The sequence below is a fragment of the Somniosus microcephalus genome, chromosome 1 (genome assembly GCF_052327205.1).
Source record: "Somniosus microcephalus isolate GS21.2 chromosome 1, FLI_Smic_1.0, whole genome shotgun sequence".
Classification (NCBI taxonomy): domain Eukaryota; kingdom Metazoa; phylum Chordata; class Chondrichthyes; order Squaliformes; family Somniosidae; genus Somniosus; species Somniosus microcephalus.
The window spans coordinates 365,437,967-365,510,055 of record NC_140987.1 but is presented as its reverse complement, the minus strand read 5'-3'; the positions used below and the strand labels follow the sequence as shown (position 1 = coordinate 365,510,055).

At 47.0% G+C, this 72,089-nt stretch overlaps 1 protein-coding gene across 1 annotated transcript; it reads left to right on the top strand.

Annotated features, from left to right (window-relative positions):
• The first annotated feature begins 12,441 nt into the window (after nt 1–12,441).
• Nucleotides 12,442–60,273, top strand: LOC147125004 (protocadherin-20-like). Its single transcript, XM_086007940.1, has 2 exons — nt 12,442–12,575; nt 57,488–60,273. Exons 1-2 carry the CDS (start codon nt 12,525–12,527, stop codon nt 60,068–60,070), a joined length of 2,634 nt encoding a protein of 877 aa, XP_085864066.1. The 5' UTR covers nt 12,442–12,524; the 3' UTR covers nt 60,071–60,273.
• The last annotated feature ends 11,816 nt before the right edge of the window (nt 60,274–72,089 follow it).

The window sequence follows — 72,089 nt, the reverse complement described above, 5'->3', positions numbered from 1 at the left end:
ATTCTTAAACTGAATTCAAATTCTCAAACTGCCATGCTGGGATTTGAACTCAAGTTGTCTGGATTACTAGTAAAGGCCTCTGGATTATTAGTGTAGTAACATAACCACTACACAACTGAACCCCCAAAGTCTAAGCTTCTCAGTCTCACATGCTCACAGCCCAACACTGAACACGTTGCTGAGTGGCTGAATGCTCAGCAGGGGGGCCCAAGTTCATGCAAGGCAAGCGCTAAATATAAACCTAGTCTGCACTACTTAAAGGCAGTCTGCACCTTTAAAGAGGAGGTGCATTCTACCTGCAGCAGGTCATTCAACTGGCTGGGGAAGAGAGTCAGAGCAGCAAAAAAAATGATATGACAACAGAGCATGTGCCAAAGTTCTCTGATGCAGCACTGGAGGCCTTGGTGCAGGAGGTAAACACAAGGAGAGAGGCCTTGATTCCACAGGGGGCCAGGAGGCCTTCCAGGCAAATGCGTAAAATTCAATGGGAGCAGATAGTCGTCATGGTGAATGCCAGCAGTATAGCCCCGAGGAGCTGGACGCAGTGCAGGAAGAAGTTTAATGACCTCATTTAAGTGGTCAAGGTCAGTGAATTAATCTTCAAATGCCATATCCTACCAAGTGCACCACTAGCCTCATATACTGCTCAATGCACCACACCCCCATCACTCACCTACCAACAATCTCTACCAAACACGACTTATACCTCACATTCATAGCTTCAACTCACCCTCACACATTTACCACTGTTACAAGCCTCACACCCATATCTCACAGCCTGTCAGCTATTCAACCATGACCGGCATATCACCCAAACACATTGCACCGCACTCACTGACACACTTCTCTTTCTCTTGCAGGACAAGATGGCTCACAACTGGCGCCAGCAGAATCTAACTGGCGGGGAAAAGTCATGCCTGCATAACCTAACCCCAATGGAGGAGATGGTGCTGGGCATTTGTAGGAGGGGCTGAAAGAATAAAAGATGCCGGTGCCCTCATACATTACCCTCCTTCTAACATTCCACTTACCCCTCATCCCACAATCTCCTCTGATTTACAAGCTGCACATATTGTAAGAATGTACCTCTTGCTTTCACCACCTCCCCCTCTGCAGAGAGAAGACAATGAACTCCCCTTTCCTGGCATAAAGAGCACCTGTCAGCTTTCTTATGCAGCAGTGGACGGCGAACTGGGAGATGTTACCGATGTCGCCTGCTCCAACCGGGAAGGATCCTGATGCGAGGAAATTCAGGGCCACAGTCACCTTCACAGCCACCAGCAGCGCTCTCCTTGCCTTGGTGTGAGGATGCAGGTCGGGTTGCAAGAGAGGGCAGAGTTCTGTGAGTACCTCCTTCATAAAGCGCAGATGCCTCACACATTGCTCCTGGCTCAGGCAGAGGTAAGAGAATTGCTCTCGGAAGACCCTAGGTGGGTAAGGCCTCCTACTGAGAGTCCTCTCCCTCCTCCATCTCGCTGCCTCTGCTCCATCTCTCTGTCATGCTGCAGACCAAGAGGTATGACAACTACTACACCCATGACTGGGAGCAAGTGGTCTGAGCAGAACAAATAAAGTCAGAATCAAGGCATTCTCCACTTGCAGCACCACTCCCTGTCACCTCACCAAATTTAAACAACTCTGGAAAGCTTTGAACACTTCCTCAAACTTACACTGAGCCAGTAGAAAATAATCAGCAACTCACCTGAAAGTGGTTGCTGATCCCTTTAAATATTGTTGTTGGGGTGTCCTTGCTGCTGCTGAACACATGTTCAGCTGTGCGAGATTAAGACAGAACGTTAGCTTCAGCATTGAGGACAAAAATGGCAGCACTGGCACCAAATGATGTCACGATCTGCCCACTCAACATACTTCCGGCGCATGTTCCAGACACCCACCTTCACCAAGATGGCATCTGGCCGGCCTGCACCAGACGTGTGCACGTGCGGCACAGACGCCATTTTCAACACAAAATAGCACCCGCAGCACCGAAAAATCAGGAATTGCAGAGCCGGATCTCTAGCCCAAGAGATCTCCCTCTACTGTGAAAATTCTAAAGTTTTCCTTGATTGGAGTCAAGATGATATTTTGGAGAATGCCCCTCTGGAGATTGATTAATGTAGGATAGCTGATGAGTTGGGTAAGTTGTACATGGTCTGTGACATGATGGATTGAATGCCATTTTTGCTTCTCCTATGCTTTCATATACTGTTATGTTCCTAACTTCGCTGACCTTCAGTCAGAGCCTTTCCCCCCATTTGTCACCACCACCTGCTATTTTTGGTTGCACAGCCAGTTTTCAATCCAGGTAGTCAATTGGCCATTAATTTCATGAACCTTTATCATCTTGAAAAGCCTTGCATGCAGAATGTTATGCAATGCCTGCTGAAAATTCAAGTAAATTATATCCAATGCATAGCCCTCATCTGCTGATTTACACCCTCCTGGATACATTGCAGTAGATTTGTGAGACAGAACCCATTTCCCTGTAAACCTATCCTCTTTAACTGAACATTGATAGCATCCCGTAAAATGCTGTGAAGCAATTCCCCTGCTGCCTATGTTGGACTAACTGGTCTATAGCTCTCCAATTCAATTCTCATTCTTTTTTGAATATCAGAATCACTCCAACTAATATTTAGGTACAGCTTCTGTATTTATGGACTTCCTTAAAATGCAAGCCAGAGCCTCACCTGTTTCTTCACTCATTTCTTTGAGGTCTCTGTGATGTGTCCAATGTGGCTTCGGTGCCCTCTTTGCATTTGACCGCTCAATAATTATTGACCAGAGAGGTATTTTCAGGAGCTCTTAGCTTCCACCAGTTGATTCATTGGGCACTCAGGTCATTGTAAGCTGCCAAACTCCTGCCCAATTATCATGTCATATTTTGACCTTATTGCTGCGATGGCACAACCAGGGCTGGAACGGAGCTGGGCATCCAGAGCTAGGAACCAGGGCTAGGAGCAAGGGAGCTGGGTGTATCACTATGCATGTTGCAAAGACAGACTGACTCCTTGGCCTCTCTTCTGAGCTAATCTCTCATGAGCCAGCTAGTTTTATTCTACAGTACATCACAAAGGAGCACTTGAGCTGGCTTCAGGAAAGGGAATCGTGGGTTTAATTGGTGTGATGCATGGTGGGGTTTTTCAACCCCACCTGCCCAGGAACCACTGTAGTGAGCCAGCACACTGGTCCACAGTGCTCGAGTTGGAGATCCGTACGAGTCTGGCAGTGGAGGACAGTGCGAATCAGAGAGCAGAGGTCAGCAGAAGCCGAGGAGGCGTGAGATGAGGCTTATCTAAATACTTCTGCTGTGCAAAGTGAGAGGACCCTGAATTTAGGACATTTTAAACTTTGGTTACATTTTGATAGGGAAGAAATGTAACTTTTAAGGGTATATAGTGGGGTGAGTGAGAAGCTGCCATGTCAGCTGGATTACTGGAAAACTTCTTTCCTGGAAGGCGATTAGATAGATGTTGTTTGATGGAATGTGACTGGAGAGAATATTGAAAGGTTTTGAACAATATGATTGGTAATTAGTAGAAAATAACCACATGGAAAGGAGAAAAATGTTATTAGCCAATGATAAAGATAAAAAACAGAATAGTCACAGAAAAGGTCTGACAAACACTGTAGTATCCATATTCATTCTACACATTTTTAAGTAGACAGATAACATTAATATAATACTAAGAAAGTTACCTTTTACATCTGAATAGCAATATTAATATCATAGAGTAGGATTTCTTTCAGCAGCACATTGTGTAAACTTTTGTTTTTAAATAGCCAGCTCAGAGATCTTAAAATTCTCTGGAGCTGCTGGACATCGAGGGGTTAATGCTTTGGGTTGTTTCATAGTCCATCCATTGCTTGCCTCTTTCGAAGATATTTTGGCCGTGATTTTGCCAGCGCTCAGAGGGCAGGTTCAGAGGCAGGTCAGGTGTTAAAGTCACAATAATTGATGGCGGGTCGGAAACCCGCTGCAATCCTGCCTCCGTATGAGTTTCAAGAGTGTCGGGTCTGTGATTTCACAACAGACCCGACAACAAGCGGCAGGTGAGGGATTTAAGGCACTTAACTCCTTGTTAAGTGCTTGTTAACTGCTATTTTGACAGCCTTTTGCAATTTTCCAACATTTTAATCAGGCTTCACGACGTTCGACGATCACGCCAGGTAAGTGTGTCGGGAAGACCAACGAGCTGAAAACTTCACAGCTGCAACTGCAGTCTAAAAGCTGCACAATCAAATCTGCTCAATTTCAAATGTCAGCGATTACTGATTTCAAGATTTGGGGGACTGTCTTGAAGCTGTAAGAGTCTGGTGTTAACTCTATATCCACTATCACTTGCATTGCTGGACATAAAAGGCGCCCTCACCCTTCACTGTGCCACCTCAAATTGTGAGCACACAAATGGCAACGATAGCAAACGTTCATACAAGATTAATTTATTCCAACATAATAAAAGAACATAAACTTAACATTGAATTTTATCAAAACACCCAAGCGAGTACCCTTGTGATCATTTATGTGTTAGCTTTCTCTTACGCGTGCTTCTACGTTGTGCTGCCCCTGTGGCTTCAGCAGATGTAGAGACAGACTGCCTACTTCCCTACTGCACCTGCTTAGGTGCCTTTGGCAGTCATCCTCAAGGTTTTGGAGCCTTTGAAGGCCCCGCCAAAGTCTGCTCCTCCTGCAGCTGCACAGGGGCAGACTCTGCCATCACTGCTCGGGCAGTCAGCTGGGGCTCTGACCAAGGGGTTGGCAAGTGGATGGAAGTTGGAAAGGAGCCCCCACTTGCATGTTGCCTCCCAACATCATCCCTCTCATGGACCACCCGCACTTCTCTGCTAGCGAGTAGCTGGAGAGCACCTTCCTGCACATCAGTGTGACCATGAGGACCCGTCTCTGTACTGACAGTCCTCATAATGGGGACGTCCATGGATCTCTGGTTCCTCTCCATGATAGATGCCCATCTATCCTCCATAGATGACCATCTATTTAGAAGAGTCACCATGTTCATTTGAGTCTGCCAATTTATGTCCTCCATGGAGGTTGCCATCCTTTCCATGGCGGCACCTGCATTCACCATTGATTGCACCATGGCATTGCTCATGTTTGACATGGACGCCTCCATTCTCTGCACACTTGCAGTCACCGTGGTTGCAAACTGTGATATCCGAGTGGTAAGGTCAGAAACTGAGATGAGCCAGACTTCAGGAACGAAAACTCAACTGTTTAATGATACATATGTAGCAGAGAAACATCTCTTACAGCTGCAGGCCAAGCACTTCCCAATTCTTACTGTGCGATCACCAAGATGGAGGATCAACCCCTGAGTCATACCCAGAATGCAATGCCACTACCTTAATAAGTGGTGTGCCAGGACATTACCTTAAACCTTGTAAATATAATCCCTTAATATCTGTCTCCATCTGGTGGATAACTTAAGCATTACATTCCAGATTACTATATCCCCCCCTCTTATGTTTACAATAATTTCTTAACAACATTCTTAAAAAGTCCATAAGGAAACTCCTTTAACGATAGTCCATACTGAACAAATCTAGCAGGTCGTGATCAATCTCTCTGGTGGCTTGTGAGTCCTTGATGAATGTCTTATAGTCAAGTCCCTGCTTGGTTGTGATAGAGCCACCTGCTGGTCCTGAGCAGTACTCAGAGAATCTGACTCTGCTACGATGGTTTCCTCTTGACGAAGGGGTCCAGGTATAACTGGCTCTGTTTGTGGTGTTGGTACCACCAATGCATTTGGATAACTGGGGACCAACTTGTCCTCCGACATTTCCTCTGGAACCTCCAGTTCGATTTCCCTTTGTCTCGTCAGTGTCTGATCCACATGTTTGCGTAATACCTGACCAGTTCCCACCATGACTGTATATGATACTGGACCGGTCATTGAGTCTATGATGCCAGGAATCCATTTTGGACCATAACTGAAATTCCTGGTAAGGACCGCATCTCCTTCTCCAAAACTGCGGCTTTGTCCTTCTGTCATGGTTCTCCTTTTGTTTGAATTGTTGGTTTTCCACCTTCCTTTTTAGGTCTGGGTGAACCAGGTCAAGAGTGGAGCGTAGTCGACACCCTAACAACAACTCAGCAGGAGAGAGTCCTGTGGTAGATTGAGGTGTTATTCTGTAGCTGAACAGAACTCGTGACACTTTTGCTGCCAAACTCCCTTCCGCACTTTTTTTCATCATCTCCTTAAATGTTTGTACGGCTCTCTCCGCAAGTCCATTTGAAGACGGATGATATGGAACTGAAGTCACGTGCACTATGCCATTGTTTCTCATGGACTCTTTTGTTTCTGTACTCACAAAACACGTGGCATTGTCACTTACTACGATCTCCGGTACCCCTTGATTACTAAAACTCCTACGCAGGCAGTCTATAGTAACAGTAGATGAAGCAGAATTTACAGGATACACATCCATCCATTTGGAATGTGCATCAATGATTATGAGGAACATCTTTCCCATGAATGGACCCGCATAATCTACATGTAATCGTCTCCATGGTTTATCCGGCCACTCCCAGGGGTGGAGTGGAGCCGCTGCTGGTGCCTTCCTGTGTACTTGACAAGTGCTGCATGTCTTGACAAGATTTTCTATCTCCTCATCTAGCTTTGGCCACCACAAGTAACTCCTTGCCAAGGCTTTCATACATGAAATTCCAGGATGACACTGATGTAGTTGCCCTAGGATAGACTGTCGTGCTGGCTGTGGAATAATCACTCGAGCTCCCCACAACATGCAACCATCCTGCACACTCAGCTCTGTCTTCCTGACACTGTAAGGTGTGAAATCAGTCCCTTCCGGATGCTGTGGCCAACCCATCATCACATATTCTCGGACTCTAGCCAGTACTGGATCTTTACCAGTCCAAGTCCTTACTTGTTCTGCGGTCACAATTGCCATGTCCGTGTCCTCCAACATCAAAACTCTGTCCTCTGGAGCTGCATGGATAGGTGTACCTGGTAGTGGAAGATGGCTCAAGGCATATGCGTTCCCATGGTACTTGCCCGCCTTGTAAACGATGATATACTCATATGCACTCAACATCACTGCCCACCTCTGGATCCGGGGTGACACCATCTGTGGTATTGCCTTCATTTCATTAAAAAGAGACAGAAGAGGTTTATGATCGGTGCATATGGTGAATTTCCTGCCATATATGTACTTGTGAAACCTCTGTAACCCAAACATTACTGCTAATCCCTCTTTATCTAACTGGGAATAGTTTTTTTCTGCTGGGGTCAGAGTTCGAGACATAAACCCTATCGGTCTTTCTGTTCCATCTTCCAAGCTGTGTGAAAGAACTGCCCCCACCCCGTAAGGTGAAGCATCACAAGAGAGAATGATGTCTTTCTCTGCATTGTAGTGAACCAGCACATCCGACGACAGCATCAGTTTCTTGGACTGTTCAAATGAAACCCTCTGTTCCTCTTCCCACTGCCACTGTGTCTCCTTACGCAGAAGTTTGTGAAGAGGTGCTAACACTGTTGCCAAGTTTGGTAAAAACCTGTTATAAAAGTTTAGCAGTCCCAGGTAAGCTTTTAACTCAGCCACATTTGTAGCAGCAGGGACCTCCTGCAATGCTTGTACCTTCTCCTTGATTGGATGGAGCCCGGTGGCATCTACTCTGTGTCCCAGGAACATGGCCTCATTCCCCAGGAAAGTGCACTTACTCCTCTTGAGCCATAACCCAGCCTTATCCAATCTTTGTAGTACCTCTCTCAGAGTGCTCAGATGCTCCTGGTCGGTTCTTCCCGCCACCAGAATGTCATCCAGATAGATTGAAACATGTGGAATCCCTTGCAGTACACCCTCGATAGTCCTCTGGAAGATAGCTGGACTAGATGAGACACCGAATGGTAAACGGTTATAGGTAAACAAACCCTTGTGTGTATTTATGGTTACATACTTCTTGGATTCCTCATCTAGTGTAATCTGCAAGTATGCATGACTCATATCCAGCTTCGTGAATTTCTTCCCTCCAGCCAGGTTTGCAAAAAGATCCTCAGTTTTAGGAATAGGATGCTGTTCAAGTTTAGACACCCTATTTACTGTCAATTTATAATCTCCACAGATTCTTACTGAATTGTCTGGTTTTAAAACAGGTGCAATGGGAGCTGCCCATTCTGAACATTTTACAGGTTCCAGAATGTTCTCTCTCAAAAGACGGTCAAGCTCAGCCTCTACCTTCGGTTTCATGCCATATGGCACAGGTCGTTGTTGAAAAAACCTTGGCAGTGCCTCCTTGTCGACATAAATCTTAGCTGGGGGGCCATTAAATGTTCCAAGTTCTTCCTTGAACACGTTCTCATGTTCAATCAACACGTCTTGCAAAGACAATTGTTTGCCTCCCTCTAGTTGATTTATTGCTCCCCAATCTAATTTAAGTTCTCGTATCCAGCCCCGACCTAACAAGTTTGGTCCAGAACCCGATACTACAACTACAGGTAGCTGTTCCACGGTGTCCCTGTGTTTCACAGTTACAGTAGCTGTACCCAATGTCGCCACTCGTTCACCGGTATATGTTTTAAGCTGCATAGAGCAAGACTTTAACTCTGGAACTTTTGCACGGTTCTACAATTTTGAGTACTCCTCCCTGTTCATTAAGATTACGCCACATCCTGTATCCCCCTCAAAGTTCACCTTAGAGTCATTTACTATCAGTTGCAAAGTGATAGGATCCACTTTTGGAATGTCCTCTACCATACTATGCAATATGAACATGTCATCTTCTTTCTCAGCTTCTCCGCTGATGTGATGTGCTCCCTGTTTTTTCACTTCTCTTACTAGGTTTCGCTTTTCTCCCCCTTTAGGTTTGTATACCTCCAGGGTAGCTTTTGCTCGGCATGCACGTTTTATATGCCCTTTTTTCCCACACTTGTGGCACTTTTCCTCCAGAAACCTGCATTCCCTCGCCAGGTGATCTCCATTGCATCTATAACATGCCTTTACATGCTCACGTTGTGGTTTCCGACTCATATTTAGCTTGTGCACTAGCGGACGTGCAAATTGTCTCGTTCTAGCCCAGTCTGAACCTTGTATTTCTTTTATATCTCGGTTAGCTGTCTCTATGGCTTGAGCAAGTTCCAACGCTTTTTCATACGTAAGCCCAGTCTCGGACAATAATCTCCTCTGCATTCGAGCATCCATTATCCCGCAAACAAGCCTATCTCTCAGCATGTCTTTCAAACTGTTCCCATAATTGCAATCGTGTGCCAGTTTTCTCAACACCGCCACATAATCCAATACAGTCTCTCCCAGTTTCCTGTTCCGTGAATTAAATTTGAAACGCTGTACAATCTCACTCGGTCTGGGATTGAAATGTTCCTTTAGCAAGGCCACTATGTTAGCAAATATTACGTCTCCAGGCTTTTCAGGACTGCATAAGTTTCTCATTAAACCATACATCTGACTTCCCACGGAAGTGAGCAAAAAAGCTCTCCTTTTTCCGACATCAATTATATCATTTGCTACAAAGAAATGCTCCAGCAACTCACAGTATTCGTTCCAGGTCTGCATCTGAACATCAAAAGCAGAGAGCTATCCTACCATAGCAGCCATGATTCCATGATTCAGTGCTTTTCTTTTATTTTTCCTTCTTCAAGATGAGATCTGTTCAGCCTCGTCGCCAAATGTGATATTCGAGTGGTAAGGTCAGAAACTGAGATGAGCCAGACTTCAGGAACCAAAACTCAACTGTTTAATGATAAATATGTAGCAGAGAAACATCTCTTACAGCTGCAGGCCAAGCACTTCCCAATTCTTACTATGCAATCACCAAGATGGAGTATCAACCCCTGAGTCATACCCAGAATGCAATGCCACTACCTTAATAAGTGGTGTGCCAGGACATTACCTTTAACCTTGTAAATATGATCCCTTAATATCTGCCTCCATCTGGTGGATAACTTAAGCATTACATCCCAGATTACTATACAAACCCAGTCAGAGACTCCTGCATTTGTTCCTGAAATTCCAGTACTGCTCTCTTTCTGGATGGCCCCAGAGGCACAGGGTCCACATGCTGCTGAGCAGAGCTAGGAGCATTCTGCGGCCTCTAACAAGGACTCTCCACTGCTGTCCCTGTCTCCACCATCTGCACTTGCTCACTCGTGTGTTGTGATACACCAGGTGATAACCCTACTCTATCTCGCAAACGACCCACTGAGGTGTACGTCTCTGCAATGGTGCAGGATGTGCTCACTTCTGCTGACGCTGCTCCCTCAGAGGATGCAGTATCCTCTGAGGAGTCCTTCTGCTCTTCCCCCTGGACAGTAGGGAGGGGACTCTTGATGGTCCTGTGGGAGAGTAAAGACATGAGTTAGACATGTGATATGTAGATTGCAGACACATCTCATTGTGCACATGATGAGCATTCAATTTCTGTTGACATCAGATGCCATATGTGTCACTCATGAAAGCCAAATAATATGGATGGAGAAGCATTCTGTCACCAGGTTGCTCAACTGAGCCCCTCTCCCTGTCCCCCACTTTGAGCTGTTCCACTGATCCCACAATGTCTAGAGCGGCCTCCTCAGTGTTGGTCAGCTGTGATAAGGATGGTGGTCCTCCTCCTGTTCTCTCCCTCTCTCTCTTATTGTGGCCTCTCTTTTCCTGCAATGAGGGAAAGAAGTGGAGTTTCAGTGAGAGTGATGGAATGCATGTAAAGAGAGGATAGGATAGATGTTTAGAGGGAGACTGTGAAGGAGTGGGTTCCCATTACCAAGATCCCTCCTTTTGAGTTGTTAGTTGTTGTCAGTGCATAATCTTGAGGGTGGGTGTGGAGGTGCATAGTAAGCTGAGGAAGTGAACCTGTGCATAGAGAGAGAGGGTTGGGGGATGGTGCAAGGGATGTTGGGATGAGTTAGGATGTGCAGGAGTAGGGTTACCAATGCAGAGTAATGGGGATGTGATGACAGGCACAGCAGAATTAAAGTAAGTATGCTTTTATACTCACTTTTCCAGAGTGCAGGAGATCATTGAACATTTTCCTGCATTGGACCCAGGTGCGTCTGTACACAGAACTGGCATTAACCTCCTCAGCTATTCGCAGCAGGTTTTCTTCTTCCATCAGATGGGTACAGGACCTCCTGATGTCCTCTGACTCCCTCCACAAGAACATGGAGGGAGTCCTCATTGAAGTGGGGAGCTACCTTTTGTTTCTCTGCAGGCATCGTGGTGAAAGGCTGCAGTCCGAAGCACCAGAAACGACCTGAGATCTAATGGGGAAATGGCCCCCTTAAATACACCGGCAGCAAACATGTCAGCATCTCAGCTCAACAGACCCGCGCCTTGTGATCAGGGCGGGTAACCCACACGGCGGGCTTAACTAGGCCAATTAACCAAAAATTGTGTCAGCAGGCCGGTTGGCACCGGCAGTGGGACCGGAACCCGCTGACTACCGTTCCCGACGCCAACCCGCCTCCAGGCAGAAAATCGCGGCCTTTGATTGGATCTAAACTTTGCCAAATGTTTTTCATTGTAACAAATTAATTCAGCATATTTACTATCCCCTCAGCCCACATACTGGGCGTGAACTGCCTTGGACGGTCACGCAAATTGGATGATAGCGAATCGGCAGTCCCCATTTTACACTCCGCCCGATATTCTTTCCCATTGGAGTGTAAAACGAGCTGCCGATTTGCCATCACCTGGTTTGCGTTACTGCCTGAAACGAATTTCACCCTCTATAATTCTATCTCCGAATCTATCTGGTTTTTAGCATTCCACTTGTTTAAAGATTTTTTTCTTGAAAGCTACTGCTACTACCAACAGTCAAACTTGCTATTTCCTCTTACCACTAATACATGTTTTAATTCCCTTCAGGAGACTTTTGTACAACTCCCAGTCCACAATACATTTTGATTCCTTATGTTTGTGTGCTTTTCTCTTATCTACCGTGGCCTGATGGAACAAAAGGAACCAAACGATTAACGCTAATGCCCTGAAATTGCAATGTGGGATGCTAGTGTGGGAACTCTTAACCTGTGCACTTAAACCAAATTTGTGATTGCCTCCACTGAAATAGCGCTGAGAGAAATTTCAGACAAAGGCATTTCTGTATGCTGTCATCCCACAGCATAAATTTCAGGGTCCAAATTATTTGGACAAAAAACTATTCAGTGAACTGAATCTTTTCTGAAATATTGTAGTAATACCCAAAGGTTTAAGTGATTTGGTGCGTTGCATTAGTTTCCTCACAAACTGCTAAACTGCTCATGCTCAAATGATGTTTGAAACATTGCACTTAAACTTTGCAAACTTCACCAATGAATAATGAAATCGCAGGCAAACTGGAAAGGGAGCTATCCCCACCAGTTTCCTGGACTGTGTGCCTTACATTAAAAACAAAAATGCTAAAAAGCTGGTAGCCCCACCTACAGCTGCTGCCATTAAAAGCAGGAATTTCTGCTACACTGCAGCATTGACACTTTCAGGGACTGCTGAAGCAAGCACTCTGTTCTTTATTAGCAGAGTAAATTCTATTAGTTGGAACTATGGATCTTAAAAGTATCTTCTGTGTGGGTTGTACAGGATCAGTGCTTCAGGTAATTGTTCTTGTTTTCTTTTTTACTTGTCTGCAGATGCATCTGTTTCTGTCCACTTTGAGAAGTGCAAGAACAGTGCTTTCAGAAAGCCTGTTACAAGAAGACAGTCATATCACCAATTTTGTTATTTAAGATTATCATTATTTAAGAGCTTGGTTTCACTGTGTTTCCTCAACAGCATATGCAATGTTATTTATTTCATTGAAGTCTATACAATGTGCTTCACAGGGGAAAATGGGCACTATAGATGTTGCGTAAAACTAAGCTACTGCCACCTTGCTATTTTACATCTCAAATGTCTGCACTCTGCAATGGGTAGTTTAGAAAAGCATAAAGAATAAATATACACATATCGTATTTCTCATTTGCAACATTAAGGTCTGCATTCTGCGTGTTATCCATCAGAAAACTACGAGTAAATGTTGCTGAAGTACTTGTCAATGTCGAATTTTGGGAAGTTCAGTAAATTTTACCAACAGGTTAGAATGATTAGCCCTGTCATAGGATTTGTCAACTCAAAGTGAAATACAATCTGAATATATTTTTAAAAAAACCTACAGAATGGCTGTTAATTTCTTCTAACAGCATCACTGGTGTGGAGTTTTAAGCACTTGCAAAGGATGGCATCATTTGTGCAACAAAATGTGTGAAAAAGAGGTGCAAAATTGGTGACTGGAATCAAAATTTGAAACAGTTGGCCAGCACTGTATAAACAAACAAATGCTCTTATCTGGCAATTTAGGGACTATATGACCTACTGGCAATGGGAGTAAGTGCTCAGTGTCAAACAAACATTTCTCCACAGACTGATTTGTTTCCCACCTCTTATCTGCTAGATTATAGCCATTATTAATTTTGACCTGCAATGATTTTTCAGTGTTTTACTTTGTTTCACATTTTCTATATTGAATCAATATTCATTTCATACAGAGTTCCAAACTGTAAATATTTACTTCACCTTCTTAATGTACAGTGAAACCCTGTTTTAACACGTTATTTTCTCCAAGAAACATTTACCTGCAAGCGTTCCTGCAATGAGGCTTCACTATTTATATATAATAAGAACAGGAAATACTGGAAACACTCAGCAGGTCAGGTAGCATCTGTATTTTGCTTTTGTTTCACTATTTATAAAGTTGTGTCACAGCTAGTAGGTTTTTGAAAAGACACTATTATTTCTTTCTGCAGTTTAAAATAAACTGTGATTATTCATTAAAATGAATTAGGGCCAAAGTTTCCCTTCTTATCTCATGATAGCAGTAACAGCATTGTAGGAATGGGGATCAAGCCCATTTTCATCCCAAAGTTTCTATTTTTCCCTGTCATCAGAGGCTAGACAATCAGGAAGATTACTTAATCACTTAAAACCACTCCCAAAACTTCCACGACAGCTCAGTCATGTGGAGCGGTGCCAAACAGACCAGAACAGTCCCAAGCTTATCTGCTGAGTTCTCTTTAGCTGTTCTCAGCCCTGGACAATAACAAGCTGTGGACTTGTGCTGCCCCCACCCCCCATGGGCTAGGTAGGCAGACTGCCCGACTTCTCTTATGGATGGAATTTAGGGTGTAAATTAAATAAAACGGAAACCCAGCAAAACTGGGTCCCACCCCAAATTCCAGCTGCCTAGGGTGAAGTGCGCCTGTCGTCATTGGCACCCAGAATTTCGGGGCCGAAACACCTGCGCAAGTAAAGCCCAGCATGACAAGCATCAGAAGAGAGATGGGGGGGGGGGGGAAATGGAAGCAAACAAAATTGCTTCCAAAGGGCTTTCCATGCTCCAGTATCTATTTTCTTCTGCATGACCCTTTGGTTGGTGAGTGAAATATATACCCTGGTGAGAATGCTAATTTTTTTATTAAGCAAGGAAACAAGATTCCTGATATAAAAAGAGAAAATGCTGGAAACACTCAGCGGGTCAGGCAGCACCTGCGGAGAGAGAAACAGAGTTAACATTTCAGGTCGATGACCCTTCGTCAGAACTCATTCTGGTAGATTCCCGGTGTACCTGCTGAGCCATCTTGTTGCGGGGGGTGCTGGTGGGGAGGGGCGGAGAGTTGGTTGCGGGGGAAGTTGGTGGGGTGGGGCAAGTTGGTGATAGTGGGGGTTGGTGGGTGGGGTGTTTTCCACTTTGCAAAACCTGGACACTAATCTCGTCAAGTTTTGTTTATTTAATGGCCTCAAAGGGAAATGTTAATTACTTCAGTTTTCCACTGGACGAGGTTGTTCAATTGGATTTTGCTAGCCTTACCAAGCAGAAACCTGGCCAATCAGAAGTTGCCTGCAATATTTCCTTTTACCCCTCTGAAGAAGCTCCTTAACTATTCACATCAGAGAGTGGGAAACTGACGGAATTTAAACTTAGCAAATTTTACATAGAATTACATAGAATGCACAGCATGGAAACAGGCCATTCGGCCCAACTGGCCCATGCTGGTGTTTATACTTCACATGGGTCTCCTCTCACCCCTCTTCATCTTCATTCTTGTTCTTTCTCTTCATCTAACCCGATCAGAATTTGTACATCCTAATTCACGGGCATAGAAACATAGAAGATAGGAGCAGGAGTAGGCCATTCGGCCCTTTGAGCCTGCTCCGCCATTCAACGAGATCATGGCTGATCATCCAAACCCTAGCACCCGGTCCCTACACCGACAGCCATCCCACCCAAGCCCTATCCCCGTAACCCCGTAACCCCACGTATTTAATCCCCCCTAACACTAAGGGTCAATTTTTATCATGGCCAATCAACCTAACCCACACATCTTTGGACTGTGGGAGGAAACCGGACCACCCGGAGGAAACCCACGCAAACACGGGGAGAATGTGCAAACTCCACACAGACAGTCACCCGAGGCCGGATTTGAACCCGGGTCCCTGGCGCTGTGAGGCAACAGTGCTAACCACTATGCCACCGTGCTTTTAACGTGCCATTAACAGCTTTTGTAAGTCCAATTTATAGAGTCATGCTGTTAGAATGAAAATATTTGCTTTAATGTGTCATTAATGTGTTTCAATTGTTTAACACCCAGGACTATGCTTAACACCCAGGGCTACGTTTAACACCCAGGGCTATGCTTAACACCCAGGGCTATGCTTAACACCCAGGACTATGCTTAACACCCAGGGCTATGCTTAACACCCAGGACTATGCTTAACACCCAGAGCTATGCTTAACACCCAGGGCTATGCTTAACACCCAGGACTATGCTTAACACCCAGGGCTATGCTTAACACCCAGGACTATGCTTAACACCCAGAGCTATGCTTAACACCCAGGGCTATGCTTAACACCCAGGGCTATGCTTAACACCCAGGGCTATGCTTAACACCCAGGGCTATGCTTAACACCCAGGGCTATGCTTAACACCCAGAGCTATGCTTAACACCCAGGGCTATGCTTAACACCCAGGGCTATGCTTAACACCCAGGACTATGCTTAACACCCAGGGCTATGCTTAACACCCAGGACTATGCTTAACACCCAGGGCTATGCTTAACACCCAGGGCTATGCTTAACACCCAGGACTATGCTTAACACCCAGGGCTATGCTTAACACCCAGGGCTATGCTTAACACCCAGGACTATGCTTAACACCCAGGGCTATGCTTAACACCCAGGGCTATGCTTAACACCCAGGACAATGCTTAACACCCAGGGCTATGCATAACACCCAGGGCTATGCTTAACACCAGGCAGTGAAGGCGAAAACCTATCCTCGGGAGTAGTGAACATAAGGACAAAAAAAACTAACAGTTTCAGCTGACCTACCAATTTCCATGTTTTAACGCCCTTCTCTACGATTGTTGCTGTTGAAAAACAGCAAAAAGTAATATCCCCCATAGACTTTTGTTTGCCTGAGTTACTAATGTGCCAGTGCTAAAACTAGCACAGGGACATTGCGAAGCTTCAGGGTGTTATGAATAGATTGACAGATGTCCAAGCATGGATACTGGTGACTACATTTAAAAATGTCCCACTCATAAAGCTTTCTGTAAACAAATATACAAGCCTGCAGTGAGTTATTGTTGGCCAGTCTACAAGATCCTTGCACACTCTAGAAACTCTGCACAAGTCATGGGTTGCCTAGTTAGTAACGAGTGGGTGGTGCCATACAGAAAGAAAGCTGTGTTGTACCAAAGGCAGACAGCATTATGTTTTGAATGCACGTTGCCAACAGAGCTCTGTAATAATTGTACCTAGTGTTTCCAGCACTCGCAGCGATGTACTGAATTGCACACAATTGTTTTAATGGGCACAATTCAAAGGGTAGAAGAATGACAGATAACTTTTCTGGCTCTCTCCCGTCTATCCCTTGAATCATTTGTTAAAGCAATAGTGCCAAATCAATAAATCATTGGACAAGTCACGAGTATTGGCAAAGCTGTACATCCTGTTATTTACAGGGCACTGTTTGAAAAAGTGGTTCATGAACCTATTTACTTTGTGGAGGGAGAAGAGCCTGAAAAGTCTTTTCATGCTAACACTGTACACATTTGAAGCAATGATGCATTGCATAAATCATTGCATCCTGTGTCCTCAAACAATTTTAAAATGTTTGCCAAACATTATCTTCATGCAGGCAGTATAGGCACACCTGTTGGAATTTGGCCAAAAAACAACAGAGCCCAAAACTAAATGAATGGATTAAGATTTTTACTCACTTCACAATTTCCTTTTAACTCTAATCCTGCAAATTCATTTGGACATCCATCAAACTTTTCAGAGCCCTTGAACTGTTCATGGTACCGTGCAGATTCAATTCCCCAACACAGTAAACAGAGGAAATTGAAATGACAACATTCAAGATGTGCTGCTCACTCTCAATCTGCTGCATGTTTATTATGACCTAAGATAAAAATCCAGCAATTACATTTTGAAAGTTTGCGCTGCAGCAGATAAACAACCACAGCAGCTTACATTTATATTGCCCCTTTAATGTAGAAAATCATTCCAAGGCCCTTCACAGAGGCGTAATCAGACAAAAATGGAGACCGAACCAAAGAAGGAGATAAAGTAGAGGTGTCCATAAGCTTGGGTTTTAAGGAGAGGCTTAAAGGAAGAGAAGGCGTTGGAGAGGTGGAGAGCTTTAAGGAGGGAATTCCAGAATTCCATGGTTGCCAATGGTAGAGCAAAGGGAGGCAAGTCAGAGGACTTGCAGGTTGTTTCAAAATCTAACTTTACTTAAAAGCTCTGTCGTAATTTTAATTTTATATCAATTTGAAGACAGAGAAAATGCACCCTCACATGACTTCTTGCTCCTTCAATAAAAGAGAGTTTGCCACAAGGATGACCTTTTAAATATTTTTACTTCTGTCGATTCCCTTCGGAACATACAATAAGAGCGCTCGCTCACGCCGGTCACGACTCCAACGGCATCTAATCAGGAAGGTAACCTAGAAAAAAAACCCTGTGTTGCTTAGAAGGCCAACACCCTACTTGGTTTGTTTCCAGTGAAGCTGACTTGCGCTGATTACTAAGGATGCATTGACATCCAAGAAAGTTGGTAAAAGTTGATCAACAGCTTGAAAAAAAGCTGGCACAGCCCCCAAAAGTTGACAACTGAAAACAGCCCTGTTTAGAAGTCTATGACAAGTGAAAGTAAGTAGGTACTTGTATTAAAGGGGGGGGGGGAAGTAAATAAAGGGGAAAATCCAAATATTGAAGGCAAAAAATAACATAATCTGGTTAATTGTAAGCACTTTTATACCTCGTAATTAATAATCTAAGAAAAGGAAATACAAAAAGTGACATGTGGATTTTCAAAAGACCAATCAGACCATCACCTCACCAAAAGTTACCTCAACAGTAACTGTCCCACATCCAGCTACCTTCACCACCCCAACTCCAGCAGGCCCAGTTCACAGAGGGACACAGCTCCACCAGGCCTAGTTCATAGAGGGTCACAGCTCCACCAGGCCCAGTTCATAGAGGGACACAACTCCACCAGGCCCAGTTCACAGAGGAGCCCGACTCCACCAGGCCTGGTACACAGAGGAGCCCAACTCCACAAGACACAGTTCACAGAGGAGCCCAACTCCACCAGGCCCAGTTCACAGAGGAGCCCGACTCCACCAGGCCAAGTTCACAGAGGAGCCTGACTCCACCAGGCCCAGTTCACAGAGGAGCATGACTCCAGCAGGCCCAGTTCACAGAGGAGCCTGACTCCACCAGGCCCAGTTCATAGAGGGACACGACTCCACCAGGCCCAATTCATAGAGGGACACGACTCCACCAGGCCCAGTTCACTGAGGAGCATGACTCCGGCAGGCCCAGTTCACAAAGGCACACAACTCCACCAGGCCCAGTTCACAGAGAAGCCCAACTCCACCAGACCCAGTTCACAGAGGAGCCCGACTCCACCAGGCCCAGTTCACAGAGGAGCCCGGCTCCATCAGGCCCAGCTCACAGAGGAGCCTGACTCCACCAGGTCCAGTTCACAGAGGAGCACAACTCCAGCAGGCCCAGTTCATAGAGGGGCCCGACTCCACCAGGCCCAGTTCACAGAGGAGCCCGACTCCACCAGGCCCAGTTCACAGAGGAGCCTGACTCCACCAGGCCCAGTTCACAGAGGAGCATGACTCCAGCAGGCCCAGTTCACAGAGGAGCCTGACTCCACCAGGCCCAGTTCATAGAGGGACACGACTCCACCAGGCCCAATTCATAGAGGGACACAACTCCACCAGGCCCAGTTCACTGAGGAGCATGACTCCAGCAGGCCCAGTTCACAAAGGCACACAACTCCACCAGGCCCAGTTCACAGAGAAGCCCAACTCCACCAGGCCCAGTTCACAGAGGAGCCCGACTCCACCAGGCCCAGTTCACAGAGGAGCCCGGCTCCACCAGGCCCAGTTCATAGAGGAGCCTGACTCCACCAGGCCCAGTTCACAGAGGAGCACAACTCCAGCAGGCCCAGTTCACAGAGGAGCCTGACTCCACCAGGCCCAGTTCATAGAGGGACACGACTCCAGCAGGCCCAGTTCATAGAGGGACACAACTCCACCAGGCCCAGTTCATAGAGGGACACGACTCCACCAGGCCCAGTTCACAGAGGAGCCTGACTCCACCAGGCACATTTCACAGAGGAGCATGGCTCCAGCAGGCCCAGTTCACAGAGGAGCCTGACTCCACCAGGCCCAGTTCATAGAGGGACACGACTCCACCAGGCTCAGTTCATAGAGGGACATGACTTCACCGGGCCCAGTTCACAGAGAAGCCCGACTCCACCAGGCCCAGTTCACAGAGGAGTCCGACTCCACCAGGCCCAGTTCATAGAGGGACATGACTCCACCAGGCCCAGTTCATAGAGGGACACGACTCTACCAGGCCCAGTTCACAGAGGAGCACGACTCCAGCAGGCCCAATTCACAGAGGAGTATGACTTCACCAGGCCCAGTTCAAAAAGAAATCACACCCCAACACCTCAGCCTTCCACAGAGATGCTCTGTCCTCTTCCAACATTCCAGTTGATATTTGTACTCTTCTCCTATTCTCCACTCAATTCAACCTGGGATTCTTTAGCCCCTCCAACCTCGTTGAAGCTGGTAATCTGTTTCCAACCCTCCCTATTCAATCTAGCACTATTCACTTCCCTCCAGTTCAAGCTGGCATTCTGCTCACCCTCAGCAGGTACTGTCCCTCACCACCCATCAGATTATGCTAGTAGTCTTTCCCCCCCCTTCAGATCAAGCTGACACTCGTCTCCCCCCATCCTCCACCCACTCTTCCTTCACACTCCCTTTTAGATAATGTTGGCACTCTGTTGCCTCCTCCACTCCAAAGTATCATCTCCAACTTCTTCCCTCTTCTCCCACAAAGCAACACTCCCAGATTTTCCCTGGTTGCACCTCCCCTTCTTTCCCCTTCCATCTCGCCTTCACTGACATCTATATCCCCCTTCCCTATGCCATTTATTCCAGTATTCTCATTCCCCTTCACTGCCATCCCATTTCACACTTCCATCTCCTCTTCACTGTTTTGCAATTCCCCCATTCCCACTCCTCTTCATTGCCATTTATTTCTATCCCATTGCCATCCATTTCCCCTCCCACTCCCTTCAGCACTTCTCCTACCTGAGTGCTGTTGCTAATGGAATTTAGTCTAGTAACACCATACAATAAGCAAGAACTACTGTTCTTATGCGAATTCCCATGTACATCATTTCCATTGACAGTAGAACTCTCTAGGTGCTGCAATGAGAAGAATGGGGCCAGGTCCACTGTGACTTTTGGAATTAAATGCTGACATGGGAACCAGGCTCCCAAAACAATATGTGCATTTCCAATACGGAGGTCATTTTAACTTTGGTGATAGTGTAAAACGGTGACAGCAAGCATTTTCTGTTTTCTATTGCCAGCATCCGCGGTATTTTACTTCAGTTTTAGTGTAAAACAGAGGAAACCGGCCATTATGCACCCCACCCTGTTTTGCTTTCTATTATAAGTTATAATAATTACCCCTTAGATGTTAGCACCAGTACAAAACAGTTTCACTTCGCACTGAGCTCAAGGTCAGGGCACATGGGAATTAGTTTGAGCTTTCAAACCTGATTTTCACTACACGATTAACACTGGTTTGAAGCTGAAAGCACTTTAACTGATACTAAGGGGGTAATTTTAACCCCAAAAACAGGTGGTTTGGGGTTGGGTGGGAAGTTAAAGTGTTAAAAATCTGAATCCGGCCTTCAACCTGCCCACTTCAGTTTTAACTGAGTCGGGACGGGGACGGGCATCCAACCTGCTCCCAGGAGGCGGGTCACCCATTTAAATATCATAATGAGGCTGGAAGTCTCTGATTTAACCTCCATTTTAAATTTAACAGTGGCTGGTCGGGTTTTGAAAGCCTCATGCAACCCGCCAGCTAATGGAAGGCGAGGACTGTTGGATCCAAGAGGTACACATATCTCCTAGACTCAGCATCACTGCCTAACCCACCCCTCGTGATCGGAGACCACCCCCCCCGCAACACGAGGACTCCAATCCACCTCCGCAGGCCTCTGATTCCCCCCATGAGGCCTCCCCACCCCCCATGCTCCTCCGGCCCCTCGATGTCGTCTGCCTTCCCTCCCCATGCTCCTCCAGCCTGACTGATGTCATCTGCCTCTCCCCACTGTGCGCCTCTGCCCCCACCCCATTCTCCTCCGGCCCTCCAACGATGCTCCTGGCTCCCCCAATGACCTGCCGGCCCCGGCCCCCCCATGTCTCTGGCCCTCCAAAGCGCTCCCAGCACCCCGATCATGATCCACCCCCACTCCTCCGGCCTCCGATGATGTTCCCGGCCCTCCGATGTGCTCATCGCCCCCCCCTCACCCCCACTGTGCTCCTCTGCTCCCCCCCCAGTGCTCATCTGGCCCACCATCTCCCAGCCCCCACGCAATCCCTCCCTCCCTCCTCACTGCAGCCTGGTTCCACAGGTCTAGCCACCCGCTGCCAGCCAGCCTCTCATTGTGGCTTAAGTTGGGAAACAGAGGTTTCCAATGCAAATCAGACACTGCCATTAAATTCAGCAGGGCCTGCTGGAAACGCTTGCTCCTGGGTTTCCCAACCGCTTCCAACCACCCCCCCCACCCCGCTTCCTACCCGCCAAAGTATTAAAATTCAGGCCTAAATTTGTAGTGTGAATGCACCATAGCAGTGATCCAGCAGCAAGAAAAGTGATGTGTAGCAGCCAAGGGCAGCTGCAAATACAAATGCCATCCTAAAAACCAACAAATTTTGCTTTGGGTTTTAAAGAAAGAACTGACTGCGCCTTTCACCACCTCAGGACATCCCAAAGCACATCACAGCCAAATAAGTATTAATATAGCCAATGAATTACTTTTGAAGTGTAGTCACTGTTGTAATGTAGGGAATTCTATTTTTCTGAATTGTAGGATCCATTTGCATGTGTTTTTTTAATTTTGCTTTCGGAACATTTATTTACTTAATTAGTTCTTCATTCAAGTCTATGATTCCAGACTCTGAAGTGTTCATTGCTGCTGTGCATTTACTTTTAATTGAGATTTAATTTAAGTGACACATCTTTTTAATAGGGGCCTTTGTGTGCTTAATGGAGGCATAATAATAAGAATGAGCATCTCTTTCATGCCTGATAACCAGAGTGTGATTTTTTGGACTCAGTGAGATAGCGGATGTTGGCTGCTGTCAGTTTGAGGCTCCCACCCAACATAACAGAAGTGGGAGTAATATACTCGCATCAACCCCAACTCATTTTAAAGCACATCTGCCACGTGGCTTAGCAATTTACCCTGGGTGGTTTATGTCTTCACTGAGCCACCATCAAAACTATTTTTTTTTAAAGAGCTAATTTTCTCCAAACCACTTTCTCCCAACATGTATAATTGTCTTAAAAACATGTTTATTTTTAAATGAGAAGGCAAGCCAAATTTTTTTTAGTATCTTTTCTTTCTCACTGATTTGGGACAATTTCACACTGTGCATACCACTCCACAGCCTCTCAATAAGTGCAGAAAATAATCACTTAAATCAGAATTTTACTGATTCAACAAACATTCTGCATGGTAAATATACGCTGCGGCCAATGAAACTCATTCACATAACATAGGTAGTGTCAGTCAGCAATTTATTTTCCATAGATTATCAATCCAAAACTTCTGTATCTCATTCTGCAGTTGGTTATAAGATAGTCGTAAGCTTTGCATTTGAGTTTACATCATTTCATATAGCTCATACGTATCCTTGCTAACATAAACAAATTTTCAGCAGGACAAAAGCAAAATACTGCGGATGCTGGAAATCTGAAATAAAAACAGAAAATGCTGGAAATACTCAGCAGGTCAGGCAGCATCTGTGGAGAGAGAAACAGAGTTAACATTTCAGGTCGACGACCCTTCGTCAGTTCTGACCTACCTGAGGCAAAGTGCTTCTTGACAACAAATACACACAAACGAAGGGTCATCGACCTGAAACGTTAACTCTGTTTCTCTCTCCACCGATGCTGCCTGACTTGCTGAGTATTTCCAGCATTTTCTGTTTTCATTTCAAATTTTCAGCAGCGATGTGCTTTGAAAGTGGTGTTCAACTGATCTTGTAGGAGTAAGGATTTTTGCACTTACCACTTTCTTGATGCCTGATTAGTTATTTGCTGCAAACCCAGAAAAGGTGAACCAAGGGCATCCAATTTGACAACACACTGCAAGCTGCCAAAACTCACCCACCCTCTCACCCGTTATCCCTGTTCAACTTAAGGCTTTTGCGAGGGAATGACCTCATTCCTGTCGACCTCAGTGCACAGGCCTACCAAGCTGTAAAGAATCATAAGTGTTCTGGACCGATGGACATTATGTGACATTCTGGACATTTTTACATGCAATAGCACCCTCTGGTGGCGGTTATTGTGTTAACAGTTTGTAAGCTGGGAAGGTCATTTGACCTTTGTTCCTTTCTTCCTGTGAGAGGTCATTTGACCTTCTTACCTTTCTTCCTGTTGACCCCAGGAAGCAGTTTTGCCAGGAAGAACCTGACTTGAGTAATGGAGAATTTGCTATGAGAGGTTCCATTACAATCCAGTGTAATCTGACTTCATATGTTAGGCCAAGCGCAATATCTGTGAGTATCTTTAGTTCTTAGCATAAAAGCAATGTTGTCAGAGTAATATTTTGATAATACTATGTTTATAAAAGGTTAATATTTAATAGTTACAGAAGTTAGTTCAAATGTTAGTTAGTTATACAATTAGTCTATTCTACTGTTGTAAATATGTTTATATCTTGTGTAATACCGAATGTGTAGTACTCAGTTTATGTACAAAACATACTTTGTCTTTGTTTACAGTTTCACAAATTTGTTCAATTAAAGCTTCAAAACAGCAACCGCTTCACGAAGAATTATTTTGAATAAAATGTTTAACTTGCTGGATAACTAGATAGGAGCACGTCTAGCGCGGCCAGTACAATAAGATCATCAGTTTATATACCTGCATGTAAACTACTCTATCATATGCTATATCATGAAAACTGCTTTATCACAAAGTAAAATATACCATTTACTATATAAACTGTAATGTACTATGTAATTTGAAATATACTATGACCCAAGAACTCAGTTCAGTAAAGCAAATTAATCTCCATTTGGTAAAGTGACTTTTCTCCTTATCTAAAACCTCAGTTTAATTTTTGTACATTTCTAGCATTCCCACAATGCCATATCCTCTTATTCCTTTGACTGAAATCTTTCTCACACCAGCTCTAGATCTTTTATTCATGGAAACTCACCCAGCATATATTCAGTTGTGCATCTGCACATTTAATGCATACCCTTAAAGGAATTCTCCAGGAAAAGGCCCAAGATCAATTTTCTGCTGTAAATATACCTCACTCGAAACAAATTAAAAAACAGATTCCAAGCTTAATTTTAAAATATGTTACTGTGCACGCACTCTCCTACCTGAGGCAAAGTGCTTCTTGACAACAAATACACACAAGCAGAATATTGGCCATTGAACTGGCTTTCCAGCTTTTGTCAACTTCACTCAGTTGATAGTCAGTAGCACCCATGCCTGAGTCAGAAGTTATTGTGTTAATCCTAGTCCAAGATTTAAGCACACAAATTCATTACTGCAGTACTGAGGGAGTGCTGTATAACTGAAAATTCAGCCTGTTATGGTTCAGGCTCTTTCCCAGTATTTGCTCTGGTGCTCATGGCTAGAGAGTAACCTACATAAGCGTACAACATTAAACACAAGTTAGCGTGCCCAAGTGTAGCAATTAACCACCGATCATAGTAAGGTTATGGAGAATAAATGGAATGCTCACTGATCTCTCACATCACTTCCGAAGGTGGAAAATAACACATAACCAGAGCAATGTACATAGGCTACAACTGTTTCGTTAATTTTATGTAAAGGTTAAATAATAGAGATGCTAAAAGATACAGCAACATACTCAAAGAACACAACATTTAAAATAATAGCCCCAATATTCCTCTCCTTCGTTCCGCAAGAATACTCAGCTCCTGGGCACAAAGCAGGAGTGGAGATTGGTTGGAGGGAGTGGGTAGGGGAGAGAGCAGCGTCATTTTGCCTGAAGCAGATGCAAGTAGAGTTGGCTTGTGCAAGTACATGGGAGAGGCCGAATTGCTCCTTCTGCTCCACTTCCCTTTTTCTTTGTCAATGGGTGTTTATTTGGAGGGGCCCTGGTGTTAGATCCTGCGCCCAGGCTCATTCAGATCGTAGTTTGCAGAGCTTGCTGTAGCTCCCTCAGGAGTGAAGGCCTCTGGATGCTGTTAGAGAGCACTGAGGTCTGCAGCAGGGGCTGGAATTCTGGGTGCAGGAGACTTTCTTTTTATTCGTTCATGGGATGTGGGTGTTGCTGGCTGCAATCACAGAAAATCACAGAACCCCACAGTGCAGATAGAGGCCATTTCGGCCCATCGAGCATGCACCGACACATATCCCACCCGATCCCCGTCACCAACACATATCCCACCCTATCCCCGTGTATTTAATCCCCCTAACACTAATGGTCAATTTATCATAGCCAATCAACCTAACCCGCACATCTTTGGACTGTGGGAGGAAACCGGAGCACCCGGAGGAAACCCACGCAAACACGGGGAGAATGTGCAAACTCCACACAGACAGTCGCCCGAGGCCAGATTCGAACCCGGGTCCCTGGCGCTGTGAGGCGACAGTGCTAACCACTATGTATGTATGTTTAAGGGGAGAACTACTTTTTACAGCTCCTGTATACTGTAGTACCGGCAGTGACCACACCTGTATATAAACCCTGAGTAGGGATCTGTATAATTAGTTTTAGAGTAACCCTCATTCAGTAAACACCTGTTGATTGTTCCCTGCAGTCTCTTGTCTAATTATTGAAGGACACAACATCAAGATACACGGATCTAACATTGGCGACGAGCAGATTCAAACCTACCTGCAACTCTGCATCACCTCCCAGGGATTCGCTCCTGGAGAACAGTGGAAGAAGGCCGAGTCCAGAAGCACGGGCGTCGACCACGGGAAACCCCCCAGTCATCCAGCAGAGATTTGAGCATCGCAGGGGAAGCTGTCGAGAGCCAGCTTGGTTCTCCAGTCACAGTGGTCCAGCGAAACGGGCTGGCAACAGGTACTGCGCAGACCCTTCCCAGACAGCGGCGGCTAGAGCCGACCGACGACACAGGAAAAGGCCGAGCAGCGTCGACGGGGGAAAGAGAGAGGGTAGAGTGCACAGGGCACAGCCGGTGTTCAGGACTGAGCGGCGTCAACGAGAGGGAGCAGAGCGCAGCCGGTGTTCAAGGGCCGAGCAGCATCAACGGGAGAGAGAGGCGCGCAGGAAAACGTGCAGAGAGCAGCCAGTGTTCAAGGGCCGAGCAGCATCAGCGGGGAAGAAAGGAAAACGCGGGAGACGCCATTTTAAGCTGCAGCGGGGAAAAAGGGAGAGTGCGGGAGATGCCATTTTGAGCCAGTCTAACCACACCCAGGGATGCCGAAGAGTGGCAGTGTCACAGCATTCGACAATGAAGTCGAAGATTGGACGACATATGTCGAATGCAAAGAAGCGTACTGCAAGGCGAATGAAGTGCCAGATGACAGGAAAGCGCTGGTATTGTTGAATTCAATGGGTGCAAAAACATATGGCTTACTGCAAAACCTAGTAACCCCAGAGAAGCCAGTGGAAAAGGATTTTGAAAACATAGTGCCAATCCAAAAGGACCACTTAAACCCCACACCGCTGCTGATAGCAGAAAGATTTAAGGTTCACAAAAGGAACCAGCATAAAGATGAAAGTAATGCTGAGTATTTAACGGAACTGCGCAAGCTATCGAAACACTGCCAGCTTGGAACAGGACTAGCAGATACTTTAAGGGACAAGTTTGTGTGTGGGCTTCAAAGTGAAGGAACCCAGAAACGGCTTCTATCAGAAAAGGATCTTACGCTGGACAAAGCTTTCAGCATGGCAGTATCACATGAAGCAGCAGCACGGGGCGTGGCAGAGATACAACGGAGACCGCAAGAATATGGCACAAATGAAATGTCATACGGAACAGTGAAGTGCTATCGCTGTGGCAGAACAACACACGATCATAAGGATTGCTGGTTCAAGGACAAAGTGTGCAGTGTGGGAAAGTAGGACACATAGCAAGAGTCTGCAGGTTGGGAAAGAAAACCAGCAGCAAGAAATCTCCACAGGAGAAGTACAAGAAGGTACATAAGGTGACGGAGAGTAGTTCAGATGAACAGAAAAGTGATACAGACTCCGGAAGCAAGGAGTTGGGTTGTCTGGAACTACATAATGTGATCAAAACGGAGGATCACCAAACTATTTGGGTCATGCTCAAGATAGCCGGAGTCCAAGTGAAAATGGAATTGGATACAGGATCAGCCCTAACAGTCATAAACCGAAGGGACTACAAGCGGCTATTCTCACATATACCCTTGAGAGATACAGAGATTGTCTTGAAGATGTACACGGGGCAAAAAGTCTACCCCAAAGGAAAAATAAGGGTGAACGTTATATATAACTGCAAGGAAACACCAAAAATGGACCTATATGTATTGCCAGATGGAGGACCACCACTACTAGGACGTGAATGGATCCGGAAGATACAGCTAGATTGGCATTCCATACAAGCACTGACTGTGGATGCAAAAAGGGTGACGACGTCACACCTGGATGACTGTCAAAAATGCTAACTGCCGCACAAGAAGTGTTCCAGCAGGAACTCGGAACACTAAAAGGCAAAACAGCGATGATCAAAATAGAGGAAAATGCAAGCCCAAAGTTTTTTAAGGCCAGACCGGTACCTTATGCGATCCGCCCAGCCGTCGAAGCAGAGCTGGAAGGTTTGGAACGTTCAGGAGTAATATCCAAAGTGGACTGGAGCGAGTGGGCTACACCCATCGTTCCTGTAATGAAGAGGTCGTTGAGTAATACGCCTGAGGAACCAAAGAAGGTTCGCATCTGTGGGGACTTTAAGATGACAGTGAACCCAGTCCTTCACACTGTACAATATCCGCTTCCGCGGATTGAAGATATTTTCGCCTCGCTATCTGGAGGGAAACGCTTCACTAAGATTGATCTGGCCCAGGCGTACCTGCAAATGGAGGTAGAAGAAGCCTCGAAACAGTACCTCATGATCAACACTCATAAAGGTCTCTACCAATACAACCGGCTGGTGTTCGGGGTAGCATCATCTCCGGCTATTTGGCAAAGGGCAATGGATCAAGTCCTGCAAGGGATTCCAGGGACCCAGTGTTATTTGGACGACATCCTGGTCACGGGCGAAAATGACAGTGATGACCTCGCCAACCTGGAGCAGCTGCTCACTAGATTGAAGGAATATGGGCTCCGAGCTAATCGCCACAAATGCGAGTTTTTCCAGAAGCAGATCTTGCATTGTGGCCACGTTATTGATAAAGAGGGGTTACATAAGTCCCCTGAAAAGATTGAGGCAGTAGTCAAGGCTCCAGCACCGGAAAATGTGTCACAACTGAGGTCGTTCCTCGGGCTGGTGAACTACTACCATAAGTTCTTGCCGAATTTGTCTACAGTACTACACCCACTGAACAACCTACTGCAAACGGGGGTACCATGGAAGTGGAATGACGAATGTAAGCGAGCTTTCCAGAAGAGCAAAGAATTGATCACATCAAAAGAGGTGTTGGCTCATTTCAACCCAGCACTACCAATTCGGTTGGCGTGTGATGCATCACCCTATGGCATTGGAGCGGTGCTGTCGCACAAATTCCCGGATGGCTCGGAGAGGCCAGTAGCCTTTGTGTCTCGGTCACTAACCTCAGCCGAGCGTAACTACGCCCAGATTGACAGGGAGGCCCTCAGCCTAGTGTGGGGAGTGAAAAAGTTCAATCACTATCTGCACGGGCAGAAGTTCACCTTGCTGACTGACCACCAACCACTTGTCTCCATCTTTAATCCAAAGAAGGGCTTTCCGGTGATGACTGCGCAACGGCTACAAAGATGGTCCCTTTTTCTAGGGGCGCACCAATATGAAATCGAGTATAAGGGCACGAAACAGCATGGAAACGCTGATGGGCTATCACGCCTGCCACTGCCTACTGCGGAGGAAGCACCAGCAGTGGATCCTGTCGAAATATTTCATTCAACTATAATTGAATGCTTGCCAGTAACTAACGCTGGTATAGAGAAGGAGGCCCGAAATGACCCGACACTGTCTCGGGTATATGATTTGACGGTGAAGGGATGGCCAGCACATGGCGACTCACTGTTGCCAGCATTCTCATCCAGAAGAGAACAGCTGTCAGTATGCCAGGGGACCTTGATGTGTGGATCCCGAGTGGTAATTCCACCCAAGTTAAGGGAGAGAGTGCTCAATGAGCTTCACGAAGGTCATCTGGGAGGGGTGAAAATGAAAAGCCTTGCTAGGGCTTATGTGTGGTGGCCGGGGATCGATCAGCAAATCGAGGACCTGACCAAGAGCTGCTCAGGATGCCAGAAGGTCCAAAATGCACCACCACATGCCCCTCTACACCCATGGGCGTGGCCCTCATCTCCATGGCAACGGCTGCATATGGATTTTGCTGGTCCTTTCATGGGCTCAATGTTTTTAATAGCCGTGGATGCGCACTCGAAATGGCCTGAGGTGATCAAAATGTCCTCCACCACCACGGAGAAAACTATTGCAGTCCTACGGACCATTTTTGCCAGGAACAGCTTGCCAGAGCAGATTTGCTCTGATAACGGACCACAGTTTGTGTCCGAAGAGTTTCGAAGATTTATGAAAAGGAATGTGGTAAGGTATTACACATCCGCCCCATATCTTCCAGCCACAAATGGATTGGCTGAGAGGTTCGTACAAACCTTTAAAAAAGCAGTAAAGGCCATGTGCGATGACGACATTCCACTGCAGCATAAGGTGGGCAATTTCCTGTTAGCCTACAGAAATGCAACACATGCAGTCACCAACCAGGCCCCGGCAATGACGTTCTTTAACCGAAGGTTGAGATCTCGTCTGGATTTGCTCAAATGTACGAAGAGATGTTGAGAGTAAGCAATTCCAGCACATCAATGAGAAGCCGACAAGGAGCTTCAATGAAGGACAACCAGCCTTGGCCCGCGACTACCGAACAGAGAAATGGCAACCCGGAACGATATGCACACGGCAGGGGCCATTTATGTACACAGTGGATGTTGGGGAGAACATTGTGAGATGCCATGTTGACCAGATCCTAGAGTCACAGGAACGAGTCAACCCCATGTCTCGCCCATACGTACCTGGTGATGAACCCGACGTACAGGTAGCATCTACCCCAGAAACAGTAGCGTCGGAAGCGGATGAACCAACCGACGACAGGGGGCCAGAATCGCCTCCGCACCTAGAGCAAAACACTCAGGAAAGGCGCTATCCAGAAAGGATCAGGAAGCCTCCCCAAAGAATGAATTTATAAATAGGCTATTTTCAGCTAATGTTGCATGTTAAAAGTGTTCATTGTAATTAGTTTGTTATTTAATTGTTAAATGAGTGTTATGGTACTGTTAATCTAAAAGGGGAGGAATTGTAATGTATGTACCTTTAAGGGTAGAACTACTTTTTACAGCTCCTGTATACTGTAGTACCGGCAGTGACCACACCTCTATATAAACCCTGAGTAGGGATCTGTACAGTTAGTTTTAGAGTAACCCTCATTCAGTAAACACCTGTTGATTGTTCCCTGCAGTCTCTTGCCTAATTATTGAAGGACACAACATCAAGATACACGGAACTAACACTGGCAATGCCAGCATTTATTGCCCATCCCTAGCTGCCCTTGAGAAGATGCTGGTGAGCCGCCTTCTGAACCGCTGCAGTCTGTGTGGTGAAGGTACTCCCACAGTGCTATTAGAGAGGGAGGTCCAGGATTTTGACCCAGCGGCGATGAAGGATCGGCGATATACTTCTAAGTCAGGATGGTGTGCGACTTGGTGGGATACTTGGTGGTGGTGGTGTTCCTATGCACATGCCGCCTTTGTCCTTCTAGGTGGTAGAGGTCGTGGGTTTGGGAGGTGCTGCCGTAGAAGCCTTGGTGAGTTGCTGCAGTGCATCTTGTAGATGGTACACACTGCAGCCACGGTATGCCGGTGGTGGAGGGAGTGAATGTTTAAGGTGGTGGATGGGGTGCCAACCAAGTGGGCTGCTTTGTCCTGGATGGTGTCAAGCTTCTTGAGTGTTGTTGGAGCTGCACTCATCCAGACAAGGAGAGAATATTCCATCACACTCGTTACTTGTGACTTGTAGTTGGTAGAAAGGCTTTGGGGAGTCATGAGGTGAGACACTCGCCGCAGATTACCCAGCCTATGACTTGCTCTTGTTGCCACAGTAATTATGTGGCTGGTCCAGTTAAGTTTCTGGTCAATAGTGATCCCCGGAAATTGATGCTAGGTTATTCAGTGATAGTAATGCCATTGAATGTCAAGGGACAGTGATTAGATGCTCGCTTGTTGGAGATAGTAATTGCCTGGTGCTTGTGTGGCGCGAATGTTACCTGCCACTTATCAGCCCAAGCCTGAATGTCGTCCAGGTCTTGCTGCATGCAGGCATGGACTGCTTCATTATCTGAGGAGTTGCAAATGGCACTGAACACAGTGCAGTCATCAGCAGACATCCCCACTTCTGACCTTATGATGGAGGGAAGTGTTGTGTCTGTGTATAATAAGACACAGAATGCAGGAGAAACGGTACAACAGGTGTTTACTCAATGTGGCTCACAGTGGAACTGCCTGTACAGATTACTACTCAGTGCTGTATACAGGTGTGGTCACTGCCGGTACTACAGTATACATTAGCTGTAAAAAGTAGTTCCCCCCTTAAAGGTATACACATTACAATTCCTCCCCTTTTAGATTAACAGTACCATAACACTCATTTAACAATTAAATATCAAACTAATTACAATTAACACTTTAACATGCAACATTAGCTGAAAATAGTCTATTTATATATTCAGTCTTTGTGGAGGCTTCCTGATCCTTTCTGGATAGCGCCTTTCCCGAGTGTCTTGCTCTTGGTGCGGAGGCAATTCTGGCCCCCTGTTGTCGGTTGGTTCATCAGCTTCCGATGCTACTGTTTCTGGGGTAGATGCGACCTGTACATCGGGTTCATCACCAGGTACGTATGGGCGAGGCATGGGGTTGACTTGTTCCTGTGACTCTAGGATCTGATCAGCGTGGTGTCTCACAATGCTCTCCCCAACGTCCACTGTGTACATTAGTGGGCCCTGCCGTGTGCATATCGTTCCTGGCTGCCATTTTTCTGTTCGGTAGTCGCGAGCCAAGACTGGTTGCCCTACATTGAAGCTCCTTGTTGGCTTCTCATGGATGTGCTGGAATTGCTTACTCTCAACATCTCTTCGTACGTTTGGTCTGAGCAAATCCAGGCGCGGTCTTAACCTTCGGTTAAAGAACATCATGGCCGGGGCCTGGTTGGTGACTGCATGTGTCGCATTCCGGTAGGCGAACAGGAAATTGTCCACCTTGTGCTGCAGCGGAATGTTGTCATTGTACATAGCCTTTATTGCCTTCTTAAAGGTTTGTACAAACCTCTCAGCCAATCCATTTGTGGCTGGATGATACGGGGCGGATGTGTGATGCCTTACCCCATTCTTTTTCAAAAACCTCCGGAACTCTTCGGACACAAACTGTGGTCTGTTGTCGGAGCAAATCTGTTCTGGCAAGCCATTCCTGGCAAAAATGGTCTGTAGGACTGCAATAGTTTTCTCCGTGGTGGTGGAGGACATTTTGATGACCTCAGGCCATTTCGAGTGCGCATCCATGGCTATTAAAAACATTGAGTGAATGAATGGACCAGCAAAATCAATATGCACCCGTGCCACAGAAATGAGGGCCACTCCCATGGGTGTAGAGGGGCCTGTGATGGTGCATTTTGGACTCTCTGGCATCCTGAGCAGCTCTTGGTCAGGTCCTCGATTTGTTTATCGATTCCCGGCCACCACACATAAGCCCTGGCTAGGCTTTTCATTTTTACCCCTCCCAAATGACACTCATGAAGCTCATTGAGCACTCTATCCCTTAACTTGGGTGGAATTACCACTCGGGATCCACACATCAAGGACCCCCGGCACACTGACATCTGTTCTCTCCTTGTCGAGAATGCTGGCAACAGTGAGTCGCCATGTGCTGGCCATCCCTTCACCGTCAAATCATATACCCGAGACAGTGTCGGGTCATTTCGGGTTTCCTTTTCGATACAAGCGTAACTTACCGGTAGGTATTCAACTATAGTCGAATGGAATATTTCGACAGGATCCACTGCTGGTGCTTCCTCCGCAGTAGGCAGTGGCAGGCGTGATAGCCCATCAGCATTTCCATGCTGTTTCGTGCCCTTATATTCAATCTCTTAGTGGTGCGCCCCTAGAAAAAGTGACCATCTTTGTATTCGTTGTGCAGTCATCACCGGAACACCCTTCTTCAGATTAAAAATGGAGACAAGAGGCTGGTGCTCAGTCAGCAAGGTGAATTTCTGCCCGTGCAGATAGTGATGGAACTTTTTCACTCCCCACACTAGGCTGAGGGCCTCCCTGTCAATCTGGGCGTAGTTACGCTCGGCTGAGGTTAGTGATCGTGACGCAAAGGCTATTGGCCTCTCTGAGCCGTCCGAGAATTTGTGCGACAGCACCGCTCCAATGCCGTAGGGTGACGCATCACATGCCAACCGAATTGGTAATGCCGGGTTGTAATGGGCCAATACCTCTTTCGATGTGATTCGTGTTTTGCTCTTCTGGAAAGCTCGTCTACATTTGTCACTACACTTCCATGGCACCCCAGTTTGCAGTAGGGTGTTCAATGGGTGTAGTATTGTAGACAAATTTGGCAAGAACTTATGGTAGTAGTTTACCAGCCCGAGGAAGGACCTCAGTTGTGACACATTTTCCAGTGCTGGAGCCTTGACTACTGCCTCAATCTTCTCTGGGGACTTATGTAACCCCTCTTTATCGATAACGTGGCCACAATACGAGATCTGTTTTCTAAAAAACTCGCATTTGGGGCGGTTAGCTCGGAGCCCATATTCCTGCAATCTAGTGAGCACCTGCTCCAGGTTGGCAAGGTGGTCACTGTCATTTTCGCCCGTGACCAGGATGTCGTCCAAATAACACTGGGTCCCTGGGATCCCTTGCAGGACTTGTTCCATTGACTTCTGCCAAATAGCCGGAGCTGATGCTACCCCGAATACCAGCCGGTTGTATTGGTACAGACCTTTATGGGTGTTGATTGTGAGTTTTTTTTTGATGTTTCTTCTACCTCCATTTGCAGATACGCCTGGGCCAGATCAATCTTAGTGAAGCGTTTCCCTCCAGATAGCGAGGCGAAAATATCTTCAATCCGCGGAAGTGGATATTGTACGGTGTGAAGGACTGGGTTCACTGTTACCTTAAAGTCCCCACAGATGAGAACCTTCCTTGATTCCCCAGGCGTGCTGCTCAACGACTTTTTCATCACAGGGATGATGGGTGTAGCCCACTCGCTCCAGTCTACCTTGGACAGTACACCTGAACGTTTCAGACTCTCCAGCTCTGCTTTGACGGCTGGGCAGATCGCATAAGGTACCGGTCTGGCCTTAAAAAAGTTTTGGGCTTGCGTTTTCTTCAATTTTAATCGTCGCTGTCATGCCTTTTAGTGTAACGAGTCCTTGCTGGAACATTTCTTTCACGTCAGTTAGGATCTTTGACAGTCGCCCAGGTGTGACGTCGTCATCCTTTTTGTCAGCCACAGTCAGTGCCTGTATGGAATGCTAATCCAGTTGTATTTTCCGGATCCATTCACATCCCAGTAATGGTGGTCCTCCATCTTGCAATACATACAGGTCTAGTTTTGGTGTTTCCTTACCGTTATATATAATGGTCACCCTTATTTTTCCTTTGGGGTAGACTTTTTGCCCCGTGTACGTCTTCAAAATAATTCTTGTGTCTCTCAAGGGTATGTGTGAGAATAGCCGCTTGTAGTCCCGTCGGTTTATGACTATTAGGGCTGATCCTGTGTCCAATTCCATCTTTACCTGGACTCCTGCTATCTTGAGAGTGACCCACATGGTTCGGTGATCCTCCGTTGTGATCACATTATGTAGTTTCAGACAACTCAGTTCCCTGCTTTCGGAGTCATTATCACTCTTTTGTTCGTCTGAACTATTCTCCGTCATCTTATGTACCTTCTTGTACTTTTCTTTGGTAGGTTTCTTATTGCTGGTTTTCTTTCCCGACCTGCAGACTCGTGCTATGTGTCCTACTTTTCCACACTGTCTGCACACTTTGTCTTTGAACCAGCAATCATTCTGGTCCTGTGTTGTTCTGCTGCAGCGATAGCACTTCTCTGTTCCATATGACATTTCGTTTGTGCCATATTCTTGTGGTCTCTGTTGTATCTCTGCAGCGCCCCGTTCTGCTGCTTCATATGATACCGCAATGCTGAAAGCCTTTTCCAGCATAAGGTCCTTTTCAGATAAAAGCCGTTTCTGGGATCCTTCACTTTGAAGCCCACACACAAACTTGTCCCTTAAGGTATCTGCCAGTCCCGCTCCAAACTGGCAGTGTTTCGATAGTTTGCGCAATTCTGTTAAATAATCAGCATTGCTTTCATCCTTATGCTGGTTCCGTTTGTGAAACTTGAATCTTTCTGCTATCAGCAGCGGTGTGGGGTTTAAATGTTCCTGTAGTATCATTACTATGTCTTCAAAACTCTTTTCCATTGGCTTTGTTGGGGTTACTAGATTTCGTAATAAACCATATGTCTTTGCACCCATTAAATTTAACAATACCGATGCTTTCTTGTCATCTGACACCTCATTTGCCTTGCAGTACACCTCTATTCGTTCGACATATGTAGTCCAAACTTCGACTTCATTGTCAAATGCGGTGATACTGCCACTCTTCGGCATTTTGGGTGTGGTTTAAAATGGCCTCTCCCAATGGCTTAAGATGGCATCTCCCGCGCTTTCCTTCCTCCCCCGCTGCTGCCAACGCCGCTCCCGGCGGCTCTCGTGGCAATGGCGGTGCCCTGTAGGTTTCGCGCGCTTCTCCTGCGCTGCTGCCAACGCCGCTCTCGGCAGTCCTCGTGGCAATGGCGGCGCCTCGCGGGTTTCTGCGCGTCTCTCTCTTCAACGCTGCTCGGCCCCTGAACACCGGCTGCGCCCTGTGTGCTCTGCCCTCTCTCTCCCCCATCGACGCTGCTCGGCCCTTTGCTGTGCCGCTCGGTCGGGCTCCAGCCCGCCGCTGTCCGGGAAGGGTCTGCGCACTACCTGTTGCCAGCCCGTTTCGCTGGACCACCTCAACTGGAAAGCCAAGCCTGGCTCTCGACAGCCTTCCCCCGCAATTCTCGAGTCTCTGCTGGATGACTGGGCGGTTGCCCGTGGTCGACGCCCGAGTCTCTGGCCTTGACCTCCAATCCACTGATCTCCAGGAACGAATCCCCAGGAGGTGATGCAGAGTTGCAGGTAGGGTCGAACTTGCCTTGTCGCCAATGTTGTGTCTGTGTATAATAAGACACAGACTGCAGGAGAAACGGTACAACAGGTGTTTACTCAACGTGGCTCACAGTGGAACTGCCTGTACAGTTTTCTACTCAGTGCTATATACAGGTGTGGTCACTGCCGGTACTACAGTATACATGAGCTGTAAAAAGTAGTTCCCCCCTTAAAGGTATATACATTACAGGAAGATCATTGATGAAGCAGCTAAAGATGGTTGGGCCTAGGACACTGCTCTGAGGAACTCCTGCAGTGATGTCCTGGGGCTGTGATGATTGACATCCAACCACCACAACCATCTTCCTTTGTGCTAGGTAATACTCCAGCCAGAGGAGAGTTTTCCCCCCGATTCCCATTGACTTCAGTTTTACTAGGGCTCCTTGACGCTACACTCGGTCAAATGCTGCCTTGAGGTCAAGGGCAGTCACTCTCACCTCACCTCTGGAATTCAGCTCTTTTGTCCATGTTTGGACCAAGGCAGTAATGAGTTCTGGAGCTGAGTGGTCCTGGCAGAACCCAAACTGCGCATCGGTGAGCAGGATTTTGGTGAGTGCTACTTGATAGCATTGTCGATGACACCTTCCATCACTTTGCTGATGATTGAGAGTAGACTGATGGGGCGGTAATTGGCCTGATTGGATTTGTCCTGCTTTTTGTGGACAGGATATACCTGGGCAGTTTTCCACATTGTTTGATAGATGCTAGTGTTATAGCTGTACTGCAACAACTTGGCTAGAGGTGCGGCTAGTTCTGGAGCACAAGTCTTCAGCATGACAGCTGGGATGTTGTCGTGGCCCATAGACTTTGCTGTATGCAGTGCACTCAGCTGTTTCTTGATATCACATAGAGTGAATTGAATTAGCTGAAGACTGGCTTCTGTGGTGGTGGGGACCTCAGGAGGAGGCCGATATGCATCATCAACTCGGCACTTCTGGCTGAAGATGGTTGCAAACGCTTCAGCTTTGTCTTTTGCACTCACATGCTGGGCTCCACCATCATTTAGGATGGGGATATTCATGGAGCCTCCTCCTTCCGTTAGTTGTTTAATGGTCCACTACCATTCATGACTGGATGTGGCAGGACTGCAGAGCTTTGATCTGATCCATTGATTGTGGGATCGCTTAGCTCTGTCTATAGCATGCTGCTTCCACTTTTTAGCATGCATGTAGTCCTGTGTTGCAGCTTCCCAAGGTTGGCATCTCATTTTTAGGTACACCTGGTGCTGCTCCTGGCATGCTCTTCTACACTCCTTATTGAACCAGGGTTAGTCCCCTGGCTTGGTGGTAATGGTGGAGTGAGCGATATGCCAGGCCATGAGGTTACAGATTGTGGTGGAATATAATTCTGCTGCTGCTAATGGCCCACAGAGCCTCATGGATGCCCAGTTTTGAGCTGCTAGTTCTGTTCTGAATCTATCCCATTTAGTACGGTGGTAGTTGTAGTGTATGTAACGTTCCACCTTTAAGAGAACTATTTTAAGGGTTGCACTACTTTATCTTGGCTACTGTATACTGTAATACCGGTGGTGACCACACCGGTATATAAGTGCTGTGTAAGGATTTATTGGGCAGATTCGCCCTGACCTTCGAATAGTAAAGTCCTGTTAAAGTTACTCTTGTAGTCTGTGTATTAATTCGCCATATAACACACAGACTTTACAGTGGCGACGAGTTCGATCTTACCCTACGGCAGCGATACATCCGAAGCAGTTAACGAGCGTCGAGAAGAGGCATCCGCCCTCGTCGTTCTGCTGAGAGAAGACTCGAGTCTGCAGAGCAAGGAAGAAGGAAGAATTCAGACACGAAGCCTTCCATCAGCAACAGGCAGTGATCGTCCCTTCTGTCACGGTGGTGAGTGAGCCGATCAGCCACGAGAAGCAAGTCGGCCACGTTGACTGTGAGTAGGGGGGAAATAAAAAGAAACGGAGGATAAGGGCGGTGAACTCGACCACGGTCGGGGGAAAGGAGCCGGACAGAAGTCGGGGCCAGAGACGCTGAGACTGGGGCAGCGTAGGGCACGGAAGCCGCGGTACAAGCGGGAACGCAGCCGGTGTGAGAGACCGGGCTACAAGCGGGAACGCAGCCGGTGTGAGAGACCGGGCTACAAGCGGGCTGGGAGACGCAACAGCGTCGGGAGACAGCTCGACCGCGACCGGCGAATAAGGCCGGGCAGCTACCGAGGCCGCGAGGCGCTGCGACCGGGATCATAAGGCGCGGGAAGAAATAAATAAATAAAATCGCGGAGAACTCAGCCGCAGCCGGGGGAGGAAAGGACCGGACTGCGAGAGGGCTGGGGAGGCACGATTGAAAACCGCTGAGGGAGAGACAGAGCCCGAGCGAGCGGGAGAGCTTCAGAATAAACTGAAGCCGGCGCGCAGGCTGCGAAACCCGAAAGCCAGCGGTCGTCGCCCGAGGGCAAAGCTTACCCCCCCGCCAGAGGAAGACAAGCGCGGGAAACTGCCATCCTCGGAGGCGGGGAAGAAGATAAGCGCGGGAAACCAACATTTTTAAAAAAAAAAAGTTAAAAAGTAAAGAAAAATTTCGTTGTTGTTCTTAGAAAGATTGTGAAGATGCCTAAGCGTGGTAACGTCAACGATTTCGATTCCGATGTAGAAGATTGGGCCACATATGTAGAACGCATCGAGATATATTGTAAGGTCAATAAGATAGCAAATTATGATAAAGCTCTAACCTTACTAAACTCAATGGGTGCGAAGACATACGGGCTATTGAAGCATCTTCTATCACCAGCTAAACCGGCGGATCAGTCTTTCGCTAATATTGTTGCTGTCCTGAAGGATCATTTGAACCCCACACCGCTGATGTTAGCGGAACGATCTAAATTTTACGTGAGAACGCAACTAAAAGAGGAAAGCAACGCAGAGTACTTGGTTGAACTGCGTAGGCTAGCAAAATACTGTCAGTTTGGGGAAAATCTGACAGAGGCACTGAGAGACAAGTTCGTGTGTGGGATGTCGAAGGAAGAAACACAAAAGCGACTGCTCGAAGAGAACGATCTTACACTTGATAAGGCTGTCCTTATTGCAGCATCGCACGAAGCCGCAGCGAGAGGCACGGCGGAGATGCAGCTGAAGACAGCGGTACTCAGCGTGGATCAAATGACTTCGGGTACAATGAAATGTTATCGTTGTGGGAAGACAACACACGACCAGAACCAATGCTGGTTTAAAAACCAGGAATGTAGAAAATGTGGCAAGCTTGGTCACATAGCTAAAGTATGCCGGTCAGGAAAGAAGACCAGCAACAATAAGTCACCGCAGAAGAAGTACAGAAAGGTACATAAGGTGACTGGGAAGAGTTCAGATGAACAGAATTCGGATTCAGACTCCAACAGCAAGGAAATGGGTAGTCTGAGGATTCACAATGTGAGTAAGGAAACTGACCGACAAACTATCTGGGTCACACTACAGATTGCAAAAGTCCAAGTGAAGATGGAAGTGGACACCGGATCGGCATTGACGGTCATGAATAAGCAAGATTACAAAAAGTTATTCAAACATATTCCCCTACGGGATACGGAGATAGTATTGCAGACATACACGGGGCATAAAGTATACCCCATCGGAAAGATAAAAGTCAAGGTGAGACACAAGGGCAAAGAACACCAAGGAATGGACATATATGTACTACCCGAGGGAGGTCCACCACTTCTGGGGCGGGAGTGGATCAGGAAAATAAAGATAGACTGGCACTCCCTAAACACAATGACGGTAGATTCCGGAAAGAAAGATGTCAAACCTGAACGATTGTCCAGAATATTGGACGAGGCTAAAGAGGTATTCCAGCAGGGACTGGGAATACTGAGAGGAATTAAGGCAAAAATCAAGATTGCAGAACATGCAAGCCCAAAATTTTTCAAAGCCAGATCGGTACCTTACGCGATACGACCTGCTGTGGAGGCAGAACTGGAAGAGCTTGAACGTTCAGGGGTACTGTCTAAGGTGGACTGGAGTGAGTGGGCCACGTCTATTGTTCCCGTCATGAAGCCTTCATCGAGTAACAAGCCAGGGGGACCGGGAAAGGTCCGCATCTGCGGAGACTTCAAGATCACAGTTAATCCGGTGCTTCACACGGTACAATACCCGCTTCCGCGGATTGAGGATATCTTTGCTTCATTGTCTGGCGGGAAACACTTCACCAAGATAGACCTGGCGCAAGCATACTTACAGATGGAAGTCGAGGAAGAGTCGCGCCAGTATCTCACAATCAACACGCACAGAGGCTTGTATCGATATAATAGACTGGTTTTTGGAGTGGCTTCGGCTCCAGCAATTTGGCAGAGGGCCATGGAGCAGGTCTTACAGGGTATTCCAAGCACTCAGTGTTACTTGGACGATATCCTGATTACGGGAGAGGACGAGGAGGAACACCTCACAAATTTGAAACTGGTGCTCGCCAGGTTGAAGGAATATGGCCTTTGAGCTAACCGCCAGAAATGTGAGTTCTTCCAGAAACGGATCTCGTACTGTGGTCATGTCATTGACCAAGAGGGCCTGCACAAGTCACCTGAAAAGATCGAAGCTGTCGTGAAGGCCCCCGCTCCGGAAAATGTATCACAGTTGAGGTCGTTTCTGGGGTTGATTAACTATTACCATAAGTTTCTGCCAAATCTATCCACGGTGCTGCACCCGCTGAATGCTCTGTTGCAGAAAGAAGTACCATGGAAGTGGAACGAGGACTGTAAGAAGGCCTTTCGCAAAAGCAAGGCATTGATCACCTCTGAGGAAGTGTTGGCTCACTTCAATCCAACGCTACCTCTTCGTCTAGCTTGTGATGCTTCCCCTTATGGTATTGGAGCAGTACTCTCACACAAGTTGCCAAATGGCTCGGAAAGGCCAGTCGCATTTGCACCCCGATCATTGACCTCCGCTGAGCGCAATTATGCTCAGATAGATAGGGAGGCTCTCAGCCTTGTGTGGGGAGTAAAGAAATTCAATCATTACCTGCAGGGCAAGAAGTTTACATTGCTGACAGACCACCAGCCGTTGGTATCCATATTCAACCCTAACAAGGCCGTTTCCACTATGACAGCGCAAAGGCTACAGAGGTGGTCCGTGTTACTAGGGGCACACCAATATGACATCGAATACAAAAGGTCCAAACAGCATGGAAATGCTGATGGGTTATCGCGCCTACCGTTGCCAGTGGTAGAAGAGGCGACTACAGTGGACCCAGTGGAGATGTTCCACTCAACCATAGTGGAATGTCTACCAGTAACAAATTCTATGATCGAAAAGGAAACAAGAAATGACCCGACTCTCTCACGAGTCTACGATTTAACGGTGGAGGGATGGCCAGCACATGGCGAACCAATGTTGCCAGCATTTTCGCAAAGAAGAGAACAGCTGTCAGTGTGCCGAGGAACCTTGATGTGTGGATCTAGAGTGGTGATTCCACCCAAACTCCAGCATAAAGTGCTAAAGGAGCTGCACGAGGGGCATCTGGGTGGAGTGAAAATGAAGAACCTAGCCAGAGCGTTTGTGTGGTGGCCAGGTATTGATGGAGATATCGAAGAAATAACCAAGAGCTGTCTAGGATGCCAGAAGGTCCAAAACGCCCCACCACAAGCTCCTCTGCATCCATGGGAGTGGCCCTCATCTCCATGGCAAAGGGTACATATCGACTTTGCTGGTCCATTTATGGACTCAATGTTTTTAATCGCGGTGGATGCACACTCCAAGTGGCCGGAGGTAATAAAGATGTCCTCCACCACCACGGAAAAAACCATCACAGTATTAAGGACCATATTTGCCAGGAATGGGCTGCCGGAACAGATCTGTTCTGATAATGGACCGCAATTTGTGTCCGAAGAATTCAGGAAGTTCTTAAAAAGCAATGGGGTTAAGCACTACACGTCCGCCCCATACCATCCCGCCACCAATGGATTAGCTGAAAGGTTTGTCCAGACCTTCAAGAAGGCCATAAAGGTCATGGGTAATGAAGACATAAATCTACAACATAAGGTAGATAACTTCTTGTTGGCGTACAGGAATGCAACACATGCGGTCACAAACCAAACTCCCGCCATGATGTTTTTCAATAGAAGACTAAGATGCCGGCTGGATTTGATTAAGCCAAATGTCAGAAGGGACGTAGAGAACCGGCAATTTCAAGGCATGAATGAAAGGCCAACTAGAACCTTCCAGATAGGTCAACAAGTTTTGGCCCGGGACTACCGTACCGAGAAATGGCAGCCTGGAACTATTGGAAAAAGGCTAGGACCGCTGATGTATACCGTGGACATTGGTGAAAGCATAATAAGGCGCCATGTTGACCAGATCATAGAGTCATCCACAAAGGGCCAACCTACTCCACAACTCTATACGCCTAATGTTGAAGCAGAGATACCCAGAGCATCTACCTCTGATCCGGTAATACTGGAATCAGATGAACCTGACACTGTCCTTCAAGCAGAATCGACCTTGCCAGAAGAACCTACTACACCACCGAAAACTACTACACCACCAAGGCGTTATCCGGACAGAGTCAGGAAGCCTCCAGAGAGACTGAATCTGTGAACTGTTTTACATAAAGTTGTATATATGTTATGATGTTATATTAATGGGAATATATATATACTGTTAACCTAAAAAGGGAGGATTGTAGTGTATGTAACGTTCCACCTTTAAGAGAACTATTTTAAGGGTTGCACTACTTTATCTTGGCTACTGTATACTGTAATACCGGTGGTGACCACACCGGTATATAAGTGCTGTGTAAGGATTTATTGGGCAGATTCGCCCTGACCTTCGAATAGTAAAGTCCTGTTAAAGTTACTCTTGTAGTCTGTGTATTAATTCGCCATATAACACACAGACTTTACAGTAGTGCCACACAACATGATGGAGGGTCTCCTCAGTGTGAAGACGGGACTTGGTCTCCACAATGACTGTTCGGTGGTCACTGCTACCAATGCTGTCATGGACAGATGCATCTGCAACAGGTAGATTGATGAGGAAAAGGTCAGGTAGGTTTTTCCCCTCATATTGGTTCTCTCACCACCTGCCACAGGCCCAGTCTGGCAGCTGTTTCCTTCAGGACTCAGCCAGCTCGGTCAGTAGTGGTGCTACCGAGCCACTCTTGGTGATGGACATTGAAGTCCCTCACCCAGAATATATTCTGTGCCCTTGCTACTCTCAGTGCTTCTTCCAAGTGGTGTTCAACATGGAGGCGTATTGATTCATCAGCTGAGGGATGGCGGTAGATAGTAATCAGCAGGAGGTTTCCTTGCCCATGCTTGACCTGAAGCCATGAGACTTCATGGAATCCAGAGTCAATTTTAAGCACTCCCAGGCCCACTCCTTCCTAACTGAATACCACTGTGTCGCCATCCCTGGTGGGTCTGTCCTGCCGGTGGGACAGGGAGCAGAGGGTAATGGTTGATGGGTGTTTTTCTGACTGGAAGGCTGTTTCCAGTGGGGTTCCGCAGGGCTCAGTACTAGGTCCCTTGCTTTTTGTGGTATATATCAATGATCTAGACTTGAATGTAAGGGGATATGATTAAGAAGTTTGCAGATGATACTAAAATCGGCTGTGTGGTTGATACTGAAGAAGGAAGCTGTAGACTGCACGAAGGTATCAATAAATTGGTCAGGTGGGCAGAACAGTGGCAAATGGAATTCAATCCGGAGAAGTGTGAGGTAATGCATTTGAGGAGGGCTAACAAGGAAAGGGAATACACATTAAATGGTAGGACACTGAGTAGTGTAGAGAAACAAAGGGACCTTGGAGTGCATGTTCACAGATCCCTGAAGGTAGCAGGCCAGGTAGATAAGGTGGTTAAGAAGGCATACAGAATGCTTGCCTTTATTAGCCGTGGCATAGAATACAAGAGCAGGGGGTTATGCTTCAACCGTATAAAACACTAGTTAGGCCTTAGCTAGAGTACTGCGTGCAGTTCTTCAGATAATTTTGTTACATTTAAAATTAATCGTCTAAGTTGTGGTTTACACCATGGAACTTCATTTTAGAGCCATTGCTTTTCAAGTAAACAAACATACTGAGAGCTTGTTTTTCTTGTGAGATGTTAACATCTGGAAATTGCTGTTTTCTTCGTATGTTTCCCCTCGACAGGGTTTGATCCCTTCTAATGGATTCCTCTAATTGTTTACCATTCAGAGAAAAGAGAGTAATCTACGTTACTATCTGTCAATCTAAATATATTAACATTTTAAATAAATGGTTCCAAAGCAACTGTAACTTAATTGTTTTCTGAACACAAGGATTCACAGGTATCCCACAAACATACCATTTGCAGTTCTCCATTCTGAATCTTGATGAAGCCAGACAGATTCCATTTGAACTCCAGCTATTTTAAAAACTGTCTGAAACAGAGGCAGAATTGCTCCTATTTGTTAGTGTTATATTAAACTCATATCCCATCTGCTCATTCCTCTGGTTTCGATGGATATTAAAGATCTCATGACACCATTCAAAGAAGAGCAAAATGGTCTCCGAGTGTCTTGGCCAACATTCGTCCCTTAGCTACCACCGCCAAACAGATTTAATGATCATTCACCCCATTTCTGTGTGTAGAATATTGTTGTTTGTTCAAAATGGCTGCCATGTTGATCTAATTGACAAGAGTCACTGCATGTCAACATAACTCACTGTAAATTAAGCACTTTGGGACCTTTGAGAGAGATATGATCAAATGCCATTCACTGAAAGTATTTCTTTGACCGAGGAATTCAGTACTATCCACATTCTCATGTGCAGTTGAACCCAGTTGATTTTCCAGGCTCAGTTAATTTATATGAGCTGGGAGCAAAAACCACCAGTGGAACGGGCAGGTACCTCAGATCAGGGGAGGGAAAGGCCTGCAAAGTCTTAGGGGGAGAAATTCAGTATCGCCCCATTTGGGGCGCGAATTATTGAAATCCTGAAACGTTAGCACCAGGCGCTAATGATTCTGAGCTTCCCCAAAAATTGTCTGTTAGCGCTCCAGGAAGGAAGTGGAGTGCTTGATTTAGCACTCCACTTCATTCCTGGGGCACTAAAGGACGCAGGCGAGGCGGTAGTGGTGAAGCATTGCACAGTCCCATGCAGCGCTGCCGAGGTCCAAGGCTCCTTCTTGTTGAATCCGTAAATCTTAAGGTATGGTGTTCTTCAATAACTAGACGGAGGCTGTAGATTAACAATCAACAGGTGTTTACTGGAGGAGGGTAGTCTAAAGACTAACAGTACAGATGCCTGCTCAAGGATTATATACAGGTGTGGTCACTGCCGGTACTACAGTATACAGGAGCTGTAAAAGTAGTTCTCTCTTAAAGGTGCATACACTACAATTCCTCCCCTTTTAGATTAACAGTACCCATAACATTCAAATAACAGTTAACACTTTAACATGCACATTTAACTGAAATAGTCCATTTATAGATTCAGTCTTTGGGGCGGCTTCCTGATCCTTTCTGGATAGCGCCTTTCCTGAGTGTCTTGTTCTTGGTGCGGAGGCGATCCTGGCCCCCTTTCGTTGGTTAGTTCATCAGTTTCCGCTGCTACTGTTTCTGGGGTAGATGCTACCGGTATGTCGGGTTCATCCCCAGGTACGCGAGACATGGGGTTGACTCGTTCCTGTGACGCTAGGATCTGGTCGACGTGGCGTCTCACAATGTTCTCCCCGACATCCACTGTGTACATTAGTGGCCCCTGCCGTGTGCATATCATTCCGGGATGCCATTTCTCTGTTCGGTAGTCGTGGGCCAAGGCTGGTTGTCCTTCATTGAAGCTCCTTGTCAGCTTCTCATTGATGTGCTGGAATTGCTTATCCTCAACATTTCTTCGCATATTTGGTCTGAGCAAATCCAGACGAGATCTCAACCTTCGGTTAAAGAACATCATGGCCGGGGTCTGGTTGGTAACTGCATGAGTCGCATTTCTGTAGGCTAACAGGAAATTGTCCACCTTATGCTGTAGTGGAATGTCATCATCGCACATGGCCCTTATTGCCTTTTTAAAGGTTTGTACGAACCTCTCAGCCAATCCATTTGTGGCTAGATGATACGGGGCGGATGTGTAATGCCTTACCCCATTCCTTCTCATAAATTTCCGAAACTCTTCGGACACAAACTGTGGTCCGTTATCAGAGCAAATCTGCTCTGGCAAGCCGTTCCTGGCAAATATAGTCCGTAGGACTGCAATCATTTTCTCTGTAGTGGTGGAGGACATTTTGATCACCTCAGGCCATTTCGAGTGCGCATCCACTGCTATTAAGAACATTGAGTCCATGAATGGACCAGCAAAATCAATATGCACCCGTTGCCATGGAGAGGAGGGCCACTCCCATGGGTGTAGCGGGGCGTGTGGTGGTGCATTTTGGACCTTCTGGCATCCTGAGCAGCTCTTTGTTAGGTCCTCGATTTGTTGATCGATCCCCGGCCACCACACATAAGCCCTAGCAAGGCATTTCATTTTCACCCCTCCCAGATGGCCTTCGTGAAGCTCATTGAGCACTCTCTCCCTTAACTTGGGTGGAATTACCACTCGGGATCCACACATCACTGTCCCCTGGCATACTGACAGCTGTTCTCTTCTGGATGAGAATGCTGGCAACATTGAGTCGCCATGTGCTGGCCATCCCTTCACCGTCAAATCATATACCCGAGACAGTGTCGGATCATTTCGGGTCTCCTTCTCTATATCCGCGTTAGTTAGTGGCAAGCGTTCAATTATCGACGAATAAAATATTTCGATAGGGTCCACTGCTGGTGCTTCCTCCACAGTAGGCAGTGGCAGGCGTGATAGCCCATCAGTGTTTCCATGCTGTTTCGTGCCCTTATACTCTATTTTATATTGGTTCGCCCCTAGGAAAAGGGACCATCTTTGTAGCCGTTGTGCAGTCATCACCGGAACGCCCTTCTTTGGATTAAAGATGGAGACAAGTGGTTGGTGGTCAGTCAGCAAGGTGAACTTCTGCCCATGCAGATAGTGGTTGAATTTTTTTACTCCCCATACTAGGCTGAGGGCCTCCCTGTCAATCTGGGCGTAGTTACGCTCGGCTGAGATTAGTGACCGAGACGCAAAGACTACTGGCCTCTCCGAGCCGTCCGGGATTTTGTGCGACAACACCGCTCCAATACCATAGGGTGATGCATCACACGCCAACCGAATTGGTAGTGCTGGGTTGAAATGGGCCAATACCTCTTTTGATGTGATCAATTCTTTGCACTTCTGGAAAGCTCGTTTACATTCGTCATTCCACTTCCATGGTACCCCCTGTTGCAGTAGGGTGTTCAGTGGGTGTAATACTGCAGACAAATTTGGTAAGAACTTATGGTAGTAGTTCACCAGCCCGAGGAACGACTTCAGTTGTGACACATTTTCCGGTGCTGGAGCCTTGACTACTGCCTCAATCTTTTCAGGGGACTTATGTAACCCCTCTTCATCAATAATGTGGCCACAATACGAGATCTGCTCCTGGAAAAACTCGCACTTCTGGCGATTAGCTCGTAGCCCATATTCCTTTAATCTAGTGAGCACCTTCTCCAGGTTGACGAGGTGATCACTGTCATTTTCACCCGTGACCAGGATGTCGTCCAAATAACACTGGGTCCCTGAAATCCCTTGCAGGACTTGATCCATTGCCCTTTGCCAAATAGCCAGAGCCGATGCTACCCCGAACACCAGCCGCTTGTATTGGTAGAGACCTTTATGAGTGTTGATCGTGAGGTATTGTTTTGAGGCTTCTTCTACCTCCATTTGCAGGTACGCCTGGGCCAGATCAATCTTAGTGAAGCGTTTACCTCCAGATAGCGAGAAGAAAATATCTTCAATCCGTGGAAGCGGATATTGTACCGTGTGAAGGACTGGGTTCACTGTCACCTTAAAATCCCCACAGATGCGGACCTTCTTTGGTTCCCCAGGCGTATTACTCAACGACCTCTTCATTACAGGAATGATGGGTGTAGCCCACTCGCTGCAGTCCACTTTGGACAGTACTCCTGAACGTTCCAAACCTTCCAGCTCTGCTTCGACGGCTGGGCGGATCGCATAAGGCACTGGTCTGGCCTTAAAAAACTTTGGGCTTGCATTTTCCTCTATTTTAATCGTCACTGTTATGCCTTTTAGTGTTCTGAGTCCCTCCTGGAACACTTCTTGTGCATCAGTTAGCATTTTTGACAGTCGTCCAGGTGTGACATCGTCATCCTTTCTGGCCTCAACCTTCAGTGCCTGTATGGAATGCCAATCTAATTGTATCTTCCGGATCCATTCACGTCCTAGCAGTGGTGGTCCTCCATCTGGCAATACATATAGGTCCATTTTTGGTATTTCCTGGCCTTTGTATATCACGTTCACCCTTATTTTTCCTTTGGGGTAGACTTTTTGCCCCGTGTACGTCTTCAAGACAATTTCTGTAGCTTTCAAGGGTATATGTGAGAATAGCCGCTTGTAGTCCCTTCGGTTTATGACTGTTAGGGCTGATCCTGTGTCCAATTCCATTTTCAGTTGGACTCCGTCTATCTTGAGCGTGACCCAGATAGTCTGGTGATCCTCCATTTTGATTACATTATGTAGTTTCAGACAACCCAGCTCCTTGCTTCCGGAGTCTGTATCACTTTTCTGTTCGTCTGAACTACTGTCCATCACCTTATGTACCTTTTTGTACTTCTCCTGTGGAGATTTCTTGCTGCTGGTTTTCTTCGCTGACCTGCAGACTCTTGCTATGTGTCCTGCTTTTCCACACTGTCTGCACACTTGGGCCTAAAAATTCAGTTTGGGCCCGCCAACTCGCTTGCGCCCAGAAGTTACCGCTGCACGCGGAGCCACTTGCGCCCGCCGGAAATTCAGTTTCAGCGCCCCAAGTCGAAGCCGGCCGCTATTCAAGGGTGTGGCCGCCCCCGCTTGGGGCGCTGAAACTGAATTTCGGTGCGCTAGGTGCCGCAGCGCCACCCGCTGCGGAGCGGCAGGCTGCGGTACTGCAGGCCTTCCTCCCTCTCTTAAGGGGGAGGTGCCTGCAACAGCGAGATTGCCGCTCGCTATTGCCGGCAAATGAGCCCGGCACCACGGAGAAGTGCCGGGCTCCCGGAAAACAGCCGGCAATGCCGCGGGGGGAGGGTGGAGGAGGCCGGGGAAGGAGGTGCGGGCAGGCGGCCACCAAAAAAGCGGCCGGCCGCACCTCCGCCTTAACTCGCCCCACTAAGGTTGCAGGACGGCCCCGTTTTCAGATCGCTGTTTGCGGCCGCTGCGGAAGAGACGGCCGCAACTAAATATGGTGGTCGGGCCGGTAGCGGGGCGGTAGCGGGGCACTGCGCACACCGATGACGTCATTGGTGGCGGCGCAGCGCTACTGGCTAACGCCGCCATTACCGCAGCGCTGAATATCGGCGCAATCTCAGCAAGTGGCGCAAAAGCCCTCTTTGGGCGAAAACTGGGCGCAAAGCCTACTGAATTTCTAGCCCTTGGTCTTTGAACCAACAATCCTTCTGGTCGTGTGTTGTTCTGCCGCAGCGATAACACTTCCCTGCTCCATATGACATTTCATTGGTGCCATATTCTTGCGGTCTCCGTTGTATCTCTGCAACGCCCCGTGCGGCTGCTTCGTGTGATACTGCCATGCTGAAAGCCTTGTCCAGCGTAAGATCCTTTTCTGATAGAAGCCGTTTCTGGGTTCCTTCACTTTGAAGCCCACGCACAAACTTGTCCCTTAACGTATCTGTTAGTCCCATTCCAAACTGGCAGTGCTTCGATAGCTTGCGCAGTTCCGTTAAATACTCAGCATTACTTTCGTCTTTCTGCTGGTTCCTTTTGTGGAACTTAAATCTTTCTGCTATCAGCAGCGGTGTGGGGTTTAAGTGGTCCTGTAGGATTTCCACTATGCTTTCGAAATCCTTTTCCACTGGCTTCTCTGGGGTTATTAGGTTTCGCAGTAAGCCATACATTTTTGCACCCATGGAATTCAACAAAACCAGTGCTTTCCTGGCATCTGGCACTTCATTCCCCTTGCAGTACCCCTCAATGCGTTCCACATATGTCGTCCAATCTTCGACTTCATTGTCGAACGCAGTGACACTGCCACTCTTCGGCATCCCTGGGTGTGGTTAGACTTTCTAAAATGGCGTCTCCCGCGCTCTCCCTTCTTCTCCGCCGCGGCTTCAAAAATGACGTCTCCCGCACTCTCCCTTCTTCTCCGCGGCTCAAATGGCGCACACTCCCTTCTTCTCCGCGGCTCAAATGGCGTCTCCCACGCTCCCTTTCTTTCCCCGCGGACGCTGCTCAGCCCTTGAGCCCTGGCTGCGCTCTGCGCGTTCTCCTGTGCGCCTCTCTCGTTGCTGCCGCTCGGTCCTGAACCCCGACTGTGGTTTACCCTCTCTCTCTTTTTGTTTTCCATTGACGCCGCTCGGTCTTCAACCCCCGGCTGCGCCCTGTGCACTCTACACTCTCTCTTACCCCGTCGACGCTGCTCGGCCTTTTCTGTGCTGTCGGTCGGCTCCAGCCGCCGCTGTCCGGGAAGGGTCTGCGCTGTACCTGTTGCCAGTCTGTTGCTGGATCGGCGTGGCTGGAGAACCAAGCCCAGCTCTCAACAGCCTCCCCTGCGATGTTCACTCTCTCTGCCGGATGACTGGGCGGTTGCTCGTGATCGACGCCCGTGCTGCTGGCCTCGACTTTCTTCCACCGTCCTCCCGGAGCGAATCCTTGGAAGGAATTGCAGAGTTGCAGGTAGATTCGAACCTACCTCGTCGCCACTGTTGAATCCGTAAATCTTAAGGTATGGTGTTCTTCAATAACTAGACGGAGGCTGTAGATTAACAATCAACAGATGTTTACTGGAGGAAAAGACTAACAGTACAGATGCCTGCTCAAGGCTTATATACAGGTGTGGTCACTGCCGGTACTACAGTATACAGGAGCTGTAAAAGTAGTTCTCTCTTAAAGGTACATACACTACACTTCTCTCCCTTAAAGGGAAGGGTCATCACTGCAGGATTTGCATTGGGGCCAGTTGGTCCCCGATGGCAGCCGCAATCCAGCCCGATCAGCCCCCTGCACTCCAACATTGCAACAATTTTTATATTTATCGTGCCAACATCCCCTTTAACTTGCACTCCCGAAGCACCCGGCCTCCCGAACAACATCTCCTGCAGCTGTTGGTGTTGATGCTCAGCGATGCTGCAGGAGGCAGTACCGAAGTTCGGTCCGGGCGCTACCGGGGTGATGCGCAGGACAATTATGTCACGATCTCCGGGCGCAGGAGATCGTGGCGCAATGTGTTACCGCCGCGGCGAACCTCTCGGCCAATTTAGCGGGAGTTGTTCATTTCGCCGCACCCGGTCGGTAAGTCGTTAGTACCCCGTTATCGCCCCCGGAGGCAATAACGGGAGGCGCTATGGTACTGAATTTCTCCCCCATTATTCCTACCAGCTGCATGGCCTTCTGGCAACTGTCAAAAAGAGCCAACAGGTAGTCCCTGTCTTGCTGTACTCCTCCTTGCTGGCCCATTAATATTTCTATGGATGTACTGGCAGCTCCTTTTCAGATCTTTCAATCTGAAAGGGCTGGTCGCATCCACTGATTCCCACTTTTTTAGTGAGTCTTCTTTTTGTATGTCCACCAGTCAGAAACTCAGGAAACTGTCACACAGGGCATTTTGAATCAATTTCCAAGTAATTATCATATTATTTAAATGCTCTTGCCTACCTTAGATGGGAACGTCCTACCTGTCATGGTACGCCATCAATTGCATGTCAAACGCAAAGGGGTTGGAGACTCAGTGCAACAGGTCTCCAGTCCAATTTCCTCTGCCTCACACCCTAGAATAGGCGCGCACAGGGCATTAAGCAACGGAAAATTGGTCCCATTATGTTGATACCTCAAACAGATATTTTATCCTGGAGGTGTCTTTCAAACAAGGAGGAGCCTTACATTTTTTTTATTCGTTCATGGGATGTGGGCGTCGCTGGCAAGGCCAGCATTTATTGTCCATCCCCAGTTGCCCTTGAGAAGGTGGTGGTGAGCCGTCTTCTTGAACCGCTGCAGTCCGTGTGGTGAAGGTACTCCCACAGTGCTGTTAGGGAGGGAGTTGCAGGATTTTGACCCCGCAACGATGAAGGAACGGTGATATACTTCCAAGTCAAGATGGTGTGTGACTTGGAGGGGAATTTGGAGGTTGTGGTGTTTCCTTGTGCCTGCTGCCCTTGTCCTTCTAGGTGGTAGTTTGGGAGGTGCTGCCGAAGAAGCCTTGGCAAGTTGCTGCAGTGCATCTTGTAGATGGTACACACTGCAGCCACGGTACGCTGCTGGTGGAGGGAGTGAGTGTTTCAGGTGGGGATGGGTGCCAATCAAGCGGGCTGCTTTGTCCTGGATGGTGTTGAGCTTCTTGAGTGTTGTTGGAGCTGCACTCATCCAGGCAAGTGAAGAGTATTCCATCACATTCCTGACTTGTGCCTTGTAGATGGTGGAAATGCTTTGGGGAGTCAGGAGGTGAGACACTCGCCGCAGAATACCCAGCCTCTGACCTGCTCTTGTTGCCACAGTATTTATGTGGCTGGTCCAGTTAAATTTCTGGTCAATGGTGACCCCCCAGGATATACATGCACAATTTAGGAGACAGCCCATCATCACAACTATTCTATGAAACATTAAAATCATTCCTTTAATTAGCTGTCATATTTCTATGTTCAGTATTAAACTGAAACCATTAAGAGCTGGTCTATTTTGCTCTGATCATATCAGTGACTGCATTGTTTTGAAGGATGGATGATTCCAATATGTAAAAATGATACAATCACTGTGGTGTTGAAAAAGGAAATAGCATACAGAAACTTTCAATATGTCACAAAGACATTAATAATATTATCTGGATATACTGTAATACTTCTCCAGATACAAGTCTTTATTGATGCAAATTAAAATTTCCATGCATCACATATCATAGTGAATGCCCTGCTGCAATAAACAAATGCTGACAAGCGGCGCATGCTATCACTCGCCATTGATCAATTTAGACATCAAAATTGTTTTAATTGATATTACATCGGTCAAAGTGAATGCTTACATTTGGAGTCCAGATATTTTAACCCTTTCAACACTGTTGAAGCATGGTATCTCTGACAGTAACTTTCGGATTTCAGTATTTAAATGCGAATGTGCAGTTGCCGGAAGTTGCTGTCCCATTTACTCCCTAATAACGGTGAGCGCTGTTAGCCTCACCATTATAATCAATGCAAAATCTGGGCCAATATTCTTCTCAGTTTTCTGAATAATAGTCAATATCCAAGTTATTCTTGCAGATCTTCGGGTAAGAATTCCTGAAGGTGCCAACATTTCTACCACTGTTAACTGGGCAGGCAGGGTCCAGAATCTGTGGGGCAAGTGAAGTAGCCTGGGTCACTGCTCCAATAACACACTGTCCAAAATTGTTGGCTTTAATTGTTTATGGGATGTGGGCATCTCTGGCAAGGCCAGCATTTATTGCCCATCCCAAGTTGCCCTTGAGAAGTTGGTGGTGAGCTGCCTTCTTGAACCGCTGCAGTCCGTGTGGTGAAGGTACTCCCGCAGTGCTGTTAGGGAGGGAGTTCCAGGATTTTGACCCAGCGACGATGAAGGATCGGCAATATACTTCTAAGTCAGGATGGTGTGTGACTTGGAGGGTAACTTGGAGGTGGTGGTGTTCCCATGCGCCTGCTGCCCTTGTCCTTCTAGGTGGAAGAGATCGCGGGTTTGGGAGGTGCTGTTGAAGAAGCCTTAGCGAGTTGCTGCAGCGCATCTTGTAGATGGTACACACTGCAGCCACGGTACGCCGGTGGTGGACGGAGTGAATGTTTAAGGTGGCAGATGGGGTGCCAATCAAGCGGGCTGCTTTGTCCTGTATGGTGTTGAGCTTCTTTAGTGTTGTTGGAGCTGCATTCATCCAGGCAAGTGGAGAGTATTCCATCACACTCCTTACTTGTGCCTTGTAGATGGTAGAAAGGCTTTGGGGAGCCAGGAGGTGAGACACTCGCCACAGAATACCTAGCCTCTGGCCTGCTCTTGTTGCCACAGTATTTATATAGCTGATCCAGCTAAGTTTCTGGTCAATGGTGACCCCCCCAGGATGTTGATGGTGGGAGATTCGGCGATGGAAATGCCATTGAATGTCAAGGGGTGGTGGTTAGACTCTCGCTTGTTGGAGATAATCATTGCCTGGCACTTCTGTAGCATGAATATTACCTGCCACTTACCAGCCCAAGCCTGAACATCGTCCAGGTCTTGTTACATGCGGGCATGGACTGCTTCATTATCTGAGGAGTTGTGAATGGCACTGAACACTGTGCAGTCATCGGCGAACATCCCCATTTCTGACCTTATGTTGGAGGGAAGGCCATTGATGAAGCAGCTGAAGATGTTAGCGCCTAGGACACTGCCGATATTCTTTGCCTCACACAGAATAGCCAAGAGCCTCATTAGATCTTCTGAAATAATGCAACTGAAGAGCAAATTGGTCCAGCATGCAATGGGCACCAGCTATATGTTTGCACACTCACTGAAACTAAATGTTAAAGATTAGTTACATCCTGTCTTGGAGGCAAAGCATTTCTTAAAGCTGCACTGCTCTAAACTGTTCAATTGCAATTGAGTTCAAATTTTGAGTATTTGATTCAGTGATTCCCTCTTACTAGATGTAATGGAGGTTAATGAAGATGAAAGAAGAGATGCCAGGGAGATCTGATTGTGTCAGAGGTGTACTGCCCTAAATCTCGCACTACCCAAATACTCATCGCTATTGGCCCAAGAAACAGTTACTTTGCAGTGTTGAAGAACTCATTTGTATGCTCCAATTCAGAATGGAAGCAATACCAGAGCTGTGCAATTATTGCAAATAACAATTTGCATTTATACAGCAACTTCAACATAACAAAAATGTCCCAAGGTGCTTCACAGAGCCAAAAAAGGAGATATTGGGAGGGGTGACTAAAAGCTTGGTCAAAGATTTTAGTTTTAAAGAAGGTCTTAAAGGAGGAGAGAGGTGGAGAGGGAGGGAATTCCAGATCTCAGGGCTTAGCAGCTGAAGGCACAGCTGCCAATGGTGGGGTGCAGGGAGTGGGGGATGTATGAGGGTAGAGTTGAAGAAATGCAGAGTTCTTGGAGGGTTGTAGGAATAGAGAAGGTTACAGAGATAGGGAAGGGCGAGGCCATGAATAGATTTGAACATGAGGATGAGAATACACAGAGGGGTTTTTGATAGCCATTGTGGTCCCTAGACCTACATGAACTGGAAAGGGTTCCATTCATTCACTATGCAGCTGGCCAGCAATGATCAACGTCGGATCATAAAGGCCAATGTCTGCTTCGCAAGCAGTAATCATAATTCTTTCCTTTTATGCTAATCAATTTTGCCACCCTTGATTAACGTGAAGGCAGACTGCAAGCCTGCTTTCTTAAGGACCTTCATCATACATGGTTGATAAGCCCCTTGCATCAGCCAGAGGCAGAAGCTGCGCACATATAGATTGATGCCCATGCAGCTACCAGGATCATCATAAAACTTACCACTCAGATCTTGACACATCTTTTCTGATATGTCAAGGAGTATGGAGTTACTTACAGTAGAGTACCACCAGGGTGTCCAAGATCATTACCACTTGCTGTGCGCCACATAACTTTTATCTGCAAAGTGGCCTGATGATACAGAAGGAGGACAAACAGAAACCAAGGTCAGAGCAGGTCCAGATACTGATCAAACCACTTAAAAGAGAAAATCAGCAGCCTAGGGTGATTTTTCTCCAGTTTCTCTTTTATTCCTTTGGGAGGCACTTGGCCTCTACTAGATGCTACACCTTTAAGGCAGAGCCAAGCCCTAGACCTCCACTGTGTGCAATAGTTGGCATGAGCTGGCATAAAACCCAAAACAAATTAGATAGTAATTTAAATAACATATGGTGACTGGTTTCACCTCCATGGTTTACTATATATGCAGAATAAATAGAAAGGAGTACATACTGGAGCAGAAAAGTATTCAAACTGCCATTTTTAAATGCATTTTTAGGGAAATAATTACAAATATCATTGACTTGGCTATTATTTCCATGCATGAAGTTCATTCTCAGCATGATTACAGTTTTCTATTTTGGACAATGTTTTGTTTGAGAAACAATGGGTTAAACACCTTCTCCACATCAGTGAGAGCGTAGCCTGATCAATGGGTATCATTTTGTGTTTTCAGTGTACCAAGTGCTTTAAGAAGTAGTGTAGGAGGGCATGCCCCTTTATTGTTGTGGCTTAGGCACAATCTTGCTAAGGAAGCTTTATTCTCCATCTAGCCTTTCAATACCACATCTAGGAGTGTTGGATGCTGACACTGGGTGCCTGAAATAAAAATGTTCCATTTCCTTCCCCTTAAAGAGTACGAAATTCACAGCCAAAAAAAAAGCTGTAAAAACGTAAAAGAATGTTTTTGTTTGTTTTCGTTCTCCATAATGGAAGATTCAGGTGAAACATTTACTATTATCAAATACTTTGTTTTACAGAAACTCGTCTACATACTTCTGATGTTGTTCTGCCACAAGATACATAGTCATCTGGCCACAGAACTTGAATATGAAGTGCAAGAGAATGAAGATGAAGGAATTTTTATTGGGAATATAGCCAATGATATATCTTTGGCATCAGATACTAAATGTGATTCACTGGCGTACAAAGTCATGAAAGAAATGGAATTTGTGATGCTCAAGAACGAGAGTGGGGAGCTGTATACAACCAAGCAGAGAATCGACAGGGAAACTTTATGCCCAGTTGAATTCCATGGTGGTCCTTGTACCCAGGAAGTCAATGTGGTTATTCTATGTGCCGATCAGTATCTGCAAATGGTGAAGGTTAAGATAGTCATCCTGGATGTCAATGATAATGCACCGTATTTCGCAGAACAAGTGATGAAATTTTCTATTCCAGAGGATGCAGCTGCAGGCACATCATTTGGAATTGACTATTTTGCCACCGACAATGATACTGGGAAGAACAGCATCCAGAATTATTATCTTGAAAATAGCCAAAATGTTTTCAGTTTGAAAAATAGTGAAACACCCTCCATTGTTGTTCAGCAACCACTAGATAGGGAGGAAAAGGATCTGTATGAGATGAAAATTGTGGCTGTGGATGGTGGCACACCACCTTTATCTGGAACAGCCACACTTCTGATCAACATTCAAGACATTAATGACAACTGCCCTGTTTTTAATGCGTCAGAGTTTGAGGTTCAAATCCCTGAAAATATGTCCTCCAACAGTGTGGTGGCACAGCTTCATGCTGTCGATGCAGATCTAGGACCTAATGCTGAAATCACCTATTCTTATGGTAATCGTGTGCAGGATGTATCCAAGAAGCTATTTAACTTAAATAGTGCCACTGGACTTATTACATTTTCTGGAAATAAAAGTCCAGAGACACATTCTGAACATAAACTCACCATCTTAGCTAATGGTCCAGGCTGTGTCCCAGCTATAATTCAAATTACAGTGTCCATTATTCACAGCAGCAAATTTCGTCCAAAGTTGGAGATCAGCTACATAGCTAACCAGGTAGATGGCGTGATTTACCTGAAGGAGACTGCACCTGAAAACACACCAATTGCCCTCCTAGAGGTAACTGACCCAGACCATTACCTAAAAGGGACACTCTACATTAGTGGCAACGTGCCTTTCTATTTAAAACCCTATGAAAGATCAAGAAGTAAACATTTGGTTGTCACATCACAGCTTTTAGACCATGAGCTTGAAAACCAATATGAGATCATCATTAAGTCAGAAGATCCTCTTAATATTCATGAACTAACAATCCATGTCAAGATTACTGATGAAAATGACAACTCTCCACAATTTGACCAAAGTTCCTTTAAAGCTTCCATTGAAGAAAACAATGCACCTGGAGCTTTTTTACTGAAGATCTCTGCAACAGATGCAGACAGTGGTCAGAATGGGAAAGTGGCCTACCTCCTGGGACCTGATGCTCCACCCATATTTTCAATTGAACAGCTTACAGGGAATTTAACAGTGTCTACCATCCTGGACAGAGAAAAAGAGAAACTGTACAGGTTTACTGTTTTCGCTGTGGACCATGGAGCTCCTCCTAGAAGGAGGAGTACCATCGTAGTCATTCATGTCTTGGACCAGAATGATAACGTACCCTCCTTCCTCACCAATGAGTACACATTCTTTATACCAGAAAACTTCCCGAGTCATGGCGAAATTGGAGTTATCAATGTAACGGATTTAGATGCAGGGCCTAATGGATATGTTACTGTGTCCATCCTAAATGGTAGTAATAATTTTTTAATGGACAACACCAGAGGAACCTTACGCTGCAATTCTTCAGTAGATAGAGAGAAAAAAACCATGCACGTATTCTGGGTTGAGGCTGTAGATGGCGGAAAACCATCCCTCTCTGCGACAGCAAAAATAACCGTGTTTGTTCTAGATGTAAATGATAATCCTCCAACAGTATTACTTCCTCAGTCAAATGTATCGTGGCTTCTCGTGCCCCCTAACACACCTCAAGGAGCTGCAGTGGCTGAGATTTATGCTATTGACTATGATTCTGGTATTAACGCCGTCATGACTTATAATATTGTTGGAAGAAATGGCCCTGCCCCTCACGTATTTGGAATTAATACGGCGACAGGAAATATTACCTTGCAGGAGAAACTGTTGCGCAAAGACTACGGTTTGTATCAACTGCTAGTAAAAGTCAGTGATCTTGGGCAACCACAACCACTTCATTCCACGGTAATGGTCAATTTGTTTGTCAACGAGACTGTGAGTAATAAAAGTTACTTGGAGGCTTTGTTACACAGGCAAACTGTTTTCACAGAAGAGAAGCAAACTGAGCCAAATCCATGCCCATTATTACAAACATTAGACATTCCCTGTTCGCCTCCAATCATTCCCATTGCAATCACAATGATCATTGTCTCTGCTATTTTCTTTACCATTGCTCTTTGTATGCTTCTAAGCATGAGAAAGAAAAGCAAAAGAAAAGAACTTTACATAGATGCCCAGATACCATTAAAGATAAATCTAGACTACTGTACAAAAGACTGGAATGATGCACAATTATAGTGCTAATAAACTTGTTGAAGAAAGCACAGAACAGACTGCAATAAGCACACAACCAGTGGCTGTGTAGATTACTTAAACATAAGCTGCATTTCAAGAACATTTTTTATTTTTCTTATATATATATATTTATAACACTTTCTTGACAAATTATGTGCTAACAAACTCTTAACAGATGTTGAATAAATACTACTGAGAAATCTGGCACAAAATATGAACACTGGGAAGAACTGAAAATAAAACAACTTTTATCTGTATAGTTCCACCTATAAAATGTTACAGTGGAATTAAGCAGAGGAACGTACTATCAACTTGGTTTGCTGAAATACTGAAACTAATTAGCTTGTTTGTGGGCTGCAAACAGTCCACGGGAGACAAGCTTCCCACAGCGCTCATTTTCTTCTGTAAATCTTACCAGCATACTAAAACAAAATTATCTTTTCCAAAAATCCTGTTGGATTACATATATACTGCCATTTTTACATTGCTACAAAATGGTTTCAGGTGATCTAACTTTTCACTTCTCTACAACAAGAGCAGTTGAATTTTCAGCAGTTGGGGGATTTCAGATCTTAATTCAAATTCAGCGGTGACAGTACAATTCTGGTTTCCCAAGGTTAGGATCGTTCGATTCTCCTCTGCATTCCCACCCAAAATGGGGCGGCTTAGTGATGGCGAATGAGGTCAAATTGGGTGCTGAGGCCTACTGCAGCCTCACCGGCCTGTCCTCAATTTCCCTCACCTCCCACGGGGGCGCCTGCTGGCTGCCCCTTTCCATCCCACTGCCTGCAAGTATCGGCGGCAGTGCGTGTTAAGTCCGTGAATGATTGAGACACGGACTAGCAGGAGAGAAAACAAAACGATCTTTACTGGTGAAAGGCATAAACGAATCTAACCAACAGAGGCTCTCTAGCGCCTTTTATACAGGGGTGGTCACTGCCGGTACTGCAGTCTGAGACCAGTTATTCTCTTAAAGGTACATACACAACAATTCCTCCCCTTTTAGATAAACAGTACATAACATTCGTTTAACAACTAATGATAACGAATTACAATCACAATTACTGTTGCTAGATACATTGGTTAAGTTTAAGCAATTATAAGTTCAGTCTTTGAGGAGGCTTCCTGATTCTGTCTGGATAACGCCTCTTTGGAGTATCAGGTTCTTCTGGCAATGTTGAGTCGGAATCAATGTCGTTGTTTGGTTCATCTGCTTCCAATATTACCGGTTCTGCGGTAGCTGCAATTGGAACGTCGATTTCATTACCAGGTGTATCAGATCGTGGTGTGGAGTTGACGTTTTCCAGTGACTCTAGAATCTGGTCAGCATGGCGTCTTACAATGCTCTCCCCAACGTCCACGGTATACATGAGAGGTCCTTGTCATGTACAAATCGTTCCTGGCTGCCATTTCTCAGTGCGGTAGTCCCGGGCCAAAACTGGTTGACCTATCATAAAACTCCTGGTCGGCCTTTCATTCATATTCTGAAACTGCCTGTTCTCCACATCTCTTCAGACGTTTGGCTTAACCAAATCCAAGCGGCATCGTAGTCTTCGATTGAAGAACATCATGGCTGGAGTTTGGTTGGTAACCGCATGTGTCGCATTCCGGTAGGCAAACAAGAAGTTGTCCACCTTGTGTTGTAGGGGTATATCTTCATTACACATTGCCTTGATAGCCTTCTTGAATGTTTGGACAAACCTCTCGGCCAATCCATTAGTGGCTGGATGATATGGGACAGATGTGTAATGCTTAACACCATTGTTCTTTAAGAACCTCCGGAACTCTTCAGACACAAACTGTGGTCCATTGTCAGAGCAAATCTGTCCAGGCAGCCCATTCCTCGCGAATATGGTTCGTAAAACTGCGATAGTTTTTTCCGTGGTGGTTGAGGACATTTTTATTACCTCTGGCCACTTTGAATGTGCATCCACCGCAATTAAAAACATCGAGTCCATGAAGGGACCAGCAAAATCAATGTGCACCCTTTGCCATGGAGATGAGGGCCACTCCCATGGATGCAGGGGAGCTTGTGGTGGGGCGTTTTGGACCTTCTGGCATCCTGCACAGCTCTTGTTTATCTCTTCGATTTCTCTATCGATTCCCGGCCACCATACAAACGCTCTGGCTAAGCTCTTCATTTTTACCCCACCCAGATGACCCTCAGAAAGCTCATTGAGCACTCTATCCATCAACTTAGGTGGAATTACTACTCTGGATCCACACATCAAGGTTCCTCTGCACACTGACAGCTGTTCTCTTCTTGGCGAAAATGCTGGCAGCAGTGGTTCGCCATGTGCTGGCCATCCCTTCACCGTTAAATCATAGACCCGTGATAGTGTCGGGTCATTCCGTGTTTCCTTTTCTATGTTTGCATTCGTCACAGGGAGACATTCGACTATGGTCGAGTGGAATAACTCCATTGGATCCACTGCAAGGTCGTCTTCTTCCACCGTCGGCAACGGTAGACGTGACAATCCATCAGCATTTCCATGCTGTTTAGTTCCCCTGTACTCGATGTCATATTGGTGTGCCCCTAGGAAAAGGGACCATCTCTGCAGCCGTTGTGCTGTCATTATCGGTACGCCCTTCTGAGGGTTGAAAATGGAGACAAGAGGTTGATGATCGGTTAGTGGAGTAAATTTTTGACCGTGCAGATAGTGATTGAACTTCTTCACCCCCCACACTAGGCTGAGGGCCTCTCTGTCAATCTGGGCGTAGTTACGCTCGGCAGAAGTTAACGAGCGTGACACAAAAGCTATCGGCCTCTCCAAACCATCAAGGAATTTATGTGACAGTACCGCCCCAATGCCGTAGGGAGACGCATCACACGCCAGCCTGATTGGCAGTGCTGGGTTGTAGTGAGCCAATACTTCCTTCGAAGTGATTAAGTCCTTACTCTTCTGAAAAGCACGTTTACAATCATCACTCCATTTCCATGCTACCCCCGTTCGTAGCAGGGCGTTCAGTGGATGCAGAATTGTCGACAAATTCGGCAAAAACTTATGATAGTAATTCACCAACCCGAGGAATGACCTCAGTTGCGACACATTTTCAGGCGCTGGGGCCTTAACAACCGCTTCAATTTTGTCAGGGGACTTATGTAACCCCTCTTCATCAATCACGTGGCCACAATACGATATCTGTTTCTTTAAAAATTCGCACTTCGGGCGGTTGGCTCGCAGCCCATGTTCCCGCAGTCTAGTGAGCACCTGTTCTAGGTTAAGGTGTTCACTGTCATCTTCACCTGTTACAAGGATGTCGTCCAAGTAACACTGAGTCCCCGGAATCCCTTGCAGGACTTGTTCCATCGCTCTTTGCCATATCGCCGGAGCCGATGCTACTCCGAATACCAATCGATGATACTGGTAAAGACCTTTGTGAGTGTTTATCGTGAGATACTTCCTAGAGGACTCTTCAACCTCCATCTGCAAATATGCTTGTGCTAGGTCAATTTTTGTAAAACGCTTCCCTCCAGACAGTGAGGCGAAGATGTCTTCTATCCTTGGAAGAGGATATTGTACTGTGTGAAGGACAGGGTTCACCGTCACCTTGAAATCCCCACAGATGCGAATCTTCCTTGGCTCTCCGGACTTATTGCTTAACGTTTTCTTCATGACAGGAACGATGGGTGTCGCCCACTCGCTCCAGTCGACCTTAGACAACACGCCCGCCTTCTTCAGATTCTCCAGCTCTGCCTCGACGGCTGGACGAATTGCATATGGTACCGGTCTCGCTTTGAAAAACTTGGGAACTGCATTCTCTTCTATTTTTAACGAGGCGGTTACGCCTTTAAGCGTGCCCAGTTCTTATTGAAATACCTCTTTGGCGTTAGCTAAGATTGTTGACAATCGTCCAGGAGTGACGTCTTCATCTTTTTTACCGTCCACCGTCATTGCATGAATGGAATGCCAATCTAAGTTTATCTTCCTGATCCATTCCCGTCCCAATAACGGTGGTCCACCATTTGGCAGTATGTAGAGATACAATTTCTGTATTTTCTTGCCATTGTATTCGACAGACACCCTTATTTTTCCTCTGGGGTATACTTTTTGCCCAGTATACGTCGTCAAGACGATGGATGTCTCTCTCAAGGGTATGTGTGAAAATAGCCGCTCATAGTCTCGTCGATTCATGACGGTTAGCGCTGATCCTGTATCCAATTCCATTTTAACTTGGGACCCTGCTATCGTGAGGGTGACCCAAATGGTTCGGTGATCCTCTTTTGCGATTACATTGTGAAGTTTGAGACAGCTTAATCTCCTGTTCTCGGATTCACTATCGCTCATCTGGTCTTCGGAACTACTGTCCGTCATCTTTTGTACTTTCTTGTACGGTTCCTTAGTAGCCTTTTTGTTGTCGCTGGTCTTCTTCCCAGACCTACAAACTCATGCAATGCGTCCAATCTTCCCGCATTGTCTGCATATTTTGTCTTTGGCCCAGCAGTCCTTCTGGTCATGGTTAGTTCTGCCACAGCGATAACATTTTGCAAATCCCCGTGTCATTTCGTGGGTGCCGTATTCCTGTGGTTTTTGTTGAATTTCTGCAGCTCCCCTGGCTGCTGCTCCATATGATACTGCCACGCTGAAAGCCTTATCTAGCATCAGCTCTTTTTCTGCGAGTAACTTCTTCTGTGTTCCTTCACTCAGGAGTCCACAGACAAATTTGTCCCGTAGGGTATCTGCCAGTCCTGCTCCGAACTGGCAGTGCTTTGATAGCTTGCGTAGTTCCGTAAGATACTCAGCATTGCTCTCATCTTTGTGCTGAGTTCTCCTGTGGAATTTAAATCTTTCTGCTATCAACAGCGGTGCAGGGTTTAAGTGCTCCTGTAGAACAGCAACAATTTCGTTAAAACTCTTCGCCTTCGGTTTGGCTGGAGTAATCAGATCCCGCAATAGGCCATACGTTCTAGCGCCCATTATGTTTAGCAATATTGATGCCTTTTTCCCCTCCGCTATTTCATTTGCCTCGAAATATACCTCGACTCTTTCCACATATGTGGTCCAGTCCTCTAATGTATTATCAAAAGCAGTGATACAGCCAGTCTTCGGCATCTTGCAAATCTAAAATGGCGCCTCCCACGCTTATGCCTTCTTCACCGATTTAACAAAATGGCACCTCCCGCGCTTTTCCTTCTTCCCCGCTGTTGTTAGTGCTGCTTTCCATGGTTTCTTGCGCGTATTCTTTTTCTTTTATTATTTTCTCGTCGTGGAGCGGACCCTTGGGACACTTCCCTCCCTCTTCTGAGGTCCGAACGCTGCCCAGCTTCGATACACCGGCCGCACCCTGTATGCTCCACTCTCTCTCTCTCTCCTTGCTTCCCGACTCGCTGCCCGGCCCCATTGCAGCCCAGGAAGGATCAGAGCACTACCTGCCACCAGCCCGATTAGCTGGGAAACCAAGGACCGAGGAACCCAGCCTGGCTCTGGACAGTCTCTCCTGCAAGCCTTGAACCCGATGATTGACGGTCGATGCCCGTTTCTCGAGTTTCAATGGCCTATTTCTTTTTTTTCTTTCTTCTGGCTCCGACCTTCAACACGTCGTCGGAGCTGCTGCTGAGTTGCAGGTAAGTTTGTTTCTAACTCGTCGCCAGTGTTAAGTCCGTGAATGATTGAGACACGGACTAGCAGGAGAGAAAACAAAACGATCTTTACTGGTGAAAGGCATAAACGAATCTAACCAACAGAGGCTCTCTAGCGCCTTTTATACAGGGGTGGTCACTGCCGGTACTGCAGTCTGAGACCAGTTATTCTCTTAAAGGTACATACACAACAGTGCGGTGCCAGGGTTGTTGGCTCAATTTCCTCCTGTCTGCCCTAATTACTGCCACTTCCCAGGACCAACCTGTGGTAGATGGTGATAGCCTGAGGTAGTGGCAATAGTGGACCCGAGGTCAGGGAATGGAGGGAGAGGACCTCGTCCAGACCTCAGGGGCAATTTTAACCCCCAAAAACGGGTGGGCTTGGGTGGATGGGAAGTTAAAAAATCTTAAATTTCAATCCCGAACCCAACACCCCTCGAACCTGCCCACTTCCGGTTTTAACATAGGCCGGACAGTGGGAGGTTGACCAATTCGCTCTCAGGAGGTGGGTCGCTCAATGTGAGCTTTTAAGGAGGCTACATGCTTCCATTTTAACATCTTTCTATTTTAGCACATGTCGGCCAGGTTCCCTGCATTCAGGAAACCTGGCAGGTAAAAGGAGGCAAGAAGGGCTGGATCCGTAGGGTAAGTGCCTTTACAGCACTGCATGTGGGCCAGGAGGAGCAGAGTGTTTCCACCCAGCCCAACAAGCTATCCTGTAATCCCCACCCCTGTCCCCCACGATTTGTCCAAAGCCCCAACTCCATGATCTCCCACCACCCGAACACCCCCCACCCCCCGCGATCACCGACTCCCCACACCTGATCTCCCCCCCATGATCACACTGCACCCACCGCAATCACCAAAACTGCTGTGGTCTCGCCCCCTGCACCCATGCTAAACCCATCCACGACCACAATCTCCCCCACCCCCGCAACCCCCCATGATGGGGTATGGTAGCATCGTGGTTATGTTACTGGACTAGTAATCCAGAGGCCTGAACTAATAATCCAGATACGTGAGTTCAAATCCCACCATGGAAGCTGTGGAATTTAAATTCAGTTAATTAAATAAATCTGGACTAAAAATATCATTAATGGGGACTATGAAACTACCAGATTGTCGTAAAAGCCCATCTGGTTTACTAATGTCCTTTAGGGAAGGAAATCTGCCATCCTTACCTGGTCTGGCCTATATGTGACTCCATACACACCGCAATGTGGTTGACTCTTAACTGCCCTTTGCGGTTCAAGAAGGCTGCTCACCACCACCTTCTCAAGGGCAATTAGGGATGGGCAATAAATGCTGGTGTTGCCAGCGACGTCCACATCCAAGGAACGAATTTTAAAAAACGCTCTACTCCCCGCGACCACCATCTTACCCTCGATCAAATTTTATGCCCCTCCCCGCAATCTCTCCCCCCAAATCTCTCCCCCCCACCACCACCACTAGACCTACCTGCGTTCTTCTGCTGACGGCTTTCCTGCCTGACAGCCAGTCAGCCTGTCAATCAGGCTGGCAGTCGGGCAGGAAACCTGGAGAAGAAATTGAAAACACATCCTGCAGTTAAAAACTGCATGATGTTCAGAAAATCCCTACTTCTGGGTTCATAACTCCTTCTCCCCATTCCAAATGCGTGGCTCGGTAAATATCAGGGCCCTCGTCTCCCACCATATAGGTTCCTACACACTTAGCTGTGTCATCCTCTCCCTACATATAGGACCCCACACACTCACCTGTGTCAGTGCTCCCTACATATAGGTCCCTACACACTTCCATGGATACCTAAATGGCTGCAACTCCATTGGGCTAAGGAATTTTTTTTAAATTCATTTATGGGATGTGGGCATCGCTGGCAAGACCAGCATTTATTGCCCATCCCTAATCTTCTACTGCTGTGGTGGCAGTCCTGCTGCAGCATCACCAGGATTTTACATTCGGGCACTGGCGGCCAGATTGGCAATGAGAATCCTGCCGGGAGCCTGGCGTGCATATTCAATGGGGGAAAAATTCGGTACCTTAGCACCTCCCATTAGCGACAGCAGATGGTGGTAACGGGGCGCTGATGCAGTAGCACCGGGGCAAGGCGAATTCAGCGGTGCACGACAAATCTGGCCCCCCCTGTTGTGTGAGGCACCGCCGAGGACTTCAATGTCAGGCAGAGCATGGTCGCCCGATCACTGGCTGCCCGATCTGCGAAATTGATTGTCGCCACCTACCTTAGTGCCTCAACCAAAGAGCGACAGGGAGAGCTGGTGTGAAGCAGCCAGAAGCTGGATCCAAGGACGTTATTTAAAGGCAACATGAGTAATGAGTCACAGCTGTAGGTTAGTGGCGGTTCAGTGCTTTCTTGTCAGTTTCACATTGTGCAACTGTTTAATTCAGTAATTTAAAGGTTATTTTGTATCAGGAGTGTTGTGGGAACTAAAAAGTAGCTACAATTATTCTTAAAAAAATCAAACTGCTACACTTTGCTTACATTAATGGGGGCTGTACTGGCAGTTGACCTGGCCCTCCAGGAACTAGGCGGAAGGATCAGAGGCAGCAAGAAAAAGTGGAACATGTGACCAGAGGGAGGAGGAGGGCCATCAGGGCTCTCAACAGGAGGTCTTACCCTCCGAGGGTATTCCGAGAGCACTTCTCCTACCTCCAATTAAGAGAGGAGCAGTTTATTAGAAGGCTCTGCTTCACTAAGGAGGTGGTCACAGAACTCTGCTACCTCCTGCAACCAGACCTCCAGCCTTAGATCAGGGTGACCATGGCACTCTCAGTGGCAGTCAAGGTGACCGTCGCCCTCAATAGCAGATCCTTCCAGTCTCCAACAGTTGGCATAGCTAACATCTCACAGTTCACTGTCCGTCACTGCATCTGAGAGGTCACAGAGGCTCTCTACAGTAGGAGAATGGATTACATTTCCTTCCCCATCACCAGAGAGAAGCGGGATGAGCGTGCATGTGGCTTTGTGAGGATAGCGCAATTCCCCATGGTGCAGGGTGCCATTGACTGTACCCACGTGGCTTTGCGGGCACCACATAATAACCCTGACATCTTCCGTAACCGCAAAAGCTACCACTTACTTAATGTGCAGTTGGTATGCGACCACAGACAGCGAATTTTCAATGCGAATGCCCGCTATCCTGGCAGCAGCCATGATGCCTTCATCCTGTGACAGACCGGTGTGCTATCACTCTTCCAGCCGCCACATCAAGTTCGCGGCTGGCTGGTCGGAGGAAAGGGCTATCCGCACTCCACCTGCTCATGACTCCCCTCCACAACCCCAACACTCCTGCCCAGCACTCTTACAATGACAGCCATGCTGCCACCAGGAACATCATCAAGCAGTCTATGGCTGCTGAAACAACGGTTCCGCTGCCTTGACCGCTCGGGAGGAGCCCTCCAGTACTCGGCTGAGCGGGTGTCCCATTTCGTGGTGGTCTGCTGCATGCTCCACAATTTGGCCATCATGAGGTCCCAGCCCTTGCCACCAGGGATTGCGGGACCACCTCAGGAGGAGGAACAGGGAAACAAGGAGGAGGAGGAACAGGAGCGAGGGAGGAGGCAGCCACTCAATCGGCCTTCCGGAAGGGCGGGCCGTGACCGTCTCATCAGACTGCGGTTCGAATGAATTAAACCCCAGATCCCCATTGCTCACCACATCCCCATCACTCCATCCCTGTCGCAGGCCATATCACAGCACAAAGCTGAAATGAGACATAACACAAAAGAATCCAATCTGAATTAATAAATTTATCAATAATCAGTGAATACTTACAACATATTTACAACAAAAATATTAACTATTCACCCTTGTGCAATCCCTTAGTGCCTCTCGTTACTGTGCCTTTGCCTACTCTAGTGCTCTTATGAAGTGTTGGCCCAGTGGCTGCAGCAGGGCTGGTGGAAGGCTGCTGAGTGTCCGTGCGGGAGACTTCAGATGGCCTTGCAAGATGCCCTCAACCAGCTCTGGACCTGGAAGGCCCGGCTGTAAACTGCACCTTCTCAGCATGGCCACCAGCAGTCTGGGCTGGCTGGATGACAGACAATGACAAGGGCAATGGTGGAGTGGCAGTTGTGGGAGCAGGAATGCTGTCATTGTGAGAGAGGACAGCAGGTTCCTGCTCCACTGACCCACTGCCACTCCCCCAGGGCAGCACCTCAGCATCACTGCCAATCTGTTGGAGCACAGATTGCTGGCTGCTGCAACACCGTGAAAGCCCCAGTCGACAGTGGTAGATCCAACCATGAAGCCAGCAGTCGGAGCTTGCTTGGCATCAAACTGAGACTGCATGAGAGCAGTCTGAGATTAGATGCCACCAAGCATAGACTGCATTACAGCACTAAGACGTTGTGTCGCTTCCGCCTGTGCTGCAATGGAAGTTGCCAGATTGGCCATCACATGCAGCATCAGGTCTGGGTTGCCATGGTCTCTCTGGGAGTCTACGATTATTTACAGACTGGAAATGACGGGCTCCATGATGTGCACAGAGCTTTGTGCAATTTTGGAGGCGGACTCCTCCACGCTCCTTACCATTTCCGAGAGGCTCTCAGGCATGCTTGCCATTGCAACTATCATCTCCGTGTGCATGCCCATCACCCTTCTTCTAAAGGCCTCCTCATCAAGGTCTTCATCTGATCCTGTGCAGCAGAACTCGCGCGCAAACACGCCCTCTGGGGAGCTGGTCCCCGAGCTACCCTTTCCCCCTGGCCTTGCTGCAGCCCACTTGTCCCCAGTGCCTCACCCTGTGCAGATCCTGCTAGGAGACAAGCCTCTGAAGAATGTGCAGTGCCAGTATCTGAGCTGGTGCCTAGGGGTGAGACATGCAGTGACGCGATGTGTTCGTCCTCCTCCTCTTCTCCCACCTCGCTCTCTACCGTGCCCTTAAGGACAGGTTGCTCAGGTGCTTGCTGATTATCTGAAAGCATAAAGGCACAAGAGTCGAGTTAAGGTGAGGGGAAGGGGACAAGAAGGGAGAAATGCGTGCATACAGCATGATTAGCTGGAAAGCGTGAAACGCTTGTGGGGTGAGAGGAAAGTGGGATTTGAGAAGAAGGAGTAGGGATGAACATACCGTTGTTGTCCCCAAGGGGGTCAATGTCACCAGTGGCCATGGCGCCCACCACCTGACAACCAATAAACTGCAGTACTTTATTCTCCAGCTCAGACAGTGTCGGCGTGTCCCCCTCCTGTGCACTCCTGCTCCCTCTTATTATGAGCCACCTTGGCCTGCAAGAGAAAGGAAAGTGTGTGAGTGAGTGTGGAGCAATGTGTTTGCGTGATGTGCCTGCCATAGTTGAATAGCGGTCATTGTGTGCAAGGTGTGAGATGTGGGTGTGAGTGTTGGTAGGTAGAGATTGTTGGTGGGTGAGTGTTGGGGGTGTGGTGCTTTGGGCAGTGTGTGAAGACTGTGGTTCAGATGGCGGTATGTAGCAGTTGTTGAAGCATTTACTCACCCTGACCACCCATGTGAGGTCATTACATTTCTTCCTGCACTGTGTGTGGGTCCTGGGGACCACAGTGTTTTCGGGGATGTGCTGCACTAGCTCCCTCCACATGGTGCAGAAGACGTGCGGCAAGGACCTCCTGCCACTTGTCGGGTAGAGCACCGCCCTCCGTCTCATCACAGTGAACACCAATGTCTCCAATGCTTGATCGCTGAATCTATGGGCTCTCTCCCTGGGGCGTGGATCTGCCACGAGTACAGCTGCTTCAGTCATCCGGCTCCTTCTCCTTGACCTGCTGCTGCTTGCTGATGCAGCTGCACGGCCAGCAATGCTGAGAATGAGGTTCTGCAGCATCAGTGAACCTCCCATTTAAGAACTAGAAAAAGTTTGTGGCAATGATGACTTGCGATTAGACTGCACGCAATATTGGTCCACCCTTTGAGTGAACACCAATGAGTTTGGGCTTTAAGACTTGAATTAGCGCTCCAACAATTATTTCTTTGAGAATTGAGCATGAATTTTGTGTGCAGTCTAAAGCATTAGCGCCTGGCGCTAATTCTCTAACTTTTCTAATGATGCCGCCCATTCCTAGGCTATAATGAATTTCTAGCCTGACTCCCAATGCAGCTAAATGGGTTGGGGTAAGGGCTGAGTCGAAGGGACAAGTGGAACTTCATGCCTGCCACTACTCTGCCCTGAAGGGAAGAATCCAACCCGGATGAATTGCCTGCATCATGACATTAATGCAAAAAACACATAACTTAAAATGGTTTGCTGTATGTTGAGCATATGTTTGTATCTTCAGTTTTTACTTTCATTTAAATTGCATGCATTGGTCCTGGCGTGCACATGCATGCATTGATGAGGGTGCCTAATCACACTACCATCCACGCTACCCATATGTGTAGAGACTTGAGAACCTGCTTTATAGAATCTTTGATAGCTGATGGACGAAGCAGTAAATACCAGCTATCACAGATATTTTAAAGAATGGCAATT

Coding starts and splice junctions, on each gene's coding strand:
- LOC147125004 (XM_086007940.1), top strand. CDS start 12,525: ATGGATCTTAAAAGTATCTTCTGTGTGGGTTGTACAGGATCAGTGCTT. Junction 12,576..57,487: donor GTACAGGATCAGTGCTTCAG/GTAATTGTTCTT, acceptor TTTGTTTTACAG/AAACTCGTCTACATACTTCT.